Here is a 60,948-nt window from a genome sequence, read left to right as displayed (position 1 = left end):
CAACCGTGTTCTCAGTTCGTAGCTTATGTCTGCCCATACCATAACCCCACCGCCACCATGGAGCACTCTATTCACAACGTTGACATGAGCAAACTGATCACACACACAACACCATACACGCTGTCTGCCCAGTACAGTTGAAACAGGGATTCGTCTGTGAAGAGCACACTTCTCCAGCGTGCCAGTGGCCATCGAAGATGGTCGGGTACGATGCCAAACTGCAGTCAGTTCAAGACCCTGGTGAGGACGACGAGCACGCAGATTCGTTTTCCTGAGATGGTTTCTGACAGTTTGTGCAGAAATTCTTCGGTTGCACTCAAACCTACTCCTCAGTTTCATCAGCTGTCTGGGTGGCTGGTCTCAGACGATCCCGCAAGTGAAGAAGCAGGAAGTGGAGGTCCTGGGCTGGCGTGGTTACATTGTGAGGCCAGTTGGACGTACTGCCAAATTCTCTAAAACGACGCTGGAGGCGGCTTAGGGAAGAAAAATGAACATTCAATTCTCTGGCAACAGCTCTGGTGGACATTCCTGCTGTCAGCATGCCAATTGCACGCTCTCTCAAAACTTGAGACGTCTGTACACATTTTAGAATGTCCTTTTACGCTGTTTAATCAGCTTCTTGATATGCCACACCTGTCAGGTGGATGGATTATCTTGGCAAAGGAGAAATGCTCACTAAGAGGGACGTAAAACAAAGTTCTGCACCCAATTTGAGCTTTTTGTGCGTACGGAACATTTCTGGAATCTTTTATTTCAGTTCATGAAACATGGGACCAACACTTTATATGCAGCAGTGGTGTAAAATCACTGAGTAAGCCAAGCCAAGCCAGTAAAAAAATCCATAACACAACCTAGGTTGTGATAATTACGCTGTTTGCTCTATAACCCATTAAATGCCACAGTGATATACAATAAGGCCTTGACAACATAAAGACAACAGTCACACAGCGGCGGGATAAGTTCAACTCCGCATACACATTTCATCACAAAACCAGAGTGCAACGTCTCACCGTCAACAGTGAAGAGGCGACTCCGGGATGCTGGCCTTCTAGGCACAGTTCCTCTGTCCAGTGTCTGTGTTCTTTTTCCCATCTAAATATTTTATTTTTATTGGCCAGTCTGAGATATGGCTTTTTCTTCACAACTCTGCCTAGAAGGCCAGCGTCCTGGAGTTGCCTCTTTGCTGTTGACGTTGAGACGGGTGTTTTGTGGGTACTATTTAATGAAGCTGCCAGTTGAGGACTTGTGAGGCGTCTGTTTCTCAATCTAGACACTCTAATGTACTTGTCATCTTGCTCAGTTGTGCACCGGGGCCTCCCACTCTTTCTATTCTGGTTAGAGCCAGTTTGCGCTGTTCTGTGAAGGGAGTAGTACACAGTGTTGTACAAGATCTTCAGTTTCTTGGAAATTTCTCGCATGGAATAGCCTTCATTTCTGAGAACAGGAATAGACTGACGAGTTTCAGATTTAAGTTATTAGTTTCTGGCCTGTAATCAAACCAACAAATGCTGATGCTCCGGATACTCAACTAGTCTAAAGAAGGACAGTTTTATTGCTTTTTTAAATCAGAACAACAGTTTTCAGCTGTGCTATCATAATTGCAAAAGGGTTTTCTAATGATCGATTTGCCTTTTTAAAATAACAAACTTGGATTAGCCAACACAACGTGCCATTGGAACACAGGAGTGATGGTTGCTGATAATGGGCCGAATCAGGCGTTTCCAGCTACAATAGTCATTTACAACTGTATTTCTGATTAATTTGATGTTATTTTAAATGGACAAAAAAAAAAGCGCTTTTCTTTCAATAACAAGGAATTTCTAAGTGACCCTAAACTGTTGAATGGTATGGAGACACCAGTTAGTCGAGGTAATTTAGGTAATATGTACACACATATTACCTAAATTACTTCGCCTAACCAGTGTCCCCACACATTGACTAGGTACCGGTACCTGTATATAGTCTCATAACTAACCACGCATTGACTCGGTACCCCCTGTATATCGTGTCGCTATTGTTATTTTACTGCAGCTCTTTAAAATTAACTACTTGTTACTTTTATTTATTTTTTTGTTTTTATTTTACTAGGCAAGTCAGTTAAGAACAAATTCTTATTTTCAATGACGGCCTAGGAACAGTGGGTTAACTGCCTTGTTCAGGGGCAGAACGACAGATTTGTACCTTGAACTTGCAACCTTCCGGTTACTAGTCCAACGCTCTAACCACTAGGCTACGCTGCCGCCCATATATGTTTTGTTACGACACTGTTGGTTAGGGACTTCAAGCATTTCACTCTGAGGTCTACACCTGTTGTATTCGGCGCATGTGACTAAAACAATACCATTTGATTTGATTTGACACTCTGTTCAGAGGCGCTAAGTGTTGTCTGTCGGCAGGCAGATAATCCCACCTGAGCTTTCCAGTTTTTCCATGTGGTTTCTTCCTTCACAGTTTCCTAGAACAAGGGTGGCTCAACTCTCCCCAGCATTAACATTAATTTCAGTGTTTTCAATTGTTTGTGCTACTGATGTTTGTTCACAATAAAAGGGAATTGTCCTGATCAATTATGCATGGCCATAATATTATATTCAAATTAAATACTTTATAGTTCATATTTTTTTAATTAAGAAAAATCAGAAATCAGAAATCAATTTGAACAGTGATTTTAATTGCACTAATGTTCACAGTCCACACCAATAAATCCCTCATGGTTTTATAAGGTCCTTCACAGCAGTAGAGAATGCTAAAGCAGTGGTTTACAGTAGTTCCTATGAGCTTCAGGCACTGTTCTCACATCAAATACACTACTGTGCTGCCCTCAGTAACACAATAAAGTAACACATACTTTAAATACAAGTAAGAAAATAATAAACATGACTATTATAAAACAAACAGTAAACAAAAGCTCTAATATAAAATCATATTTAATATAAACTGAGAAAATAAGAAACCTCTAACAGAAAGTACTGTACATATCAACATATCAAATAAAGCACTATTGTCAACCAGCAACAGAAGTAATTAATGGTGAATTGTGCCACAGAACAGGAAGTGGCTATAAAAAGTGTATCCTGCCGCCTACTGCTGCCGCTGCCTACTGCCGCTGCCTACTCCTGCCGCCGCCTACTGCCTCTACCTACTGCCGCCGCCGCCTACTGCCTCTACCTACTGCCGCTGCCGCCTACTGCCTCTACCTACTGCCGCCGCCGCCTACTGCTGCCGCCTACTGCCGCCGCCTACTGCCTCTACCTACTGCCGCTGCCACCTACTGCCTCTACCTACTGCCGCCGCCGCCTACTGCTGCCGCCTACTGCCGCCGCCTACTGCCTCTACCTACTGCCGCCGCCGCCTACTGCTGCCGCCTACTGCCGCCGCCACCTACTGCCTCTACCTACTGCCGCCGCCGCCTACTGCCTCTACCTACTGCCGCCGCCACCTACTGCCGCCGCCTACTGCCTCTACCTACTGCCGCTGCCGCCTACTGCCGCCGCCTACTGCCGCCGCCTACTGCCGCCGCCACCTACTGCCGCCGCTGTCTACCACCATCAATATAGTAATGCAATACCACCTGGTTAACACTGTCTCGGTCTCAAAGCCATATATTTAGACTGTTGGGCCAACTTTTAGAATGTAGAATATTGTTCGAATTCTAGACAGTCAGTTACACAGCATTATTTAGAGCCCTCAAACGCAACTCTGGACCCCGAAGCCCGTTCCATTGCGTTTTTTAATCAGGGACTGATTTAGACCTGGGACACCAGGTGGGCGCAATTAATTATCAGGAAGAACAGAAAACCAGCAGGCGCCAGACTTCGTATGGTAAGATTTGAATACCCCTGGTTTAGAGCATTGTCGAGAGAGAGTCGACTCCAACGACTCTGATACCAGGAGTCGACTCGAAAAATCATGGACTCGGTCACCACTAGCGCTATAGAGAAGGCGAGGAGGAGCTCTGTTAATCCTTCGTGCCTGAAAGTCATTTAACCATTCATTGTAGCCATTGGCACTCTGTACAGTTGCTTTATAATGATTATTTTTGTACGTAAATGAACTTGTTCATTCCTGGTATTAATCAATTCTGATTTAATCAACAAATAGTTGCTTTAAAAAAGGGTTAAGGGTACAGAAAATGAGGGTGCAGTATATATGATGTTTGGCAATGAGGACTAAAACTAGCCAAGTTCAGCTAGCCAGCTAGTCAGCTAAGTCCCTCCCCAGTAAGGAGAGGGACTTAGCTAGATAGTGTAGTCAATACCAGGCCAGTATGGAGTGGGAAGTAGATTAGTATATATACACATTATACATAGTTAACTAGTGCACTATTATTTTTTGTTACGTGCAGTTACACAAGGTATGCACTCTACAGTGTATTGAGTACTTAATGGTGATTAAATGCAGCACTCAAGCAGACAATAGCAGTAGCCTTGAAGAGCATGTGAGGTTATGTTAAATATAGCTAGAGTAGCGTGATCCTTGAGCCAAAGCTGACAACATGAGTGGTTTGTCTGTTCATGCAAATATAAGAAGAAGAACTTAAAAAGGTGCTACATTCTGAATGTCTCCCCCGTGTGGAAGGTGGGGGAACTGCAACAGCTTTATGTTGCATTCAAAACAAATCTCCCCCTTCTCTGCATTCTACTTCCCTGTAACATGATGGAGACTGACGCCTGAGCCTTTAACTTTCGGTTTTGATCCACCAGCTTCCAAAAAAAAATGTTTTTTGTTATTGTAAAGATAGTTCACAGTGATTTAGATGGTACAATGATTCCCTACACTATTCAGTACTTATTTTCTCACATAAATTGAAATTGAGCCAACAGTGTTGAATATTTGCAACCAGGAAATTCCTACTTGTGTGGAATGTTACTAGATAACACAGCCACAAAGTCAAAACAACTTTCCCATTTTTTTTTTTTACAACAGATTCCCTCTCTGGTGGTAGAAAAACAAAAAAAATGTATATCACAGCCAATCACAACACTATCGGTTAAGTAATCCTGTTAAACACTATCATTCCACTATTGGTGCAGATATATTATGGACATTTTGTGAAATTACAATTCGAAAATAAAACACACACATGCGTAGTACCTTTAATTCTAAATCCACGTGGTTTCAAGCCTACCTTAGTAGCCTGCACTGACCTTCTATTTAGATGGCCATCTTTATATTCATGATTCAGTGGTCCTTAGTTTTAAGTCATATTCATGCAGACGTGTGTGTGATTTGTGTGATAATATAAACATGTAAATGTCTACAAAACATAATTTAAACCCTGTGCGACTTCATGTTGAAATAAAAAGGCAACATCTAACGTGATATTTGCACCTACCAAAGCATTGCCTGAACAATAAAAACATTCCAATAATACATTCAGTAAACAATTCAGTAAATCGAGCGTATAAAAAACCCAAAACATCTATATGGCTGTCAGCTTGCATTATTAGCACACAGAAGATACGTAAAGTCAGGAAATCATGATGGATACTGCAGAATTGTTTTCAATAGTCACTAACACACTGACCGGTGTCCTGACACGCCTTACATCACTAACACACTGACCGGTGTCCTGACACGCCTTACATCACTAACAAACTGACCGGTGTCCTGACACGCCTTACATCACTAACACACTGATCTGTGTCCTGACACGCCCTACATCACTAACACACTGATCTGTGTCCTGACACGCCTTACATCACTAACACACTGATCTGTGTCCTGACACGCCTTACATCACTAACACACTGATCTGTGTCCTGACACGCCCTACATCACTAACACACTGATCTGTGTCCTGACACGCCTTACATCACTAACACACTGATCTGTGTCCTGACACGCCTTACATCACTAACACACTGATCTGTGTCCTGACACGCCCTACATCACTAACACACTGATCTGTGTCCTGACACACCCTACATCACTAACTCATTGATCTGTGTCCTGACACACCCTACATCACTAACACTAGTTAGGCACACCTAGTGTTCATAGTGAATGGGGGTTGGGGGTTGGTCAGTGTTCATAGTGAATGGGGATTGGTCAGTGTTCATAGTGAATGGGGGTTGGTCAGTGTTCATAGTGAATGGGGGTTGGTCAGTGTTCATAGTGAATGGGTGTTGGTCAGTGTTCATAGTGAATGGTGGTTGGTCAGTGTTCATAGTGAATGGGTGTTGGTCAGTGTTCATAGTGAATGGGTATTGGTCAGTATTCATAATGAATGGGGGTTGGTCAGTGTTCATAATGAATGGGGGTTGGTCAGTGTTCATAGTGAATGGGGGTTGGTCAGTGTTCATAGTGAATGGGTGTTGGTCAGTGTTCATAGTGAATGGGGGTTGGGGGTTGGTCAGTGTTCATAGTGAATGGGGATTGGTCAGTGTTCATAGTGAATGGGGATTGGTCAGTGTTCATAGTGAATGGGTGTTGGTCAGTGTTCATAGTGAATGGGGGTTGGTCAGTGTTCATAGTGAATGGGGATTGGTCAGTGTTCATAGTGAATGGGGATTGGTCAGTGTTCATAGTGAATGGGGGTTGGTCAGTGTTCATAGTGAATGGGGATTGGTCAGTGTTCATAGTGAATGGGGGTTGGTCAGTGTTCATAGTGAATGGGTGTTGGTCAGTGTTCATAGTGAATGGGTGTTGGTCAGTGTTCATAGTGAATGGGTGTTGGTCAGTGTTCATAGTGAATGGGGATTGGTCAGTGTTCATAGTGAATGGGGATTGGTCAGTGTTCATAGTGAATGGGGATTGGTCAGTGTTCATAGTGAATGGGGATTGGTCAGTGTTCATAGTGAATGGGGGTTGGTCAGTGTTAAGTATTGATGGGGGTCGGTCAGTGTTAAGTGTTGATGAGGGTTGGTCAGACTATGTGGATGGTGATTGGTCAGACTATGTGGATGGTGATTGGTCAGACTATGTGGATGGTGTTAATGGGGATTGGTCAGACTATGTGGATGGGGATTGGTCAGTGTTCATAGTCGATGGTGATTGGTCAGACTATGTGGATGGGGATTGGTCAGTGTTTATAGTGGATGGTGATTGGTCAGACTATGTGGATGGGGATTGGTCAGTGTTCATAGTGAATGGGGGTTGGTCAGTGTTAAGTGTTGATGGGGGTTGGTCAGTGTTCATAGTGGATGGTGATTGGTCAGACTATGTGGATGTGGATGGGGATTGGTCAGTGTTCGTAGTGGATGGTGATTGGTCAGACAATGTGGATGGGGATTGGTCAGTGTTCATAGAGGATGGTGATTGGTCAGACTTTGTGAAGGGGATTGGTCAGTGTTTATAGTGGATGGTGATTGGTCAGACTATGTGAAGGGGAAGGTTTATCTGGAAGAAGTGTAGTCGTAGAACTGCTCGTCTGGTCTGAAGCCGAAGCCGGTGGCCGGTCGGCTCGATGTCCCCGTGGTCAGGTCAAACCCATCAGCTCCTCCACTGGAGAGAGACAAACATATAGAAATTTTACAAAGTTATCAAACGCAAGGAGTTTCAATGTGTGTTAGGACGGAAGGAAAAAACAAGATGGCTCTCCTTCACCTGAATCCTGTGTGTGTGTGTGTGTGTGTGTGTGTGTGTGTGTGTGTGTGTGTAAACCAAGAGGATAACAGAAGAAAGAAGATGTGACACAGTGATGTTATGGTCAATCTAGACGTGTTCCCACGGCTTAAAAACACACCACCGCTACGGCAACCAAGCCTCCCAGCCTCATTCAACACACCACCGTTATGGCAACCAAGCCTCCCAGCCTCATTCAACACACCACCGTTATGGCAACCAAGCCTCCCAGTCTCATTCAACACACCACCGCTACGGCAACCAAGCCTCCCAGCCTCATTCAACACACCACCGCTACGGCAACCAAGCCTCCCAGTCTCATTCAACACACCATCGTTACAGCAACCAAGCCTCCCAGCCTCATTCAACACACCACCGCTACGGCAACCAAGCCTCCCAGTCTCATTCAACACACCACCGCTACGGCAACCAAGCCTCCCAGCCTCATTCAACACACCACCGCTACGGCAACCAAGCCTCCCAGCCTCATTCAACACACCATCGTTATGGCAACCAAGCCTCCCAGCCTCATTCAACACACCACCGTTACGGCAACCAAGCCTCCCAGCCTCATTCAACACACCACCGCTACGGCAACCAAGCCCCCAGTCTCATTCAACACACCACCGCTACGGCAACCAAGCCTCCCAGCCTCATTCAACACACCACCGCTACGGCAACCAAGCCTCCCAGCCTCATTCAACACACCACCGCTACGGCAACCAAGCCTCCCAGTCTCATTCAACACACCACCGCTACGGCAACCAAGCCTCCCAGCCTCATTCAACACACCACCGCTACGGCAACCAAGCCTCCCAGTCTCATTCAACACACCACCGCTACGGCAACCAAGCCTCCCAGCCTCATTCAACACACCACCGCTACGGCAACCAAGCCTCCCAGCCTCATTCAACACACCATCGTTATGGCAACCAAGCCTTCCAGCCTCATTCAACACACCACCGCTACGGCAACCAAGCCTCCCAGACTCATTCAACACACCACCGCTACGGCAACCAAGCCTCCCAGCCTCATTCAACACACCACCGCTACGGCAACCAAGCCTCCCAGCCTCATTCAACACACCACCGTTACGGCAACCAAGCCTCCCAGTCTCATTCAACACACCACCGCTACGGCAACCAAGCCTCCCAGCCTCATTCAACACACCACCGCTACGGCAACCAAGCCCCCAGTCTCATTCAACACACCACCGCTACGGCAACCAAGCCTCCCAGCCTCATTCAACACACCACCGCTACGGCAACCAAGCCTCCCAGCCTCATTCAACACACCACCGCTACGGCAACCAAGCCTCCCAGTCTCATTCAACACACCACCGCTACGGCAACCAAGCCTCCCAGCCTCATTCAACACACCACCGCTACGGCAACCAAGCCTCCCAGACTCATTCAACACACCACCGCTACGACAACCAAGCCTCCCAGCCTCATTCAACACACCACCGCTACGGCAACCAAGCCTCCCAGCCTCATTCAACACACCATCGTTATGGCAACCAAGCCTCCCAGCCTCATTCAACACACCACCGCTACGGCAACCAAGCCTCCCAGTCTCATTCAACACACCACCGCTACGGCAACCAAGCCTCCCAGCCTCATTCAACACACCACCGCTACGGCAACCAAGCCTCCCAGACTCATTCAACACACCACCGCTACGGCAACCAAGCCTCCCAGCCTCATTCAACACACCACCGCTACGGCAACCAAGCCTCCCAGCCTCATTCAACACACCATCGTTACAGCAACCAAGCCTCCCAGTCTCATTCAACACACCACTGCTACGGCAACCCAGCCTCCCAGCCTCATTCAACACACCACCGTTATGGCAACCAAGCCTCCCAGCCTCATTCAACACACCACCGCTACGGCAACCAAGCCTCCCAGCCTCATTCAACACACCACCGCTACGGCAACCAAGCCTCCCAGCCTCATTCAACACACCACCGGTATGGCAACCAAGCCTCCCAGCCTCATTCAACACATTTCACCTCACAGCTCCACTCTGCCTCCACTACCACCATTACCAGCACTACCACCACGACAGACCGACAGGCACTCTGACCACAACTCCACTCTGCTTCAATTACCACCACGACAGACCGACAGGCCACGTTACCACACCAACAGCTAGATAATAAACAAGAGGGATTACCTATGTTAGACCCTACCCTCCACGGTGTTAGACCCTAACCTCCAAGGTGTTAGACCCTATGTTAGAACCTGCCCTCCAAGGTGTTAGACCCTATGTTAGACCCTACCCTCCAAGGTGTTAGACCCTATGTTAGACCCTACCCTCCACGGTGTTAGACCCTAACCTCCAAGGTGTTAGACCCTATGTTAGAACCTACCCTCCGAGGTGTTAGACCCTATGTTAGACCCTACCCTCCAAGGTGTTAGACCCTACCCTCCAAGGTGTTAGACCCTACCCTCCAAGGTGTTAGACCCTATGTTAGACCCTACCCTCCAAGGTGTTAGACCCTACCCTCCAAGGTGTTAGACCCTACCCTCCAAGGTGTTAGACCCTATGTTAGACCCTACCCTCCAAGGTGTTAGACCCTACCCTCCAAGGCGTTAGACCCTACCCTTCAAGGTGTTAGACCCTACCCTCCAAGGTGTTAGACCCTATGTTAGACCCTATGTTAGAACCTACCCTCCAAGGTGTTAGACCCTATGTTAGACCCTACCCTCCAAGGTGTTAGACCCTACCCTCCAAGGTGTTAGACCCTACCCTCCAAGGTGTTAGACCCTATGTTAGACCCTACCCTCCAAGGTGTTAGACCCTACCCTCCAAGGTGTTAGACCCTACCCTCCAAGGTGTTAGACCCTATGTTAGACCCTACCCTCCAAGGTGTTAGACCCTATGTTAGACCCTACCCTCCAAGGCGTTAGACCCTACCCTCCAAGGTGTTAGACCCTATGTTAGACCCTACCCTCCAAGGTGTTAGACCCTATGTTAGACCCTACCCTCCAAGGTGTTAGACCCTACCCTCCAAGGTGTTAGACCCTACCCTCCAAGGTGTTAGACCCTATGTTAGACCCTACCCTCCAAGGCGTTAGACCCTATGTTAGACCCTACCCTCCAAGGCGTTAGACCCTACCCTCCAAGGTGTTAGACCCTATGTTAGACCCTACCCTCCAAGGCGTTAGACCCTATGTTAGACCCTACCCTCCAAGGCGTTAGACCCTACCCTCCAAGGTGTTAGACCCTATGTTAGACCCTACCCTCCAAGGTGTTAGATACTAACAGAGTATAAGGTATACTGGAAGAGTGTACTAGATGGATGACATGTAAAAGGTGAGTGTGTATGTGTGAGAAGAATCTATAGTGTTTGGGAATGTTAAAGTTTGTCTCACGATCGTACCCGTGTTGTCCGTCTCCATTCTGTGCGTAGGGATCACTGAAGAAGTCTGGACTGACCGCTCCTGACGCAGGGGTGATCCCGTCTAGACACAGAGAGAAAGAGAGAAAACAAACACAGGGATTGTGAGGTTTTTCTCTAAAGGTCTTCCTGACAGCTGCTGGTGGAGACAGAGACAAACAAACAGCACAAACTGGATCTGAAAATGCACTTTACTGACCCGTGCTGTAGAAGAGGTCAGGTCTGTCCATCTCTCCATCCTCTCCGTACATGAAGGGCTCTCCCTCCTCCATCTGCCTACTCTCCACCATCTCCAACCATTGAGAGTTATGCCATCGGAACTTCTCTCTCTGAGTCTTCCTCCCCCACTCCTCATCATACTCCTAGAGGGATGGAGTGGGGAGGGGGAGAGGGAGGGAGGAGAGGGGGGATGGAGGGAGGGAGAGGGGAGGGGGATAGAGCAGGAGGAGAGGGGGGGAGGGAGGGAGAGGGGAGGGGGATAGAGCAGGAGGAGAGGGGGGGTGGAGGGAGGGGGATAGAGCAGGAGGAGAGGGGGGGTGGAGGGAGGGGGATAGAGCAGGAGGAGAGGGGGGGTAGAGGGAGGGGGAGAGGGAGGGAGAGGGGTGTTGGAGGGGGATAGAGCAGGAGGAGAGGGGGGATGGAGGGAGGGGGGGAGGGAGGGAGAGGGGGATAGAGCAGGAGGAGAGGGGGGGTGGAGGGAGGGGGATAGAGCAGGAGGAGAGGGGGGTGGAGGGAGGGGGATAGAGCAGGAGGAGAGGGGGGGTGGAGGGAGGGGGAGAGGGAGGGAGAGGGGTGTTGGAGGGGGATAGAGCAGGAGGAGAGGGGGGGTGGAGGGAGGGGGAGAGGGAGGGAGAGGGGTGTTGGAGGGGGAGGGAGGGAGGAGAGGGGGGATGGAGGGAGGGGGATAGAGCAGGAGGAGAGGGGGGGTGGAGGGAGGGGGGGAGGGAGGGAGAGGGGTGTTGGAGGGGGAGGGAGAGGGGTGTTGGAGGGGGATGGAGCAGGAGGAGAGGGGGGGTGGAGGGAGGGGGATAGAGCAGGAGGAGGGGGGGATGGAGGGAGGGGGAGAGGGAGGGAGGAGAGGGGGGATGGAGGGAGGGGGAGAGGGAGGGAGAGGGGTGTTGGAGGGGGAGGGAGAGGGAGGAAAGGGGAGAGAGAGAGAGAGAGAGAGGGAGGGAGGGAAAATAGAGAGAGGGGGAAAGGGAGAAATGTGTGTGTGGTGAGTTATGGAGTTCACTAAATTATTATGTAACTGTTGTGTTGTGGTCAACTGACTCTCACACAACTCCCTTCAAATCTACTTTCATTTTAATTGTCACATGCGCTGAATACAACGGGTGTAGACGTCACTGTGAAATGCTTACTTACAAGCCCTTCCCAATGATGCAGAGTTAAAAAGTAATTATACAGTTGAAGTTGGATGTTTACATACACTTAGGTTGGAGTCATTAAAACTCGATTTTCAACCACTCCACACATCTACTTTGTGCATGACACAAGTCATTTTTCCAACAATTGTTTACAGACAGATTATTTCACTTTTAATTCACTGTATCACAATCCCAGTGGGTCAGAAGTTTACATACACTAAGTTGACTGTGCCTTTAAACAGCTTAGAAAATGATGTCATGGCTTTAGAAGCTTCTGATCAGCTAATTGACATCATTTGAGTCAATTGGAGGTGTACCTGTGGGTTTATTTCAAGGCCTACCTTCAAACTCAGTGCCTCTTTGCTTGACGTCATGGGAAAATCAAAAGAAATCAGTCAAGACCTCAGAAAAAGAATTGTAGACCTCCACAGTTCTGGTTCATCCTTGGGAGCACTTTCCAAATGCCTGAAGGTACCATGTTCATCTGTACAAACAATAGTACGCAAGTATAAACACCATGGGACCACGCAGCGGTCATACCACTCAGGTAAGGAGACTCGTTCGGTCTACTAGAGATGAACGTACTTTGGTGCGAAAAGTGCCAATCAATCCCAGAACAACAGCAAAAGACCTTGTGAAGATGCTGGAGGAAACATGTACAAAATTATCTATATCCACAGTAAAACGAGTCCTACATCAACATAACCTGAAAGGCCGCTCAGCAAGGAAGAAGCCACTGCTCAAAAACCGCCATAAAAAAGCCAGACTACAGTTTGCAACTGCACATGGGGACAAAATCGTACTTTTTGGAGAAATGTCCTCTGGTCTGATGAAACAAAAATAGAACTGTTTGGCCATAATGACCTTCGTTATGTTTGGAGGAAAAAGGGGGAGGCTTGCAAGCCGAAGAACACCATCCTAACCGTGAAGCAGGGGGGTGGCAGCATCATGTTGTGGGGGTGCTTTGCTGCAGGAGGGACTGGTGCACTTCACAAAATAGATGGCGTCATGAGAAGGGAAATTATGTGGATATATTGAAGCAACATCTCAAGACATCAGTCAGGAAGTTAAAGCTTGGTCACAAATGGGTCTTCCAAATGGTCAATGACCCCAAGCATACTTCCAAAGTTGTGGCAAAATGGCTTAAGGACAACAAAGTCAAGGTATTGGAGTGGCCATCACAAAGACCTGACCTTCAATCCTATATAATATTTGTGGGCAGAACTGAAAAAGCGTGTGCAAGCAAGGAGGCCTACAAACCTGACTCAGTTACACCAACTCTGTCAGGAGGAATGGGCCACAATTCACCCAACTTATTGTGGGAAGCTTGTGGAAGGCTACGCAAAACATTTGACCCAAGTTAAACCATTTAAAGCCAATGCTACCAAATACTATGTATTTATGTATGTATGTAAACTTCTGACCCACGGGGAATGTGATGAAAGAAATAAAAGCTCAAATAAATCCTTCTCTACTATTATTTTGACATTTCACATTCTTAAAATAAAGTGGTGATCCTAACTGACCTAAGACAGGGAATTTGTACTAGGATTAAATGTCAGGAATTGTGAAAAACTGAGTTTAAATGTATTTGGCTAAGGTGTATGTGAACTTCTGACTTCAACTGTACCGAAGAAACATTGTAACACAAGAGGAATCAAACACATGAAAGGAGATAAACAATATACAGGATATACACCTCTTCAAATTAGTGGATTCTGCTTTTTCAGCCACAGCTGTTGCTGACTGGTGTATAAAATCAAGCACACAGCCATGCAATCTCCGTAGACAAACATTGGCAGTAGAATGGCCTTACTGAAGAGCTCAGTGACTTTCAACGTGGCACCGTCATGGGATGCCACCTTTCCAACAAGTCAGTTGGTAAAACAAATTGCACAGCTAAATATCTGCCCTGCTGGAGCTGCCCCGGTTAACTGTAAGTGCTGCTATTGTGAAGTGGTCTAGGAGCAACAATGGCGCCGCAGTGAAGTGGTAGGCCACACAAGCTCACAGGACTGCCGAAGCGTGTTAAAATTGTCTGTCCTCGGCTCACTCACTCACTACCGAGTTACAAACTGCCTCTGGAAGCAACGTTAGCACAAGATCGGTTCGTAGGGAGTACCGGATCAATGTACCGGATCAATGTGGAGCTATATACAGGAAGTACCAGTACCAGATCAATGTGGAGCTATATACAGGAAGTACCAGATCAATGTGGAGCTATATACAGGGAGTACCAGATCAATGTGGAGCTATTTACAGGAAGTACCAAATCAATGTGGAGCTATATACAGGAAGTACCAGTACCAGATCAATGTAGAGCTATATACAGGAAGTACCAGTACCATATCAATGTGGAGTTATATACAGGGAGTACCAGTACCAGATCAAGGTGGAGCTATATACAGGAAGTACCAGTACCAGATCAATGTGGAGCTATATACAGGAAGTACCAGTTCCAGATCAATGTGGAGTTATATACAGGGAGTACCAGTGCCAGATCAATGTGGAGCTATATACAGGAAGTACCAGGACCAGATCAATGTGGAGCTATATACAGGGAGTACCAGATCAATGTGGAGCTATATACAGGAAGTACCAGTATCAGATCAATATGGAGCTATATACAGGGAGTACCAGATCAGTGTGGAGATATGGACAGGGGGTACCAGATCAGTGTGGAGATATGTACAGGGGGTACCAGATCAATGTAGAGCTATATACAGGGAGTACCAGTACCAGATCAACGTGGAGCTATATACAGAGAGTACCAGATCAATGTGGAGCTATATACAGGAAGTACCAGTACCAGATAAATGTGGAGCTATATACAGGAGGTACCAGTACCAGATCAACATGGAGCTATATACAGGGAGTACCAGATCAATGTGGCGCTATATACAGGAAGTACCAGGACCAGATAAATGTGGAGCTATATACAGGAAGTACCAGGACCAGATCAATGTGGAGCTATATACAAGGAGTACCAGATCAATGTGGAGCTATATACAGAGAGTACCAGATCAATGTGGAGCTATATACAGGGAGTACCAGTACCAGATCAATGTGGAGCTATATACAGGGAGTACCAGATCAATGTGGAGCTATGTACAGGGGGTACCAGATCAATGTGGAGCTATATACAGAGAGTACCAGATCAATGTGGAGCTATATACAGGGAGTACCAGATCAGTGTGGAGATATGGACAGGGGGTACCAGATCAATGTGGAGCTATATACAGGGAGTACCAGTACCAGATCAACGTGGAGCTATATACAGGGAGTACCAGATCAATGTGAAGCTATATACAGGAAGTACCAGTACCAGATAAATGTGGAGCTATATACAGGAGGTACCAGTACCAGATCAACATGGAGCTATATACAGGGAGTACCAGATCAATGTGGAGCTATATACAGAGAGTACCAGATCAATGTGGAGCTATATACAGGAAGTACCAGATCAATGTGGAGCTATATACAGGAAGTACCAGATCAACGTGGAGCTATATACAGGAAGTACCAGATCAATGTGGAGCTATATACAGAGAGTACCAGATCAATGTGGAGCTATATACAGGAAGTACCAGTACCAGATCAATGTGGAGCTATATACAGGAGGTACCAGGATTAGATCAATGTGGAGCTATGTACAGGGGGTACCAGATCAACGTGGAGCTATATACAGGAAGTACCAGATCAACGTGGAGCTATATACAGGAAGTACCAGATCAATGTGGAGCTATATACAGAGAGTACCAGATCAATGTGGAGCTATATACAGAGAGTACCAGATCAATGTGGAGCTATATACAGGAAGTACCAGTACCAGATCAATGTGGAGCTATATACAGGGAGTACCACTACTAGATCAATGTGGAGCTATATACAGGAAGTACCAGTACCAGATCAATGTGGAGCTATATACAGGAAGTACCAGATCAACGTGGAGCTATATACAGAGAGTACCAGATCAATGCGGAGCTGTATACAGAGAGAACCAGTACCAGAGCCTGTCAGTCTGGGAGGGGGGGGTCTGGGGGGGACATAACCTGGCGGGGGTCTGGGGGGAGGTCTGGGGAGGACATCATCTGGCGGGGGGTCTGGGGGGGAACATAATCTGTCGGGGGATCTGGGGGGGACATAACCTGGTGGGGATCTGGGGGGAGGTCTGGGGGGGGTCCTCCCTCATTTCTACATAATCCACTATGACCCTTCTGCAGTCCTGTTGGGGCTACTTGCATTGTAAATAAGAATATAATATGTTTCTAAACACTTCTATGTGAATGCTACCATGATTATGGATAATCCTTAATGAATCATGAATACTGCTCAGCATCTGTCCTCGTGCTCCAAGACCTTTGTGCTGCTTTTGATACCATCGATCACCACGTTCTTTAGAGATTGGAAACCCAAATTAGTCTACACGGACAAGTTCTGGCCTGGTTTAGATCTTATCTGTCGGAAAGATATTGGTTTGTCTCTGTGAATGGTTTGTCCTCTGACAAATCAACTGTAAGTTTCGGTGTTCCTCAAGGTTCCATTTTAGGACCACTATTGTTTTCACTATATATTATACCTCTTAGTGATGTCATTCGGAAACATAGTGTTAACTTTCACTGTTATGCGGATGACACACAGCTGTACATTTCGAGGTCCCAAGAATGTTCTAGGTCCCAAGAAACAAAGAGATCTTCTGTTGAATCTGACAATTAATCTTAATGGTTGTACAGTCGTCTCAAATAAAACTGAAGGACCTCGGCGTTACTCTGGACCCTGATCTCTCTTTTGACGAACATATCAAGACTATTTCAAGGACAGCTTTTTCCATCTACGTAACATTGCAAATATCTGAAACTTTTTGGGCTAAAACTGATGCATAATTGTTTTCCCATGCTTTTGTCACATCTAGATTAGACTGCAATGCTCTATCTTCCGGCTACCCAGATTACACGGCTGCTGAAATCTTGACTAGAACCTAAACATGTGATCATATTACTCCAGTGCTAGCCTCTCTACACTGGCTTCCTGTTAAGGCTAGGGCTGATTTTAAGGTTTTACTGCTAACCTACAAAGCATTGCATGAACTTGCTCCTACCTATCTCTCCGATTTGATCCTGCCGTACATACCTACACGTACGCTATGGTCACAAGAAGCAGGCCTCCTTACTGTCCCTAGAATGTCTAAGCAAACAGCTGGAGGCAGGGCTTTCTCCTATAGAGCTCCATTTTTAATGGAATGGTCTACCTATCCATATGAGATACAGACTCGGTCTCAACCTTTAAGTCTTTATTGAAGACTCATCTCTTCAGTAGGTCCTATGATTAAGTGTACTCAGGAGTGTGAAGGTGAACAGAAAGGCTCTGGAGCAACAAACCGCCCTTGCTGTCTCTGCCTGGCCGGTTCCCCTCTCTCCACTGGGATTCTCTGCCTCTAACCCTATTACAGGGTCTGAGTCACCACTGGCTTACTGGGGCTCTTCCATGCTGTCCCTAGGAGGGGTGTGTCACTTGAGTAAGTTGAGTCACTGACGTGATCTTCCTGTCCAGGTTGGCTCTCCCCTCGGGTTCGTGCTGTGGGGGAGTTCTTTGTGGGCTATACTCAGCCTTGTCTCAGGGTAGTAAGTTGGTGGTTTGAAGATATCCCTCTAGTGGTGTGGGGTATTTCTCCTGTCTTATCCGGTGTCCTGTGTGAATTTAAGTATGCTCTCTCTAATTATTTTTCTCTGAGGACCTGAGCCCTAGGACCATGCCTAAGGACTACCTGGCCTGATGACTCCTTGCTGTCCCCAGTCCACCTGGCCATTCTGCTGCTCCAGTTTCAACTGTTCTGCCTGCGGCTATGGAACCCTGATCTGTTCACTGGATGTGTTACTTTGTCCCGGACCTGCTGTTTTCGACTCTCTCTCTCTCTCTCTCTACCGCACCTGCTGTCTCTAACTCTGAATGATCGGCTATGAAAAGCCAACTGACTTTTAATACCACTGTGATTATTATTATTTGACCCTGCTGGTCATCTGTGATCATTTGAACATCTTGGCCATGTTCTATTATAATCTCCACCCGTTACAGCCAGAAGAGGACTGGCCGCACCTCATAGCCTGGTTCCTCTCTAGGTTTCTTCCTAGGTTCTGGCCTTTCTAGTGAGTTTTTCCTAGCCACCGTTCTTCTACACCTGCATTGCTTGCTGTTTGGGGTTTTAGGCTGGGTTTCTGTACAGCACTTTGAGATATCAGCTGATGTAAGAAGGGCTTTATAAATACATTTGATAAATTAATTGATTCAGAGTTCCTCTGTCCAGTGTCTGTGTTCTTTTGCCCATCTTAATCTTTTATTTTTATTGGCCAGTCTGAGATATGGCTTTTTCTTTACAACTCTGCTTAGAAGGTCAGCATCCCGGAGTCACCTCTTCACTGTTGACGTTGAGACTGGTGTGTTACGGGTACTATTTAATGAAGCTGTCAGTTGAGGACTTGTGAGTCGTCTGTTTCTCAAACAAGACACTCTAATGTACTTGTCCTCTTGCTCAGTTGTGCACAGGGGCCTCCCACTCCTCTTTCTATTCTGGTTAGAGCCAGTTTGCGCTGTTCTGTGAAGGGAGTAGTACACAGCGTTGTACGAGATCTTCAGTTTCTTGGAAATTTCTCAGAACAAGAATAGACTGACGAGTTTCAGAAGAAACACACCTGTTACACAGGATGATACCCCTCAGAGAGACTGGGGTTACACACAGGAGGATACCCCTCAGAGAGACTGGGGTTACACAGGAGGATACCCCTCAGAGAGACTGGGGTTACACAGGATGATACCCCTCAGAGAGACTGGGGTTACACACAGGAGGATACCCCTCAGAGAGACTGGGGTTACACAGGAGGATACCCCTCAGAGAGACTGGGGTTACACAGGAGGATACCCCTCAGAGAGACTGGGGTTACACAGGAGGATACCCCTCAGAGAGACTGGGGTTACACAGGAGGATACCCCTCAGAGAGACTGGGGTTACACAGGAGGATACCCCTCAGAGAGACTGGGGTTACACAGGAGGATACCACTCAGAGAGACTGGGGTTACAGGAGGATACCCCTCAGAGAGACTGGGGTTACAGGAGGATACCCCTCAGAGAGACTGGGGTTACAGGAGGATACCCCTCAGAGAGACTGGGGTTACAGGAGGATACCCCTCAGAGAGACTGGGGTTACACAGGAGGATACCCCTCAGAGAGACTGGGGTTACACAGGAGGATACAACTCAGAGACTGGGGTTACATGAGGATACCCCTCAGAGAGACTGGGGTTACAGGAGGATACCCCTCAGAGAGACTGGGGTTACACACAGGAGGATACCCCTCAGAGAGACTGGGGTTACACAGGAGGATACCACTCAGAGAGACTGGGGTTACAGGAGGATACCCCTCAGAGAGACTGGGGTTACATGAGGATACCCCTCAGAGAGACTGGGGTTACAGGAGGATACCCCTCAGAGAGACTGGGGTTACAGGAGGATACCCCTCAGAGAGACTGGGGTTACACAGGAGGATACCCCTCAGAGAGACTGGGGTTACAGGAGGATACCCCTCAGAGAGACTGGGGTTACAGGAGGATACCCCTCAGAGAGACTGGGGTTACATGAGGATACCCCTCAGAGAGACTGGGGTTACATGAGGATACCCCTCAGAGAGACTGGGGTTACAGGAGGATACCCCTCAGAGAGACTGGGGTTACAGGAGGATACCCTCAGTACCAGTAGTGGCGTGTGTTTCTACCTCTGTTATAGGGTTTAATTCAGTAATAGTATGTTACTTACAGCGATTATGTCCAGAGTGTTGTCACAGACCTTGCGTATCTCAGCATTCTTGTCGTGCATCAGGTCGATAAGGTACGCCGGAGCCTCTGAGTTGAGGGTTAAGGGTTACAGCTCTGGGAAGTCTGAGGTCGCTGATTCAAGGCCCAAACAGCCAACGTACAGTAATGATGTGGTTTTTCATAGGAGGAGGAGGAGGATGATGATGAGGAAGAACATTCAGAGAATAATGGACTTTAATAGTTAAAAATGAAACATTTTATTTCACGCTTTCACACAAAATTAACATGTTTTAAACGTAAGAAGCAGTGCATTGTGGGTAGGAAGGATACGTGTCTCTTTAATGATGACCTCCCTGGTAGCCTGGTGAAACACCATCTGGTAAAACACATAGACGATCTGACACACAAACTCATCGTCCTCCTGTTGGGCTGCAGGGAGAAAACAGCCATCTTAGACATACAGAGTGGCTTCGTCAAGAAGGGAAACCAAACCTGATATCTAAAACTCCACCACAGATCAACTTTTAACATCGTTCAGATCATTTATTTTTACAGCCACATGCACAGTATGAAGTGTCTCTTATGTATGAGGATGAGCAATGTTGTGAGAGGTCTGTATTTCGCCCGCAAAGGGTATCGTTTCCGAATCGTCTGAAAAGATACGGATAGCCGCTCCACTACTTCATCAGTTCAATAAGAAGCCCTGTCATAGTGGTTCTGATCCGGGTCTCATCAGTTCAATAAGAAGCCCTGTCATATTGGTTCTGATCCGGGTCTCATCAGTTCAATAAGAAGCCCTGTCATATTGGTTCTGATCCGGGTTTCATCAGTTCAATAAGAAGCCCTGTCATAGTGGTTCTGATCCGGGTCTCATCAGTTCAATAAGAAGCCCTGTCATAGTGGTTCTGATCCGGGTCTCATCAGTTCAATTAGAAGCCCTGTCATAGTGGTTCTGATCCGGGTCTCATCAGTTCAATAAGAAGCCCTGTCATATTGGTTCTGATCCGGGTCTCATCAGTTCAATAAGAAGCCCTGTCATATTGGTTCTGATCCGGGTCTCATCAGTTCAATAAGAAGCCCTGTCATAGTGGTTCTGATCCGGGTCTCATCAGTTCAATAAGAAGCCCTGTCATATTGGTTCTGATCCGGGTCTCATCAGTTCAATAAGAAGCCCTGTCATATTGGTTCTGATCCGGGTCTCATCAGTTCAATTAGAAGCCCTGTCATATTGGTTCTGATCCGGGTCTCATCAGTTCAATAAGAAGCCCTGTCATATTGGTTCTGATCCGGGTCTCATCAGTTCAATAAGAAGCCCTGTCATATTGGTTCTGATCCAGGTCTCATCAGTTCAATTAGAAGCCCTGTCATATTGGTTCTGATCCAGGTCTCATCAGTTCAATAAGAAGCCCTGTCATATTGGTTCTGATCCGGGTCTCATCAGTTCAATTAGAAGCCCTGTCATATTGGTTCTGATCCGGGTCTCATCAGTTCAATAAGAAGCCCTGTCATATTGGTTCTGATCCGGGTCTCATCAAGTCAAAGCCCATATCAACTCCTCGACACACTGCACCCTCTTCAATTCTCCTACCGCCCTGACAGATCCACAACAACTCAATCGCCACGGCACTGCACACTGCCCTCACACACCTGGACAAAAGGAAAGCATATGTGAGGATGCTGTTCATTGACTACAGCTGGGCCTTAAATACCAGTGTCCTATCAGCTCATTACAAATCTCACGGCCCTGGGTCTGAACTCCTCCCTCTGCAACTGGGTCCTGGACTTCCTGATGGGCCGACCTCAGGTGAAGGTAGACAACATTACATCCTCGACACTGATTCTCAACACGGGGACCCCACAAGGGTGCGTCCTCAGTCCCCTCCTGTACTCCCTGTATACCCATGACTGACTGGCCTCACACAGTTCCAACTCCATCGTCAAGTTCACTGATGACACGACAGACCTGGATACCAACAATGAAGAAACAGCCTACAGGCACTCTGATGGCATTGTGCCAGGTAAACAACCTCTCTCTCGTTAGCAAAACAAAGGAGCCAATTGTGGACTTCATGAGGAACCAGGCTGGACACGTCCCCATTCTTATCAACGGGCCGCCGTGAAGACGGTCAATAACTTAAATTCCTTGGCAGACACATCCCAGAGAAGTTGAAATGGTCTAACCACATGAACACTGTGGTGAAGAAGGCACAACTTCAACTTCAGGATGCTGAAGAAATCTGTCCCGTCCCCGAGGGCCCTCACAGTGTTCTACAGGAGCACCGTCGAGAGCATTCTGTCAGGCTGCATCACAGTGTTCTACAGGAGCACCATCGAGAGCATTCTATCAGGCTGCATCACAGTGTTCTACAGGAGCACCATCGAGAGCATTCTGTCAGGCTGCATCACAGTGTTCTACAGGAGCACCATTGAGAGCATTCTGTCAGGCTGCATCACAGTGTTCTACAGGAGCACCATCGAGAGCATTCTGTCAGGCTGCATCACAGTGTTCTACAGGAGCACCATCGAGAGCATTCTGTCAGGCTGCATCAAAGCCTGGTACGGCAAGTCCACCGCCACTGACTGCAAGGCACTACAGAGTGTGATACGTGCAGCTGAACGCACCGTTTGGTGCTCACTGCCTGCCCTACAGGACACCTACAACACCAGGTGTCTCAGGAAGGCCAAGAACATCATCATAGACCCCAGCCACCCGAACCACGCCCTGTTCTCCCCGGCTTCAATCACCCAGACGGGGGCAGTATGGGAGCATCATGGACCCCAGCCACGCCCTGTTCTCCCCGGCTTCAATCACCCAGACGGGGACAGTATGGGAGCATCATGGACCCCAGCCACGCCCTGTTCTCCCTGCTTCAATCACCCAGACGGGGACAGTATGGGAGCATCATGGACCCCAGCCACGCCCTGTTCTCCCTGCTTCAATCACCCAGACGGGGGCAGTATGGGAGCATCATGGACCCCAGCCACGCCCTGTTGTCCCTGCTTCAATCACCCAGACGGGGGCAGTATGGGAGCATCATGGACCCCAGCCACGCCCTGTTCTCCCTGCTTCAATCACCCAGACGGGGGCAGTAAGGGAGCATCATGGACCCCAGCCATGCCCTGTTCTCCCTGCTTCAATCACCCAGACGGGGACAGTAAGGGAGCATCATGGACCCCAGCCACGCCCTGTTGTCCCTGCTTCAATCACCCAGACGGGGACAGTATGGGAGCATCATGGACCCCAGCCACGCCCTGTTCTCCCTGCTTCAATCACCCAGACGGGGGCAGTATGGGAGCATCATGGACCCCAGCCACGCCCTGTTCTCCCTGCTTTAATCACCCAGACGGGGGCAGTAAGGGAGCATCATGGACCCCAGCCACGCCCTGTTCTCCCTGCTTCAATCACCCAGACGGGGACAGTAAGGGAGCATCATGGACCCCAGCCACGCCCTGTTCTCCCTGCTTCAATCACCCAGAAGGGGGCAGTAAGGGAGCATCATGGACCCCAGCCACGCCCTGTTCTCCCTGCTTCAATCACCCAGACGGGGGCAGTAAGGGAGCATCATGGACCCCAGCCACGCCCTGTTCTCCCTACTTCAATCACCCAGGTGGGGACAGTAAGGGAGCATCATGGACCCCAGGCACGCCCTGTTCTCCTTGCTTCAATCACCCAGACGGGGACAGTAAGGGAGCATCATGGACCCCAGCCACGCCCTGTTCTCCCTGCTTCAATCACCCAGACGGGGGCAGTATGGGAGCATCATGGACCCCAGCCACGCCCTGTTCTCCCTGCTTCAATCACCCAGACGGGGACAGTATGGGAGCATCATGGACCCCAGCCACGCCCTGTTCTCCCTGCTTCAATCACCCAGACGGGGACAGTATGGGAGCATCATGGACCCCAGCCACGCCCTGTTCTCCCTGCTTCAATCACCCAGACGGGGGCAGTAAGGGAGCATCATGGACCCCAGCCACGCCCTGTTCTCCCTGCTTCAATCACCCAGACGGGGACAGTAAGGGAGCATCATGGACCCCAGCCACGCCCTGTTCTCCCTGCTTCAATCACCCAGACGGGGGCAGTAAGGGAGCATCATGGAACCCAGCCACGCCCTGTTCTCCCTGCTTCAATCACCCAGACGGAGACAGTAAGGGAGCATCATGGACCCCAGCCACGCCCTGTTCTCCCTGCTTCAATCACCCAGACGGGGACAGTATGGGAGCATCATGGACCCCAGCCACGCCCTGTTCTCCCTGCTTCAATCACCCAGACGGGGGCAGTATGGGAGCATCATGGACCCCAGCCACGCCCTGTTCTCCCTGCTTTAATCACCCAGACGGGGGCAGTAAGGGAGCATCATGGACCCCAGCCACGCCCTGTTCTCCCTGCTTCAATCACCCAGGCGGGGACAGTATGGGAGCATCATGGACCCCAGCCACGCCCTGTTCTCCCTGCTTCAATCACCCAGAAGTGGACAGTATGGGAGCATCATGGACCCCAGCCACGCCCTGTTCTCCCTGCTTCAATCACCCAGACGGGGACAGTATGGGAGCATCATGGACCCCAGCCATGCCCTGTTCTCCCTGCTTCAATCACCCAGACGGGGACAGTATGGGAGCATCATGGACCCCAGCCACGCCCTGTTCTCCCTGCTTCAATCACCCAGACGGGGGCAGTAAGGGAGCATCATGGACCCCAGCCACGCCCTGTTCTCCCTGCTTCAATCACCCTGACGGGGACAGTAAGGGAGCATCATGGACCCCAGCCACGCCCTGTTCTCCCTGCTTCAATCACCCAGACGGGGACAGTAAGGGAGCATCATGGACCCCAGCCACGCCCTGTTCTCCCTGTTTCATTCACCCAGACGGGGGCAGTATGGGAGCATCATGGACCCCAGCCACGCCCTGTTCTCCCTGCTTCAATCACCCAGACGGGGACAGTAAGGGAGCATCATGGACCCCAGCCACGCCCTGTTCTCCCTGCTTCAATCACCCAGACGGGGGCAGTATGGGAGCATCATGGCAAAAACTGTAAGACTGGCCAATAGTTTCTACCCTCAGACCATCAGGCTGCTGAACAGCCACCACTAGACAGCTACCTGCTCCCCCTATGACCTGTACCCATGTGACTATTAAACACAGTACCCTGTAACCCTGTTCATGTGACTATTAAACACAGTACATGTGACTATTAAACACAGTACCCTGTAACCCTGTTCATGTGACTATTAAACACAGTACCCTGTACCCTGTACATGTGACTATTAAACGCAGTACCCTGTACCCTGTACATGTGACTATTAAACGCAGTACCCTGTATTAAACACTGAGGGGAGCATGCTTAGTCCCTTCCTGTACTTCCTGTTCACCCATGCAGCACGACTTCAACGCCATCATTAATCCTGACCCCTGACGATGAAGAGACGGCCTACAGGGAGGAGGTCAGAGACCTGGTGGTAGGCCTGACCCCTGACGATGATGAGACGGCCTATAGAGAGGAGGTCAGAGACCTGGTGGTGGGCCTGACCCCTGACGATGATGAGAATGCCTACAGAGAGGAGGTCAGAGACCTGGTGGTGGTGGGCCTGACCCCTGACGATGATGAGACTGTCTATAGAGAGGAGGTCAGAGACCTGGTGGTAGGCCTGACCCTGACGATGATGAGACGGCCTATAGGGAGGAGGTCAGAGACCTGGTGGTAGGCCTGACCCCTGACAATGATGAGACAGCCTATAGGGAGGAGGTCAGAGACCTGGTGGTAGGCCTGACCCCTGACGATGATGAGACGGCCTATAGGGAGGAGGTCAGAGCCCTGGTGGTGGGCCTGACCCCTGACGATGATGAGACGGCCTACAGGGAGGAGGTCAGAGACCTGGTGGTAGGCCTGACCCCTGACGATGATGAGACAGCCTACAGGGAGGAGGTCAGAGACCTGGTGGTAGGCCTGACCCCTGACGATGATGAGACTGTCTATAGAGAGGAGGTCAGAGACCTGGTGGTAGGCCTGACCATGACGATGATGAGACGGCCTATAGAGAGGAGGTCAGAGACCTGGTGGTGGTGGGCCTGACCCCTGACGAGGATGAGACGTTCTATAGGGAGGAGGTCAGAGACCTGGTGGTGGTGAGCCTGACCCCTGACGATGATGAGATGGCCTATAGAGAGGAGGTCAGAGACCTGGTGGTAGGCCTGACCCCTGACGATGATGAGACAGCCTATAGAGAGGAGGTCAGAGACCTGGTGGTGGTGGGCCTGACCCCTGACGATGATGAGACGGCCTATAGGGAGGAGGTCAGAGACCTGGTGGTGAGCCTGACCCCTGACGATGATGAGACGGCCTATAGGGAGGAGGTCAGAGACCTGGTGGTGGGCCTGACCCCTGACGATGATGAGACAGCCTATAGGGAGGAGGTCAGAGACCTGGTGGTGGTGGGCCTGACCCCTGACGATGATGAGACGGCCTATAGAGAGGAGGTCAGAGACCTGGTGGTGGGCCTGACCCCTGACGATGATGAGACGGCCTATAGAGAGGAGGTCAGAGACCTGGTGGTAGGCCTGACCCCTGACGATGATGAGACGGCCTATAGGGAGGAGGTCAGAGACCTGGTGGTGGGCCTGACCCCTGACGATGATGAGACGGCCTATAGAGAGGAGGTCAGAGACCTGGTGGTAGGCCTGACCCCTGACGATGATGAGACGGCCTATAGGGAGGAGGTCAGAGACCTGGTGGTAGGCCTGACCCCTGACGATAATGAGACGGCCTATAGAGAGGAGGTCAGAGACCTGGTGGTGGGCCTGACCCCTGACGATGATGAGACTGCCTATAGGGAGGAGGTCAGAGACCTGGTGGTGGTGGGCCTGACCCCTGACGATGATGAGACTGCCTATAGAGAGGAGGTCAGAGACCTGGCAGCGTGGTGCCAGGAGAACATCTCTTAACGTGAGCAAGACAAAAGGAGCTGATCGTGGACTACAGGAAACAGAGGGCCGAGCATGCCACCCGTTCACATCGACGGGGCTGTAGTGGAGCAGATCGAGAGCTTCAAATTCCTCGGTGTTCACGGTGCATTCAGAAAGTATTCAGACCCCTTGACTTTTTGACAGCCATGTTCTAAAATGCATTAAATAGTCCCCGCCCCCCGCCCATCTACACACAATACCCCATAGTGACAAATCAAAAACAGGTTTTTAGACATTTTGAAAATGTATTAAAAATACAAAATTGAAATACTACATTCCCATAAGTATTCAGACCCTTTACTCAGCACTTTCTTGAAGCACCTTTGGCAGCGATAACAGTCTTGATAAGAGAGTCTGCTAAATGACTCACATTTAATGTGATGCATAGACTTCCATACAACAAGACATAAAGTGCAATAAGAAAGTATTCAGACCCCATGACTTTTTCCCAAAAATGTTACGTTACCTTATACTAAAATGGATTTAATTGTGTCCCCTCCTCATCAATCTACACACAATACCCCATAATGACATCACAATACCCCATAATGACATCACAATACCCCGTAAGGACATCACAATACCCCTTAAGGACATCACAATACCCCATAATGACAACACAATAGCCCATAATGACATTACAATACCCCATAAGGACAAAGCAAAAACAGGTTTTTAGAAATGTTTGCACATTTATTAAAAATATAAAACTGAAATATCACAAATATGACATAATTCAGACCCTTTACTCTGTACTTTGTTGAAGCATCTTTGGCTGCGATTACAGCCTCAAGTCTTCTTGGGTATGACGCTACAAGCTTGGCACACCAGTTTTTGGGGTGTTTCTCCCATTCTTCTCTGCAGATCCTTTCAAGCTCTGTCAGGTTTGATGGGGAGCGTCGGTGCACAGCTATTTTCTGGTCTCTCCAGAGATGTTCGATAGGGTTCAAGTCCGGGCTCTGGCTGGGCAACTCAAGGACATTCAGAGACTTGTCCCGAAGCCACTCCTCCATTGTCTTGGCTGTATGCTTAGGGTTGTTGTCCTGTTAGAAGGTGAACCTTCACCCAAGTCTAAGGTCCTGAGTGCTCTGGAGCAAGTTTTCATCAAAGGATCTCTGTATTTTGCTCCATTCATCTTTCCTTCGATCCAGACTAGTCTCCCAGTCCCTGGCGCTGAAAAACATCCTCACAGCATGATGATGCCGCCACCATGCTTCACCGTAAGGACCATGCCAGGATTCTTTGGCTGGGCGGTCAGCTCTGGTTCCAAATTTCTTCCATTTAAGAATGATTGAGGCCACTGTGTTCTTGGGAATTTTTCTTATTTAAATCAATTTTAGCTGTAAAGTAACAAAATGTGGAAAAAGTAATGGGGTCTGAATACTTTCAGAATGCACCGTAACTAAGGAATTATACCAGGCGGTATCAGAGGAAGGCCTTAAAAATAGTCAAAAACACCAGCCACCCAAGTCATAGACTGTTCTCTCTGCTACCGCACAGCAAGTGGCACCGATGCACCAAGTCTGGAACCAACGGGACCCTGAACAGCTTCGACCCCCGTCAGACTGATAAACAGTTAGGTAATCCTTAGCTACCCGGACTATCTGCAATGACCCTTTGCACCAACTCTTTTGACTCATCACATACACAGCTGTTACTGTCTATCATATATCCTTTACCCCTACCTACAGTATACTGCTGTTACTGTCTATTATCTATCCTTTACCCCTACCTACAGTATACTGCTGTTACTGTCTATTATCTATCCTTTACCCCTACCTACAGTATACTGCTGTTACTGTCTATTATCTATCCTGTTGTCTAGTCACTTTACCCCTACCTACAGTATACTGCTGTTACTGTCTATTATCTATCCTTTACCCCTACCTACAGTATACTGCTGCTACTGTCTATTATCTATCCTTTACCCCTACCTACAGTATACTGCTGTTACTGTCTATTATCTATCCTGTTGTCTAGTCACTTTACCCCTACCTACAGTATACTGCTGTTACTGTCTATTATCTATCCTTTACCCCTACCTACAGTATACTGCTGTTACTGTCTATTATCTATCCTTTACCCCTACCTACAGTATACTGCTGTTACTGTCTATCATATATCCTTTACCCCTACCTACAGTATACTGCTGTTACTGTCTATTATCTATCCTTTACCCCTACCTACAGTATACTGCTGTTACTGTCTATTATCTATCCTTTACCCCTACCTACAGTATACTGTTGTTACTGTCTATTATCTATCCTTTACCCCTACCTACAGTATACTGCTGTTACTGTCTATTATCTATCCTTTACCCTTACCTACAGTACACTGCTGTTACTGTCTATTATCTATCCTTTACCCCTACCTACAGTATACTGCTGTTACTGTCTATTATCTATCCTTTACCCCTACCTACAGTATACTGCTGCTATGGTTTATTATCTATCCTGTTGCCTAGTCACTTTATCCCTACCTATATGTACATACACTACATGACCAAAAGTATGTGGACACCTGCTTGTCAAACATCATGAGCATCAATATGGAGTTGGTGCCTCACCATTCAGTAGTTCTATAATAGCAGGTATGATGTCTTACCATTCAGTAGTTCTATAATAGCAAAGATGATGTCTTACCATTCAGTAGTTCTATAATAGCAGGGATGATGTCTGTCTTACAATTCAGTAGTTCTACAATAGCAGGGATGATGTCTGACGATTCAGTAGTTCTACAATAGCAGGGATGATGTCTGATGATTCAGTAGTTCTAGAATAGCAGGGATGATGTCGGTCTTACAATTCAGTAGTTCTATAATAGCAGGGATGATGTCGTCTTACCATTCAGTAGTTATATAATAGCAGGGATGATGTCGTCTTACCATTCAGTAGTTATATAATAGTAGGGATGATGTCGTCTTACCATTCAGTAGTTATATAATAGTAGGGATGATGTCGTCTTACCATTCAGTAGTTATATAATAGCAGGGATGATGTCGTCTTACCATTCAGTAGTTATATAATAGTAGGGATGATGTCGTCTTACCATTCAGTAGTTATATAATAGTAGGGATGATGTCGTCCTACCATTCAGTAGTTCTATAATAGTAGGGATGATGTCGTCTTACCATTCAGTAGTTATATAATAGTAGGGATGATGTCGTCTTACCATTCAGTAGTTATATAATAGTAGGGATGATGTCGTCTTACCATTCAGTAGTTCTATAATAGTAGGGATGATGTCGTCTTACCATTCAGTAGTTATATAATAGTAGGGATGATGTCGTCTTACCATTCAGTAGTTATATAATAGTAGGGATGATGTCGTCCTACCATTCAGTAGTTCTATAATAGTAGGGATGATGTCGTCTTACCATTCAGTAGTTATATAATAGTAGGGATGATGTCGTCTTACCATTCAGTAGTTATATAATAGCAGGGATGATGTCTTACCATTCAGTAGTTCTATAATAGTAGGGATGATGTCGTCCTACCATTCAGTAGTTCTATAATAGTAGGGATGATGTCGTCTTACCATTCAGTAGTTATATAATAGCAGGGATGATGTCTTACCATTCAGTAGTTCTATAATAGTAGGGATGATGTCGTCCTACCATTCAGTAGTTCTATAATAGTAGGGATGATGTCGTCTTACCATTCAGTAGTTATATAATAGTAGGGATGATGTCGTCTTACCATTCAGTAGTTATATAATAGTAGGGATGATGTCGTCTTACCATTCAGTAGTTATATAATAGCAGGGATGATGTCTTACCATTCAGTAGTACTATAATAGCAGGGATGATGTCTTACCATTCAGTAGTTCTATAATAGCAGGGATGATGTCTTACCATTCAGTAGTTCTATAATAGCAGGGATGATGTCTTACCATTCAGTAGTTCTATAATAGCAGGGATGATGCCTTACTATTCAGTAGTTCTATAATAGTAGGGATGATGTCGTCTTACCATTCAGTAGTTATATAATAGTAGGGATGATGTCGTCTTACCATTCAGTAGTTATATAATAGTAGGGATGATGTCGTCTTACCATTCAGTAGTTATATAATAGTAGGGATGATGTCGTCTTACCATTCAGTAGTTATATAATAGTAGGGATGATGTCGTCTTACCATTCAGTAGTACTATAATAGTAGGGATGATGTCGTCTTACCATTCAGTAGTTATATAATAGTAGGGATGATGTCGTCTTACCATTCAGTAGTTATATAATAGTAGGGATGATGTCGTCTTACCATTCAGCAGTACTATAATAGCAGGGATGATGTCGTCTTACCATTCAGTAGTTATATAATAGCAGGGATGATGTCGTCTTACCATTCAGCAGTACTATAATAGCAGGGATGATGTCGTCTTACCATTCAGTAGTTCTATAATAGTAGGGATGATGTCGTCTTACCATTCAGTAGTTCTATAATAGTAGGGATGATGTCGTCTTACCATTCAGTAGTTCTATAATAGTAGGGATGATGTCGTCTTACCATTCAGTAGTTATATAATAGTAGGGATGATGTCGTCTTACCATTCAGTAGTTCTATAATAGTAGGGATGATGTCGTCTTACCATTCAGCAGTACTATAATAGTAGGGATGATGTCGTCTTACCATTCAGCAGTACTATAATAGCAGGGATGATGTCGTCTTACCATTCAGCAGTACTATAATAGCAGGGATGATGTCGTCTTACCATTCAGTAGTTATATAATAGCAGGGATGATGTCGTCTTACCATTCAGTAGTTCTATAATAGTAGGGATGATGTCGTCCTACCATTCAGTAGTTCTATAATAGTAGGGATGATGTCGTCTTACCATTCAGCAGTTCTATAATAGTAGGGATGATGTCGTCTTACCATTCAGCAGTTCTATAATAGCAGGGATGATGTCGTCTTACCATTCAGTAGTTCTATAATAGTAGGGATGATGTCGTCTTACCATTCAGTAGTTCTATAATAGTAGGGATGATGTCGTCTTACCATTCAGTAGTTCTATAATAGTAGGGATGATGTCGTCTTACCATTCAGTAGTACTATAATAGCAGGTATGATGCCTTACCATTCAGTAGTTCTAGAATAGCAGGTATAATGTCTTACCATTCAGTAGTTCTATAATAGCAGGTATAATGTCTTACCATTCAGTAGTTCTATAATAGCAGGTATAATGTCTTACCATTCAGCAGTACTATAATAGCAGGGATGATGTCGTCTTACCATTCAGCAGTACTATAATAGCAGGGATGATGCCTTACCATTCAGTAGTTCTAGAATAGCAGGTATAATGTCTTACCATTCAGTAGTTCTATAATAGCAGGGATGATGCCTTACCATTCAGTAGTTCTAGAATAGCAGGTATAATGTCTTACCATTCAGTAGTTCTATAACAGCAGGTATAATGTCTTACCATTCAGTAGTTCTATGATAGCAGGGATGATGTCTGTCTTACCATTCAATAGTTCTATAATAGCAGGGATGATGTCTGTCTTACCATTCAATAGTTCTATAATAGCAGGGATGTCTGTCTTACCGTTGAGTAGTTCTATGATAGCAGGGATGATGCCAGACTTGGCCAACATGGCGGCACAGCTGTCGTCCATGGACACCGTCCCAATCATGATCACCACCTCTAGTATCAGGTCATCCTCTGCAGAGCCTGATGACAACACACAGAGGGCAGGTGTCAGGGGTTAGAGAGCCTAATGACAACACACAGAGGTCAGGGGTTAGAGAGCCTGATGACAACACACAGAGGTCAGGTGTCAGGGGTTAGAGAGCCTGATGACAACACACAGAGGTCAGGGGTTAGAGAGCCTGATGACAACACACAGAGGTCAGGGGTTAGAGAGCCTGATGACAACACACAGAGGTCAGGTGTCAGGGGTTAGTGAGCCTGATGACAACACACAGAGGGCAGGTGTCAGGGGTTAGAGAGCCTAACGACAACACACAGAGGTCAGGGGTCAGAGAACCTGATGATAACACACAGAGGTCAGGTGTCAGGGGTTAGAGAGCCTGATGACAACACACAGAGGTCAGGGGTTAGAGAGCCTGATGACAACACACAGAGGTCAGGGGTTAGAGAGCCTGATGACAACACACAGAGGTCAGGTGTCAGGGGTTAGTGAGCCTGATGACAACACACAGAGGGCAGGTGTCAGGGGTTAGAGAGCCTAACGACAACACACAGAGGTCAGGGGTCAGAGAACCTGATGATAACACACAGAGGTCAGGGGTCAGAGAGCCTGATGACAACACACAGAGTACAGGGGTCAGAGGGTACAAAAGGTGAACTCCTGTTCTTCTTGTTTTCATAACTACAGTTTCTTTAGAACACCTTTAGAACACATTTAGAACACCTTTAGAACACCTTTAGAACACCTTTAGAACACCTTTAGAACACCTTTAGAACACCTTTAGAACACCTTTAGAACACATTTAGAACACATTTAGAACACCTTTAGAACACCTCCGTATTCTCTCAGAAACTAAATCCACTCTTCTTCAGTGATGTAGTTACCTAGTTTGAGTCTCTTTCTATCAATTCAAATCAAATGAAAAGGGCTTTATTGGCACGATAAACGTGTTTACATGGCCAAAGCAAGTGGGAAAAAAACAATAAACCCGAAGTGAGAAGATACAAAGCAACATCAACAAAAACAATGTAGAATCTAACGGTAAATATTGCACTGAAAAATATCTCAAAAAGATAGACATTTCCAGAGTGATATAATCAGCTATGGACAGTGTTTTAGCAATGTAGTGGGGGAAGATGAATAAACAGGCAAATATAGCTGGTATTTATGTTGTTTGGTTAACAGATATGGGAGTTTATAAATGTTTGATTTGTTTTCAAATTCTTTGTGGTTCTGTGTGATCTGTGGCTATGAAAAGCCAACTGACATTTACTCCTGAGGTGCTGACCTGTTGCATCCTCTACAACTACTGTGATTATTATTATTTGACCCTGCTGGTCATCTATGAACGTTTGGACATCTTGAAGAACGATCTGGCCTTAATGGCCATGTACTCTGTTATAATCTCCACCCGGCACAGTCAGAAGAGGACTGGCCACCCCTCATAGCCTGGTTCCTCTCTAGGTTTCTTCCTAGATTCTGGCCTTTCTAGGGGGTTTTTCCTAGCCACCGTGCTTCTACACCTGCATTGCTTGCTGTTTTAGGCTGGGTTTCTGTACAGCACGTTGTGACATCAGCTGATGTAAGAAGGGCTTTGTAAATACATTTGATTTGAGGGAAGTATGTATTTCTATTGTGGTCATACATTTGGCAGAAGGTTAGGAAGTGCAGCTCAGTGTCCACCTCTTTTTGTGGGCAGTGAGCACATATCCTGTCTGCCTCTCTCAATAGCAAGGCTATGCTCACTGAGTCTGTACATAGTTAAGGATGTTCTTACTTTTAGGTCAGTCACAGTGGTCAGGTATTCTGCCACTGTGTATTCTTTGTTTAGGGCCAAATAACATTCTAGTTTTTTTGTTGATTCTTTCCAGTGTGTTAAATAGTTATCTATTTGGTTTCTCATAATTTGGTTGGGTCTAATTATGTTGCTGTCCTGAGGCTCTGTGGGGTCTGATGGTGTTTGTGAACAGAGCCCCAGAACCAGCTGGCTAAGGGTACTCTTCTCTAAGTTCATCTCTCTGTAGGTGAGGGCTTTGTGGTGGAATGAGTGTGCATCGCTTCCTCAGGGTGGTTATAGAATTCACTCACCTGGTTTGAGCCTATCTTTAAAGTAAGGTACCAGGTTGTACTCCTTCAGCACCAGTTCCCAGTCCAGATCAGCGATAGTGAGGTTAGCCAGGGTCCCCAGACACTCGATCACATACTCTTCGTTTTCATCAGGAGTGATCTGGGCTGCCAGGTCTCCTACATAGTCCTGGAGGAGACCATTCGGTTAGTAAGTCACTTAGCAACACCTCATTCATACAGTCTCTAAATATCTCTGCTGCCTCATGGGAACTGGATGCTTTTATATGGCTTCATTGCTGGGAGCTTCACAATGTGTTCTTCATTAGTCTGTTCAACCAATCCAGTCACAACATCTGCTTGATCAAGTCATTCAAATCCAACATGAATTTAGTACTAACGATGAAGAGGTGTTTGGGTGGTCCGTCGTGTTGAGAGATGTTTCGTATCATCTTCATAAGTAAAGGATCCTTCAGCTTCAGAGCTCTCTTCATCAACATCTTCAGACCATTACCTGAGGGAAGGGAATCAAGCATTCATTATTTATTCAACAGCATGTGAAATATTTATACAAATGAATTCATTTATGACACATGGAAGGTGACAATGAAGAGTCTTGGACATATTTCTATTGTTCTTAGATCACCAGACCATCTCTGATACATATGTGGTCTGTACCTTCACAGATGAGCTGTATAACTCACAGTGGTCCTCCCTACCTTCACAGATGAGCTGTATAACTCACAGTGGTCCTCCCTACCTTCACATGTGAGCTGTATAACTCACAGTGGTCCTCCCTACCTTCACAGATGAGCTGTATAACTCACAGTGGTCCTCCCTACCTTCACAGATGAGCTGTATAACTCATAGTGGTCATCCATATCTTCACAGATGAGCTGAATAACTGATAGTGGACCTCCCTAACTTCACATATGAGCTGTATAACTGATATTGGTCCTCCCTACCTTCACAGATGAGCTGTATAACTCATAGTGGTCCTCCCTATCTTTACAGATGAGCTGTATAACAGATAGTGGTCCTCCCTAGCTTCACAGATGAGCTGTATAACTGATATTGGTCCTCCCTACCTTCACAGATGAGCTGTATAATTCACAGTGGTCCTCCCTACCTTCACAGCTGAGCTGTATAACTCATAGTGGACCTCCCTACCTTCACAGATGAGCTGTATAACTCACAGTGGTCCTCCCTACCTTCACAGCTGAGCTGTATAACTCATAGTGGACCTCCCTACATTCACAGATGAGCTGTATAACTCACAGTGGTCTTCCCTACCTTCACAGATGAGCTGAGCGTTCTTCTTGTTAGCTGCCAGGTTAATACAGAAGGAGATGAGCTCAGCATCGATCCTCTCCTCACCGTGCTCAAACAACATCTTCATCAACTGGTGAGTCAACACAGAGCACTAAGTTAGCATGTTAGCAATAGATACACTGAACAAAAAATATAAACACAACATGTAAAGTGTTGGTCCCATGTTTCATGAGTTGAAATAAAAGACACCAGACATTTTCTTGACGCACAAAAAAAGCTTATTTTTATCTAATTTGGTGCACAAATGTGTTTACATCCCTGTCAGTGAGCATTTCTCCTTTGCCAAGATAATCCATCCACCTGACAGCTGATTAAACAGCATGATCATTACACATGTACACCTTGTGCTGGGGACAATAAAAGGCCACTTAAAAATAATAATAAATAAAAATCAACACCAGAAACCCTAGACCCACTCCAATTTGTATACCGCCCCAAAAGATTCACAGATGATCTCTATTGTACTCCACATTGCCCTTTCCCATCTGGACGAAAGGAACACCTATGTGAGAATGCTGTTCATTGACTACAGCTCAGCGTTCAACACCATAGTGCCCTCAAAGCTCATCAATAAGCTAAAGATCCTGGGACTAAACACTTCCCTCTGCAACTGGATCCTTGACTTCCTGACGGGCCGCCCCCAGGTGGTAAGGGTAGGCAACAACACATCCGCCACGCTGATCCTCAACACGGGGACCCCTCAGGGTTGTGTACTTAGTCCCCTCCTGTACTCCCTGTTCACTCATGACTGCGTGGCCAAGCACGACTCCAACGCCATCATTAAGTTTGCCGATGACACAACGGTGGTAGGCCTGATCACCGACAACGATGATACAGCCTATAAGGAGGAGATCAGAGAACTGGCAGTGTGGTGCCATGACAACAACCTCTCCCTTCATGTGAGTAAGACTAAGGAGCTGATTGTGGACTACAGGAAAAGGAGGGCCAAGCACGCCCCCATTCTCATCAACGGAGCTGCAGTGGAGCAGGTTGAGAGCTTCAAGTTCCTTGGCGTCCACATCACCAACAAACTAACATTATACCTTCATTTCAACAAGGAACACAGACTGAGACCAAGGTCTCTTTTACAGCTGGGCCCTGCGTATACATGTTTACACATACTGTTCTCTCTGCTAACGCACGGCAAGCGGTACCGGAGCGTCAAGTCTATGTCCAAGAGGCTTCTAAACAGCTTCTACCCCCAAGCCATAAGACTCCTGAACATCTCATCAAACGGCTACCAGACTATTTGCCTTGACCCCCCCTCCCCTTTACGCTGCTGCTACTCTCTGTTATTATCTAGTCACTTTAATAACTCTACCTACGTGCATATTGTCCATATTACCTCAATTACCTCGACCTACCAGTACCTCCTGTATATAGCCTCGCTATTGTTATTTCTCTTTAATTATTTGTTACTTATTTTTGGGGGGTATTTTTCTTAAAACTGCATTGTTGGTTAAGGGCTTGCAAGTAAGCATTTCACTGTAAGGTTGTTGTATTCGGCATATGTGACAAATAACACTGTTGTAGGTGCTGATCTAGGATCCGGTTGTTGTACTGTTACCTGTGGGATGCAGTCGGTGTAGGCGAACATGGACTTGAACCTGTCATCAACACTGATGTGGTACAGGATACACATGGCCATCTGCTTGTGGTTCTCGTCACCTGACAGAAGGAACACATTACTACACATTAAACCAGCTCAAATCTGATACATTACAGCCAGATAGATTGATATGGTAGGTACGTCAGTAGAATGAGAGAGAGGAAGAGAGAACAGAGACAGAGAGAGGAAGAGAGAACAGAGAGAGAGAGGAAGAGAGAACAGAAACAGAGAGAGGAAGAGAGAGAAATTGAGAAACCTTTCCAACCTAAAAACATAGAGACCCAGAAAACCTGAGTCTACGCCTTCACTATGGTGAATCTCTAAAACAATTCAGAAATACACTACGGAAAAAGAAGGACCAGCACGTCAGAAATCAGCTCAATGTAATTGAAGAATCCATAGACTCTAACCACTTCTGGGAGAATTGGAACACACTAAAACAAACAACGAAACAAAGAGTTGTCTATCCAAAACGGAGATGTACCACTTCTCCAATCTTTTCGGACATCTTTACTTTTTTGTCATTTAACAGACGCTCTTATCCAGAGCAATTAGGGTTAAGTGCCTTGTTCAAGGGCACATCGGCAGACTTTTCATCTAGTTGGCTCGGAGATTTGAACCAACAATCTTTTGGTTACTGGCCCAATGCTTTTAACTGCTAGGCTACCTGCCGTCCTAACAACCAAGAACCAAGAGCAAAAACAGACTGTATACATGATCACTTACAAAACTTAGAATCAGCTATTAACTTCGAGGGTAGGGGGCAGCATTCGGAATTTTGGATGAAAAGCATGCCCAAATTCAACTGCCTGCTACTCAGCCATAAAAGCTAGAATATGCATATGCAATAGTACATTTGGATAGAAAACACTCTGAAGTTTCTAAAACTGTTTGAATGATGTCTGTGAGTATAACAGAACTCATATGGCAGGCGAAAACCTGAGAAAAAAATCCAACCAGGTAGTGGGAAATCTGAGGTTTGTAGTTTTTCAAGTCATCGAATATACAGTGTCTATGGGGTCATATTGCACTTCCTAAGGCTTCTACTAGATGTCAACAGTCTTTAGAACCTTGTTTGATGCTTCTACTGTGAAGGAGGGGGGAATGGGAGCTGAATGAGTCAGAGGTCTGCCAGAGTGGCATGAGCTGATCAGGTGAGAGTTAGCTTGCGTTCCATTGCATTTCTAAAGACAAAGGAATTCTCCGGTTGGAACATTATTGAAGATTTATGATAAAAACATCCTAAAGATTGATTCTATACTTAGTTTGACATGTTTCTACGAACTGTAATATAACTTTTCGTCTGAACTTTCGCCTGGACTTGCCCGCGCCTCGTGAGTTTGGATTGTGTACTAAATGCGCAAACAAAAAGGAGTTATTTGGACATAAATGATGGACTTTATTGAACAAATCAAACATTTCTTGTGGAACTGGGATTCCTGGGGGTGCATTCTGATGAAGATCATCAAAGGTAAGTGAATATTTATAATGCTATTTCTGACTTCTTGACTCCACAACATGGCGGATATCTGTATGGCTTGTTTTGGTCTCAGAGCTGTACTCAGATTATTGCATGGTGTGCTTTTTCCGTGAAGTTTTTTTGAAATCTGACACAGCGGTTGCATTAAGGAGAAGTGGATCTAAAATTCCATGCATAACACTTGAATCTTTTAGCAATGTTTATTATGAGTATTTCTGTAAATTGATGTGGCTCTCTGCAAAATCACTGAATGTTTGGAACTACTGAACATAACACGCCAATGTAAACTGCAATTTTTGGATATAAATACTAACTTTACCGAACAAAACATACATGTATTGTGTAACATGAAGTCCTATGAGTGTCATCTGATGAAGATCATCAAAGGTTAGTGATTAATTCTATCTATGTCTGATTTTTGTGACTCCTCTCTTTGGCTGGAAAAATGGCTGTGTTTTTCTGAGACTTGGCTCTGACCGAACATAATCGTTTGGTTTGCTTTCGTCGTAAAGCCTTTTTGATATCGGACACTGTGGCTGGATTTACAACAAGTGTATCTTTAAAATGGTGTAAAATACTTTCATGTTTGAGGAATTTTAAGTATGGGATTTCTGTTGTTTTGAATTTGAGAGCGTCCCACATACCCTAGTGAGGTTTTAAAGACTAGCAAAACCCACTGGATTCTCCAATTACATTGGATGAACTACAGGACAAAATGCAAATCCTTCAACCTAAAAAAGCCTGTGGTGTTGATAGTATACTAAACCACAAATTCAAATGGGCTAATTCTTAAACTTTTCAACATTACCCTCAGCCCACCCTCTTCAACATTTATATCAATGAATTGGCACTAGAACGGTCGAGTCAAAGGGTCTACAGCAGCATCTAGCTCTTCTGCACAGATTCTGTCAGACCTGGGCCCTGACAGACCTGGGCCCTGACAGACCTGGGCCCTGACAGACCTGGGGCCTGACAGACCTGGGGCCTGACAGACCTGGGGCCTGACAGACCTGGGCCCTGACAGACCTGGGCCCTGACAGACCTGGGCCCTGACAGTAAATCTCAGTAAGAGATCCAGATCCAAAAAAGGTCCGCTCACCAACCAAGAATTCACAAAACGGAACAAACACCAAATTCAATCAATCAAATGTATTTATAAACCCCTTTTTACATCAGCTGTACAGAAACCCAGTCTAAAACCTCAAACAGCAAGCAATGCAGATGTAGAAGCACGGTGGCTAGGAAAAACTCCCTAGAAAGGCAGGAACCTAGGAAGAAACCTAGAGAGGAACCAGGATGAGCAGTGGCCAGTCCTCTTCTGGCTGTAACGGGTGGAGATTATAACAGAACATGACCAAGATGTTGAAACGTTCATAGATGACCAGCAGGGTCAAATAATAATAATCACAGTGGTTGTCGAGGGTGCAACAGGTATCCAGTATCTTAGGAGTACATTTCAGGTGGCTTTTCATAGCCGATCATTTGGAGGTCAAGATAGCAGGTGCGGTAGAGAGAGAGAGAGATGAAAATAGCAGGCCCGGGACAAGGTAGCACTCTGCATGCAGAATTCTGCAAAAATAAGCCCTCAACTACAGAGAGATGAGCCTTGAGAAAAGTCCCCGCAGCCAACTGGTTCTGAGGCTCTGTTCACAAACAGACGCCACAGAGCCCCAAAACAGAAACACAATTAGACCCAACCAAACTATGAGGAAGCAAAAGGATAACTATTTGACACACAGGAAAGAATCAACCAAAAAACAGAGCAAACTAGAATGCTATTTGGCCCTAAACAGAAAGTACACAGTGGCAGAATACCTGACCACTGTGACTGACCTAAATTAAGGAAAGCTTTGACTATGTACAGACTCAGTGAGCATAGCCTTGCTATTGAGAAAGGCCGCCGTAGGCAGACATGGCTCTCAAGAGAAGACAGGCTATGTGCACACTGCCCACAAAATGAGGTGGGAACTGAGCTGCACTTCCTAACCTCTTGCCAAATGTATGACCACATTAGAGACACATATTTCCCTCAGATTACACAGACCCACAAAGAATTCAAAAACAAACCCAATTTGATAAACTCCCATATTTATTGGGTGAAATACCACAGTGTGCATCAATCACAGCAGCAAGATGTGTGACCTGTTGCCTCAAGAAAAGGGCAACCAGTGAAGAACAAACACCATTGTAAATACAACCCATATTTATGGTTATTTATTTTCCCTTTTGTACTTGAACTATTTGCACATCATATGACAATTGAAATGTCTTTATTATTTTGGAACTTTTGTGAGTTTAATGTTTATTCATGTTTCCACTGATTATTTCCCTTTCGTTTATTGTCTATTCCATTCGCTTTAGCAATGTAAACATATATTTTCCATGCCAATAAAGCTCTTTGAAATGTATTGAACTGAAATTGAATTTTGAGAGAGAGTGGAGAGAGGGAGAGGAGAGAGAGAGGAGAGAGAGAGGAGAGAGAGGAGAGAGAGAGGAGAGAGGGAGAGGAGCGAGAGAGGAGAGAGAGAGGAGAGAGAGGAGAGAAGAGAGAAGAGAGGAGAGAGAGAGGAGAGAGGGAGAGGAGAGAGAGAGGAGAGAGAGGAGAGAGAGAGAGGAGAGAGAAGAGAGAAGAGAGGAGAGAGAGAGGAGAGAGACAAAGAGAGACAGAAAGGGAGAGGGAGACAGAAAGAGAGAGCGAGAGAGAGGAGAGAAAGAGAGAGGACATACGTACCCAGCAGGGAGGTGAGTTTGGGCAGCAAGCCGACCTGCACCATCTTGATGCGTAGCCCGGTGTCAAAGGAGAGGTTGAGGAGGAGACGCAGCGTGATGTTCAGCAGGTCTTCATGTTCACACGGGACTAAACGAGACAAACGCTCTACGGTGTCCACCTCCGCCTAGCAACACAACCAACCAATCACAAAACAGGGTTAGGGTTAACAACCAATCACAAAACAGGGAAATGGTTAGGACTCGTGATGACTTTCATTGTAGCGTCCAGCAAACAAGCAAACAAGCAGGTTACAGCCGGTATAGTTTAACGTGTACACCCCTGACTCTATAGTACGGTATAGTTTAACGTGTACACCCCTGACTCTATAGTACGGTATAGTTTAACGTGTACACCCCTGACTCTATAGTACGGTATAGTTTAACGTGTACACCCCTGACTCTATAGTACGGTATAGTTTAACGTGTACACCCCTGACTCTATAGTACGGTATAGTTTAACATGTACACCCCTGACTCTATAGTACGGTATAGTTTAACATGTACACCCCTGACTCTATAGTACGGTATAGTTTAACGTGTACACCCCTGACTCTATAGTACGGTATAGTTTAACATGTACACCCCTGACTCTATAGTACGGTATAGTTTAACATGTACACCCCTGACTCTATAGTACGGTATAGTTTAACATGTACACCCCTGACTCTATAGTACGGTATAGTTTAACATGTACACCCCTGACTCTATAGTACGGTATAGTTTAACGTGTACACCCCTGACTCTATAGTACGGTATAGTTTAACATGTACACCCCTGACTCTATAGTAAGGTATAGTTTAACGTGTACACCCCTGACTCTATAGTACGGTATAGTTTAACGTGTACACCCCTGACTCTATAGTACGGTATAGTTTAACGTGTACACCCCTGACTCTATAGTACGGTATAGTTTAACATGTACACCCCTGACTCTATAGTAAGGTATAGTTTAACGTGTACACCCCTGACTCTATAGTACGGTATAGTTTAACATGTACACCCCTGACTCTATAGTACGGTATAGTTTAACGTGTACACCCCTGACTCTATAGTACGGTATAGTTTAACATGTACACCCCTGACTCTATAGTAAGGTATAGTTTAACGTGTACACCCCTGACTCTATAGTACGGTATAGTTTAACATGTACACCCCTGACTCTATAGTACGGTATAGTTTAACATGTACACCCCTGACTCTATAGTACGGTATAGTTTAACGTGTACACCCCTGACTCTATAGTACGGTATAGTTTAACATGTACACCCCTGACTCTATAGTTTAACGTGTACACCCCTGACTCTATAGTACGGTATAGTTTAACGTGTACACCCCTGACTCTATAGTACGGTATAGTTTAACATGTACACCCCTGACTCTATAGTACGGTATAGTTTAACATGTACACCCCTGACTCTATAGTACGGTATAGTTTAACGTGTACACCGCAGACTCTACTCCTGACCCACCACCATATAAACTAGACACCTGACTCTACTCCTGACCCACCACCATATAAACTAGACCCCTGACTCAGCACCATATAAACTAGACCCCTGACTCTACTCCTGACTCAGCACCATATAAACTAGACCCCTGACTCTACTCCTGACCCAGCACCATATAAACTAGACCTCTGACTCTACTCCTGACTCACCACCATATAAACTAGACCCCTGACTCTACTCCTGACTCACCACCATATAAACTAGACCCCTGACTCTACTCCTGACTCAGCACCATATAAACTAGACCCCTGACTCTACTCCTGACCCACCACCATATAAACTAGACCCCTGACCCACCACCATATAAACTAGACCCCTGACTCAGCACCATATAAACTAGACCCCTGACTCACCACCATATAAACTAGACCCCTGACTCTACTCCTGACCCACCACCATATAAACTAGACCCCTGACTCAGCACCATATAAACTAGACCCCTGACTCTACTCCTGACCCACCACCATATAAACTAGACCCCTGACTCAGCACCATATAAACTAGACCCCTGACTCAGCACCATATAAACTAGACCCCTGACTCAGCACCATATAAACTAGACCCCTGACTCTACTCCTGACTCAGCACCATATAAACTAGACCCCTGACTCAGCACCATATAAACTAGACCCCTGACTCTACCCCTGACTCAGCACCATATAAACTAGACCCCTGACTCAGCACCATATAAACTAGACCCCTGACTCTACTCCTGACCCACCACCATATAAACTAGACCCCTGACTCTACTCCTGACCCACCACCATATAAACTAGACCCCTGACTCAGCACCATATAAACTAGACCCCTGACCTACCACCATATAAACTAGACCCCTGACTCTACTCCTGACTCAGCACCATATAAACTAGACCTCTGACTCTACTCCTGACTCAGCACCATATAAACTAGACCCCTGACTCTACTCCTGACCCACCACCATATAAACTAGATCCCTGACTCTACTCCTGACCTACCACCATATAAACTAGACCCCTGACTCTACTCCTGACTCAGCACCATATAAACTAGACCTCTGACTCAGCACCATATAAACTAGACCCCTGACTCTACCCCTGACTCAGCACCATATAAACTAGACCCCTGACTCTACTCCTGACTCACCACCATATAAACTAGACCCCTGACTCTACTCCTGACTCACCACCATATAAACTAGACCCCTGACTCTACTCCTGACCCACCACCATATAAACTAGACCTCTGACTCTACTCCTGACCCAGCACCATATAAACTAGACCCCTGACTCTACTCCTGACCCACCACCATATAAACTAGACCCCTGACTCAGCACCATATAAACTAGACCCCTGACTCTACTCCTGACTCAGCACCATATAAACTAGACCCCTGACTCTACTCCTGACCCACCACCATATAAACTAGACCCCTGACTCAGCACCATATAAACTAGACCCCTGACTCTACTCCTGACCCACCACCATATAAACTAGACCCCTGACTCTACTCCTGACTCAGCACCATATAAACTAGACCCCTGACTCTACTCCTGACTCAGCACCATATAAACTAGACCCCTGACTCTACCCCTGACTCAGCACCATATAAACTAGACCCCTGACTCTACTCCTGACCCACCACCATATAAACTAGACACCTGACTCTATTCCTGACCTACCACCATATAAACTAGACCCCTGACTCTACTCCTGACTCAGCACCATATAAACTAGACCCCTGACTCTACTCCTGACTCAGCACCATATAAACTAGACCCCTGACTCTACTCCTGACTCAGCACCATATAAACTAGACCCCTGACTCTACTCCTGACTCAGCACCATATAAACTAGACCGCTGACTCTACTCCTGACCCAGCACCATATAAACTAGACCCCTGACTCTACTCCTGACCCACCACCATATAAACTAGACCCCTGACTCTACTCCTGACCCACCACCATATAAACTAGACCCCTGACTCTACTCCTGACTCACCACCATATAAACTAGACCCCTGACTCACCACCATATAAACTAGACCCCTGACTCTACTCCTGACCCACCACCATATAAACTAGACCCCTGACTCTACTCCTGACTCACCACCATATAAACTAGACCCCTGACTCTACTCCTGACCCACCACCATATAAACTAGACCCCTGACTCAGCACCATATAAACTAGACCCCTGACTCTACTCCTGACTCAGCACCATATAAACTAGACCCCTGACTCAGCACCATATAAACTAGACTCCTGACCCACCACCATATAAACTAGACCCCTGACTCTACTCCTGACTCACCACCATATAAACTAGACCCCTGACTCTACTCCTGACCCACCACCATATAAACTAGACCCCTGACTCAGCACCATATAAACTAGACCCCTGACTCTACTCCTGACTCAGCACCATATAAACTAGACCCCTGACTCAGCACCATATAAACTAGACTCCTGACCCACCACCATATAAACTAGACCCCTGACTCTACTCCTGACCCACCACCATATAAACTAGACCCCTGACTCAGCACCATATAAACTAGACCCCTGACTCTACTCCTGACCCACCACCATATAAACTATCTCCCCTCCTCTCCTTTCCCTTGCTCTTACCTTCTTCCTCACTTATTCCTCTCTCTCTCTCACTCCCTCTCTTACCATATCGTTCTTGTTCTCCAGGAAGATGCTGAGTTTCTTGAGGAAGGACACCACCAGCACCAGTAGTTCCTCGTTCTCCCGGTCCAGGGTCTTCACCAGCATGTGGACAATGTTCTTGTTTCTCATCTTCAGCTCTGTCCTGGTGTCCTCAGCCAGGTTCAACAACAGGTATAGAGCAACTAGAGGAGAGGAGGACAGAGATGCTAAATGCCCACTCAGCTACACAGGGGAGGAGGACTGAGGTGCTAAATGCCCACTCAGCTACACAGGGGAGGAGGACTGAGATGCTAAATGCCCACTCAGCTACACAGGGGAGGACGACAGAGATGATAAATGCCCATTCAGCTACTCAGGGAAGGAGGACAGAGTTGCTAAATGCCCACTCAGCTACACAGTGGAGGACAGAGATGCTAAATGCCCACTCAGCTACACAGGGGAGGAGGACAGAGTTGCTAAATGCCCACTCAGCTACACAGGGGAGGAGGACTGAGATGCTAAATGCCCACTCAGCCACACAGGGGAGAACGACAGAGATGATAAATGCCCATTCAGCTACACAGGGAAGGAGGACAGAGATGCTAAATGCCCACTCAGCTACACAGGGGAGGACGACAGAGATGCTAAATTCCCACTCAGGGAAGGAGGACAGAGATGCTAAATGCCCACTCAGCTACACAGGGAAGGAGGACAGAGATGCTAAATGCCCACTCAGGGAAGGAGGACAGAGATGCTAAATGCCCACTCAGCTACACAGGGAAGGAGGACAGACATGCTAAATGCCCATTCAGCTACACAGGGGAGGAGGACTGAGATGCTAAATGCCCACTCAGGGAAGGAGGACAGAGATGCTAAATGCCCACTCAGCAACACAGGGAAGGAGGACAGAGATGCATTCCATTTCAAATCCATTACATTTTACAGAGCTATCCCGAGCTCTGTTCATTGGGAGTTAGGGGTTATACTGTGGGATTAGGGGTTATACTGTGGGGTTAGGGGTTATACTGTGGGGTTAGGGGTTATACTGTGGGATTAGGGGTTAGACTGTGGGATTAGGGGTTAGACTGTGGGGTTAGGGGTTATACTGTGGGGTTAGGGATTAGACTGTGGGGTTAGGGGTTAGACTGTGGGGTTAGGGGTTAGGGGTTAGACTGTGGGGTTAGGGGTTAGACTGTGGGGTTAGGGGTTAGACTGTGGGGTTAGGGGTTAGACTGTGGGGTTAGGGGTTATACTGTGGGGTTAAGGGTTAGACTGTGGGGTTAGGGGTTAGACTGTGGGGTTAGGGGTTAGACTGTGGGGTTAGGGGTTAGGGGTTAGACTGTGGGGTTAGGGGTTAGACTGTGGGGTTAGGGGTTAGACTGTGGGGTTAGGGGTTAGGGGTTAGACTGTGGGGTTAAGGGTTAGACTGTGGGGTTAAGGGGTATACTGTGGGGTTAGGGGTTAGACTGTGGGGTTAGGGGTTAGACTGTGGGGTTAAGGGTTAGACTGTGGGGTTAGGGGTTAGACTGTGGGGTTAGGGGTTAGACTGTGGGGTTAAGGGTTATACTGGTACCTCTCAGCAGCTGCTCCTGTTTCACCAGTAGTCCCTGGTACTTCTTAAAGGCCTTCTCATGTTCCTTCCTCAAGGCCTGGTTGTCAGGGTCGTCTTCACGTAGTTACAGTCAAGGAAGGGTTCTGATTGACAGACTGACTGACCGCAACAGAAAAGGGGGTACATGGGGAACTGACACACCATGGGCTCAGCATCCATTCATTTCCCACAGCAAACATTCTCATCACATAGAAAACATTTGTTGTAGGAAATGAATGGGTTCATCGCTTAGAAAACCCGTGCAGGGGTGTTCAATGTCAGTCCTAAACACTTCTGGTTCTCATCCTCTCCGAATCAGGGACAGATTCAGACCTGGGACACCAGGTGAGTGGAATTAACTACCAGGTAGAAACAAAAATCAGAGAACTGACAGTGAACAGCCCTGCAGAGGATATAAATCTTATAACCCAGACACTAACCCAGACCCTAACCCAGACCATAAACCCTAACCCAGACCATTAACCCTAACCCAGACCATTAACCCTAACCCAGACCCTAACCCAGACACTAACCCAGACCCTAACCCAGACCATAAACCCTAACCCAGACCATTAACCCTAACCCAGACCATTAACCCTAACCCAGACCATTAACCCTAACCCAGACCCTAACCCAGACACTATCCCAGACCCTAACCCAGACCATAAACCCTAACCCAGACCATAAACCCTAACCCAGACCCTAACCCAGACCATAAACCCTAACCCAGACCATAAACCCTAACCTAGACCATAAACTCTAACCTAGACCATAAACTCTAACCCAGACCATAAACCCTAACCCAGACCCTAACCCAGACCATAAACCCTAACCCAGACCGTAAACCCTAACGCAGAACATAATCCCTAACCCAGACCATAAACCCTAACCCAGACCATAAACCCTAACCAAGACCATAAACACTAACCCAGACCATAAATCCTAATCCAGACCCAGACCCTAACTCAGACCGAGACCATAAACCCTAACTCAGACCGAGACCATAAACCCTAACTCAGACCACAAACCCTAACCCAGACAATAATTCCTAATCCAGACCCTAACGCAGACCAAGACCATAAACCCTAACTCAGACTGAGACCATAAACCCTAACTCAGACTGAGACCATAAACCCTAATTCAGACCCAGGCCATAGACCCAGACCATAAACCCTAACTCAGACCGAGACCATAAACCCTAACTCAGACCACAAACCCTAACCCAGACAATAATTCCTAATCCAGACCCTAACTCAGACCAAGACCATAAACCCTAACTCAGACTGAGACCATAAACCCTAACTCAGACCGAGACCATAAACCCTAACCCAGACCATAAACCCTAATTCAGACCCAGGCCATAGACCCAGACCATAAACCCTAACCTGGAAAATAAACCGTAACCCAGACCCTAACCCAGAACCAGACACTAACCCTAACCCAGAACCTAACCAGACCCTAATCCTAACCCAGACACCAACCCAGACACTAACCCAGAACCTAACCCAGACCCTAATCCTAACCCTAACCCAGACCATAAACCCTAACCCAGAACATTAACCCTAACCCAGACCATAAACCCTAACCTTAAACCAGAACCTAACCCAGACACTAACCCTAACCCAGACCCAGACCAGTAACCCTAACCCAGACCATAAACCCAGACCCAGACCATAAACCCTAACCCAGACCCAAACCCAGACACTAACCCTAACCCAGAACCTAACCCAGACCCAGACACTAACCCAGACCCTGATCCTAACCCAGACCCTAACCCAGAACCTAACCCAGACTCTAATCCTAACCCAGAACCTAACCCTAACCCAACCCAGAACCAGAACCAGACCCTAACCCAGAACCTAACCCAGACCCAAACCGTTAACCCTAACCCAGACACTAACCCTAACCCAGAACCTAACCCAGACCCTAATCCTAACCCAGAACCTAACCCTAACCCAGACCATAAACCCTAACCCAGACCATAAACCCTAACCCAGACACTAACCCTAACCCAGAACCTAACCCAGACCCTAATCCTAACCCAGAACCTAACCCTAACCCAGACCATAAACCCTAACCCAGACCCTAACCCAGACACTAACCCAGACCATAAACCCTAACCCAGACACTAACCCAGACACCAACCCAGACACTAACCCAGACCCAGAGCCTGAAGTGAAGGATATATGTCCTGGTCTTCTTCTGCAGTTCATCCTGCCAGAGGTCGTATCTCTTCAGTTCGTGTTCCATGACATTCATACACAGAGCTCCGATTTTATAGTGGGTCACCAGCCCATGGAACTGGGAGAAACTACATGGAGATAGAAGGTTTAGGGTTAGAGGATTAATACTGATATACTATAGAGTTAGGATTAATACTGATATACTACAGAGTTAGAGGATTAATACTGATATACTATAGAGTTAGGATTAATACTGATATACTATAGAGTTAGGATTAATACTGATATACTATAGAGTTAGGATTAATACTGATATACTATAGGGTTAGGATTAATACTGATATACTATAGAGTTAGGATTAATACTGATATACTATAGAGTTAGGATTAATACTGATATACTATAGAGTTAGGATTAATACTGATATACTACAAGGTTAGAGGATTAATACTGATATACTATAGAGTTAGGATTAATACTGATATACTATAGAGTTAGGATTAATACTGATATACTAGACTAAATATACTATAGGGTTAGATTTAGTACTGATATACTAGACTAAATATACTATAGTATATGTCAACTGTAGGCCACGGAACTGGGAGAAAGTAGGAACAACACAGGGGACAAGCAATTCATATACTGGAGGAACACTACTACCCAAATGGTACTCTTTTTCCTGTATGATCAGTGGTGACATTTCCTGTATGATCAGTGGTGACATTTCCTGTATGATCAGTGGTGACATTTCCTGTATGATCAGTGGTGACATTTCCTGTATGATCAGTGGTGACATTTCCTGTATGATCAGTGGTGACATTTCCTGTATGATCAGTGGTGACATTTCCTGTATGATCAGTGGTGACATTTCCTGTATGATCAGTGGTGACATTTCCTGTATGATCAGTGGTGACATTTCCTGTATGATCAGTGGTGACATTTCCTGTATGATCAGTGGTGACATTTCCTGTATGATCAGTGGTGACATTTCCTGTATGATCAGTGGTGACATTTCCTGTATAATCAGTGGTGACCTGTCATTCAAGGCAGGTGGGGCATGTTATTTTAGCATTAATACGTGTCACAGATCAATTTGCAAACCATGTTTAAACAAATCTATATATCATCAAGTTAATAAAGTCGCATACAAACATGGTCTCTTTTTTGCGTTCTTGAATAAGGCATTTCCAAAACACAGGTGTTTCAGCTCAACTCAATGCATTCTGTGGTGGTGGGCCAGCCAGCGGAAAATACGGAGCGCAGGGGTTGGTAATGTTCTCTAGTTGCGCCGTGATTGGCTCAGCGTTCTGTCACTCATGTCAACCGCAACATCTACAGGGAGAGCTCGAAAATTCAAGCCCCTTGGATGCTGCCATAGAGTTATATTAGAAGTGCCCATCCAAGAAGGCTCTAGGTCACTGGCCACAGACAAACGACGTCAAATCTTTGATTGGACTGTCAACATCAAGCTAGACAAGCAGTCATCATGAATCAAGTCGACAATCAACTTGCAAATCCTTTTCAATCCTTGTCATATGAAGAGAAATCATGAAGAAAAAGTATAGTATCGCGGTGCTCATCGGCCATAAACATTACACAACAAGTTGGAAATCGCAAATTCAACAATGAGTGGCTTGGAAGGAATCCGTGGCTAACTGCAAGCATTGTAAAGCAAACATTAGCCTGCTATTCAGTGGAGTGGGTGTGTGGTCCAAGTCTGGGTTTAAGGGTCTCTATTCCAAGCATAAAAGGATAAACATTCAACATTGGCCGTGCTGTCCGTCCAGCATGACTTCTGCCACTTTCAAAACAACTGGAAATTCGGAACTGGGAACTGTCAGACTTCAGTGAGTTCAAGACAACTGGGAACTCTGGGGGGGCGGGGGGGGGGGGGGGGGCCGAGCTCCGACTGGGAAATTCGGGATTCCAAGTCGGGAACTCTGACATCTTTCTAGAGCTCTGACCTGAAGATCACTGACATCATGTTTCAACCTTGTTTTCCAGTTGTCTTGGAAGCACCATTGTGTGCCGCCCTATGGGACTCCCAGCCGAACCAGGGACTGCAGGGCTGGGCGTCTCAGGCTCTATCAGATCCTCCTCTCTACCCTCTCAGGGATGGGCGTCTCAGGCTCTATCAGATCCTCCTCTCTACCCTCTCAGAGATGGGCGTCTCAGGCTCTATCAGATCCTCCTCTCCACCCTCTCAGGGCTGGGCATCTCAGGCTCTATCAGATCCTCCTCTCTACCCTCTCAGGGATGGGCGTCTCAGGCTCTATCAGATCATCCTCTCCACCCTCTCAGGGCTGGGCATCTCAATCTCACACTCTTGGATTTCAGCCTACCCGTGGAGAAAATCTGTGTCTGCACCATGTACTCTCACTACTGGTGTCCCCCAGGGCTCGCTTCTAGGCCCTCTCCTCTTCTCTCTATAGACCAAGTAACTCAGCTCTGTCATATCCTCATATGGTCTCTCCTATCACTGCTATGCAGATGTCACTCAAGGTGGCATACCCCAGCTTGGATGTTGGCCCACCGCCTCAAGCTCAACCTCAACAAGACAGAGCTGCTCTTCCTCCTGGGGAAAGCCTTCCTGCTTCAAGACCTCTCCATCACGGTTGACTCCAAGGTGTCCCCCTCCCAGAGTGTAAAGAACCTTGGCATGACCCTGGACAACACCCTGTCGTTCTCTGCAAACATCTAAACAGTGACTCGCTGCTGCAGGTTTATGCTCAACAACCGGGTTCCCCAACTGGCAGAGACGCATCAGGTCCCATGTTACAGTCTTTGGGGAGTCTCAGCAAGGGATTGAACTCACAACCTTCCAATCTCCACAAGGCCACTGAGTTCGTCTGGATCAGTGCGTCTGCTAAAGGAATAAAATGTCTATGTAACATGTGAGCTAAAAACCCACCTTTAGCTATCAAAGCTAAAAACCCACCTTTAGCTATCAAAGCTAAAAACCCACCTTTAGCTATCAAAGCTAAAAACCCACCTTTAGCTATCAAAGCTAAAAACCCACCTTTAGCTATCAAAGCTAAAAACCCACCTTTAGCTATCAAAGCTAAAAACCCACCTTTAGCTATCAAAGCTAAAAACCCACCTTTAGCTATCAAAGCCAAAAACCCACCTTTAGCTATCAAAGCTAAAAACCCACCTTTAGCTATCAAAGCTAAAAACCCACCTTTAGCTATCAAAGCTAAAAACCCACCTTTAGCTATCAAAGCTAAAAACCCACCTTTAGCTATCAAAGCTAAAAACCCACCTTTAGCTATCAAAGCTAAACCCCACTTCTGCTGTCAAAGATAAATCTCACCCACGTTCCAGTTGGAAACAGAATAATTCATGACTAAGAGAAAACAACTCTCGGTTTTCATATCAGTCTCCGGTTATTTTCATCCTTTAATGGTCCTGTGACAGCGGCCCGATGTAGCTGGTAATCACTGCTTTCTGAGAAAATGTTTGGAGCGTTTTGGTGGTTTATTTTAGACAATCACCCCTTTTCTGTTCTGAACCAGATGAAGCAATTCGACAACAGGATAATGACAGCGCAAAAAGTTCATTTTATTTTTCTCCTCTGAATAAAATAATAGACTTGTATTCATTAGAGGTTCTGTGTTTCTCAAGTAGAGAAGTGGACTGTATTGGATATATAATAAAGTTGAATCAGATTAACAGCAGGTGGCTGCCTTCAATAAGCCTGAATAGAGTTGTAGCATTTACACTCCACTAACACAGAATGGAACAACAGAAACGCGAAAGGCCTTCTGAGTAAAGCCGTCTTATAAAGTATCAGATGGGGCGGCAGGTAGACTAGCAGTTAGAAAGGCCAGCTAGCAACCGATGGGTTACGAGTCAACAGGACAAAGTGGTCTGTCCCAAATCTGTCTCTCCCCTCTCCTACCTCTTCTCCCCTCTAGTATTTACCTGGAGAAGCAGAAGAAAACATAGATGATGGTGGTGGCAAGCTCAACACTCTGCTTCCAGTCCTCCCGCAGCACTCTGGCCAGGGCTCCTAGAGCCGTTTCTACAGGACAGAGAGACAGACACACAAACAGAACCTTAGACATACGTACCAGAGCAGGGCCACTGTCCAGATGGTTTACACTTTAATGCAATGTTATGCATATAGTGCAAGCCTTCTCCGTCTCTCCCCCTCTCCTTACCATTCTCTAGTAGTTCCTCCAGGTTGACAGGGTTCCTGGCCAGGTGTAGGATGAGTGTAGCCCCTTTCACCTTCTCCTCCATACCTTCATACAGCAGCTCTACATACTCTTCCACCTTGTTGATGTTAGCCTCCTCATCTATCTAGAACAGAGACACCATGTTGACGTTAGCCTCCTCATCTATCTAGAACAGAGACACCATGTTGACATTAGCCTCCTCATCTATCTAGAACAGAGACACCATGTTGACATTAGCCTCCTCATCTATCTAGAACAGAGACACCATGTTGACATTAGCCTCCTCATCTATCTAGAACAGAGACACCATGTTGACATTAGCCTCCTCATCTATCTAGAACAGAGACACCATGTAGACGTTAGCCTCCTCATCTATCTAGAACAGAGACACCATGTTGACATTAGCCTCCTCATCTATCTAGAACAGAGACACCATGTTGACATTAGCCTCCTCATCTATCTAGAACAGAGACACCATGTAGACGTTAGCCTCCTCATCTATCTAGAACAGAGACACCATGTTGACATTAGACTCCTCATCTATCTAGAACAGAGACACCATGTTGACGTTAGCCTCCTCATCTATCTAGAACAGAGACACCATGTTGACATTAGCCTCCTCATCTATCTAGAGACACCATGTTGACATTAGCCTCCTCATCTATCTAGAACAGAGACACCATGTTGACTTTAGCCTCCTCATCTATCTAGAACAGAGACACCATGTTGACATTAGCCTCCTCATCTATCTAGAACAGAGACACCATGTTGACATTAGCCTCCTCATCTATCTAGAACAGAGACACCATGTTGACATTAGCCTCCTCATCTATCTAGAACAGAGACACCATGTTGACGTTAGCCTCCTCATCTTTTTTATTTATTTTACCTTTATTTAACTAGGCAAGTTAAGTCAGTTAAGAACAAATTCTTATTTTCAATGACGGCCTAGGAACAGTGGGTTAACTGCCTTGTTCAGGGGCAGAACGACAGATTTGTACCTTGTCAGCTCGGGGGTTTGAACTTGCAACCTTCCAGTTACTAGTCCAACGCTCTAACCACTAGGCTACCCTCCTCATCTATCTAGAACAGAGACACCATGTTGACGTTAGCCTCCTCATCAATCTAGTCAAATGTATTGTTATGATTATTAGCATTGTTGATGCTAATTACTCACCTCCATTCCTTCAAATGGAGTTAGGTCTCTAGGTTTCACCACTCTCTTCTCTGCTGCAGAAAAATGGAATGATTCACTGGTTAACATAGAACTACACTGTTATAGCATAGACCTTACAGAGGAATGATTCACTGGTTAACATAGACCTTACAGTGGAATGCATCACTCGTTAACATAGAACTAAACTGTTATTGAATAGACCTTACAGTGGAATGACACAATAACTGTTTCATAAACTATGGAGTTGACCTATAGTTAGTTATCTGTGGTATGTGTTTCAGAGGGGACAGTCGATGCTCACCTTTCCCGCTGGCCTTCTTGCGGTTCTGTAGATAGAAGAGCAGCTGCTCCACCTCTGACAGCTTGGAGGGATGGATGAGTTTACACTCCTCAACCACCTTACGGGCCAGGGCTGCAACGTCTGTGTTCGTATTCAGGCTCTTCAGACGAATACTGACAGGGACGGAGTGAGACAGTACAGTAGAATGTAATCGAGGGGAATAGAATAGAGGGGAATAGAATAGAGGGGAATAGAATAGAGGGGAATATAATAAAATAGAGGGTAATAGAATAGAGAGGAATAGAAGAGGGTAATGGAATATAATAGAGAGGAATATAATAGAGAGGAATAGAATAGAGAGGAATAGAATAGAGGGTAATGGAATATAATAGAGAGGAATAGAATATAATAGAGAGGAATAGAATAGAGAGGAATAGAGGGGAATAGATTAGAATTAGCCTAGCTACATTTCCCCAGCCACATCTCTCAGTTTACCAAAGAAAGTGTCAGAGCCAGACTATTTAAATCACAGACTGTGATTTTAGACCAAAACACCACATATCATTTACACCGTTTGTTGACTGTGCTGAAACCAGGCTTACATCTTCTGACACTTCTTGCGGTCTCCCAGCATCTCGTCTCCGGTCTCTCCAAGGATGGTCGCCTCCACCTCATACTGAACAACCAGGGCTTTCTCTGTAGGGTGCACGTCCAGGCTACCACCCTTCACTTTCCTGCGGTCATCATAAGGAAGAATAATATATTTTAGTTAACTTTTCATTTTAAAATGTACCTTAAAATCAACTAACTTGGCCGCATTTGACTGCAATGCATAAATATGACAGCTAGCTAGCGAGGCTAATATTGTCCACACCCATTGATGGGATGGACTGAGATTTGTTCTCTATCACAGCTGTTGTTGACGTTACCGCATCCGGGCAGATACAAAACAGCATTATTAACAACAACACAATGTCTACATCTAACATTTTATCTTTAAGTAACAAAATAAGTAGGCTACTGTAGGCTAGCTACGATTACGATACGATTAGCATGCAAATGAACTAGCTAGGTGGTATGCTGCTATAGCATGATAAGGCTTTACATTATTAACATTCCCAGCGAGATACAGAACAGATTGACGAAATGACAACTTCATCTTTACCGTTTCAGATAGCGTGCATCCTCCGACTGCATCTTATGCTCTTTATATGAAACCAAAAGATGCCTTTTTTTAAATAGAATCACAGCGAAAATCACTGACCAGGAAACTGTTGACCTCAAGTGGCAGTGATATTAGAACGAACTATCTTTCCCAGAATGCCTTGTGTTGGAAAGAGGAAAAAGGCTGGTTTGACACCTTGCTGTTCTTGTGCGCGCTCTACAGGCAAGACACAGTGGCGCAGCAAAAATTAAGAATGAACAGTTCATTCCCATTACTGGTTTGAGAGTGACGGGTGGTAATAATGACCAGTTTTATGGTCTCACATTGTAGCTAATCAAGAATGTCTTATATCGCTCATATTGCTGTTCTCAGATTCAATCAGGACCTCACTACTGGAAGTCTCCCCACACATCCACAATCATTTAAAGTTTAAACAAACAGATATGCATAGTGTTACCACGGGGTCCAGTAGGGTGTCAGTCTCTCCCTGTCTAGAGGTCGAACCCTAACCCTCTCCCAAAGAAGTGGAATCAGCATTAATGTGTTGAGGAGCTCCACAGGGTGACGAAGACATGGATGGGCCGGCAGGTAGCCTAGTGGTTAAGAGCATTGGGCCAGTAACCGAAAGCCGACTTGGTGAAAAATCTGTCGACGTGCCCTTGAGCAAGGCACTTAACTCTAATCGCTCCTGTAAGTCGCTCTGATCCAGAGCGTCTGTTAAATGACTAAAACGTTAGTTGGGGTCAACAGAATACCGCTAAACCACTTCCTGTTTTCAATGATGGATTGGGTGATGACATCATCATGTCAGTGCACCAATTGTAACATCAGGTCTTTTACCTCTTATTAAACACAGATGGTGACATCAGGTCTTTTACCACTTATTAAACACAGATGGTGACATCAGGTCTTTTACCACTTATTAAACACAGATGGTGACATCAGGTCTTTTACCACTTATTAAACACAGATGGTGACATCAGGTCTTTTACCTCTTATTAAACACAGATGGTGACAGCAGGTCTTTTACCACTTATTAAACACAGATGGTGACATCAGGTCTTTAACCACTTATTAAACACAGATGGTGACATCAGGTCTTTTACCTCTTATTAAACACAGATGGTGACATCAGGTCTTTAACCTCTTATTAAACAGAGATAGTAACATCAGATCTTTTACCTCTTATTAAACACAGATGGTGACATCAGGTCTTTAACCTCTTATTAAAGCCGTTGAGATGGTGACATCAGGTATTTTACCTCTTATTAAACACAGATGGTGACATCAGGTCTTTAACCTCTTATTAAACACAGATGGTAACATCAGGTCTTTAACCTCTTATTAAACACAGATGGTGACATCAGGTCTTTAACCTCTAATTAAACAGAGATGGTGACATCAGGTCTTTTACCTCTTATTAAAGCCGTTGAGATGGTAACATCAGGTATTTTACCTCTTATTAAAGCCGTTGAGATGGTGACATCAGGCATTTTACCTCTTATTAAACAGAGATGGTGACATCAGGTCATTTACCTCTTATTAAACAGAGATGGTGACATCAGGTCGTTTACCTCTTATTAAAGCTGTTGAGATGGTGACATCAGGTATTTTACCTCGTATTAAACAGAGATGGTGACATCAGGTCGTTTACCTCTTATTAAACAGAGATGGTGACATCAGGTATTTAACCTCTCGTTAAAGCCGTTGAGATGGTGACATCAGGTCGTTTACCTCTTATTAAACAGAGATGGTGACATCAGGTAGTTTACCTCTTATTAAAGCTGTTGAGATGGTGCATGGCACCACTCCACTCAGACCCTTACCTTCTGGTCTCCCCTTGGTGTGAAGGTGGACTTCTCAACGGTGAAGTGATTGAACATGCTGGAGAAATCCCTTCAATAGTGGTAAAACTGTCTCGAAAGAAATGAAAGTTCCTGATTGAATATTCAGCTCTGTAAGTCAAAATAAATATCTCTGCTCTGTATGAACACTTTATAATCACATACGATGCCTCTAAAATCCTGCTGTGGAAAGTACGTGTACACTGAAATATAATTTATAGAATCAGACAGCATATGAGAGCAGAGTAAAATAAGGACAGACCACACAAGGTTGAGAAATGTTTAAAAATTAGCTACATTCCTGCAGAAGAGTCTGACTCATCTTTGTTGTTCACCCTTACCCTCACCTGTACCATATAACTCTAACCCTCTCACCTGTACCATATAATACTAACTCTCTCACCTGTACCATATAATACTAACCCTCTCACCTGTACCATATAATACTAACCCTCTCACCTGTACCTTATAACGCTAACCCTCTCACCTGTACCTTATAACACTAACCCTCTCACCTGTACCTTATAACACTAACCCTCTCACCTGTACCTTATAATACTAACCCTCTCACCTGTACCTTATAACACTAACCCTCTCACCTGTACCTTATAACCATAACCCTCTCACCTGTACCATATAATACTAACCCTCTCACCTGTACCTTATAATACTAACCCTCTCACCTGTACCTTATAATACTAACCCTCTCACCTGTACCTTATAACACTAACCCTCTCACCTGTACCTTATAATACTAACCCTCTCACCTGTACCTTATAACACTAACCCTCTTACCTGTACCTTATAATACTAACCCTCTCACCTGTATCTTATAACCATAACCCTCTCACCAGTACCTTATAATACTAACCCTCTCACCTGTACCTTATAATACTAACCCTCTCACCTGTACCTTATAACACTAACCCTCTCACCTGTACCTTATAACCATAACCCTCTCACCTGTACCATATAATACTAACCCTCTCACCTGTACCTTATAATACTAACCCTCTCACCTGTACCTTATAATACTAACCCTCTCACCTGTACCTTATAATACTAACCCTCTCACCTGTACCTTATAACACTAACCCTCTCACCTGTACCTTATAACACTAACCCTCTCACCTGTACCTTATAATACTAACCCTCTCACCTGTATCTTATAACCATAACCCTCTCACCAGTACCTTATACTACTAACCCTCTCACCTGTACCTTATAACCCTAACCCTTTCACCTGTACCTTATAACACTAACCCTCTCACCTGTACCATATAACACTAACCCTCTCACCTGTACCTTATAATACTAACCCTCTCACCTGTACCTTATAATACTAACCCTCTCACCTGTACCTTATAATACTAACCCTCTCACCTGTACCTTATAATACTAACCCTCTCACCTGTATCTTATAACACTAACCCTCTCACCTGTACCTTATAATACTAACCCTCTCACCTGTACCTTATAACACTAACCCTCTCACCTGTACCTTATAATACTAACCCTCTCACCTGTATCTTATAATACTTACCATTTTAGAAGCTGGACTTTCAACGATAGAACCAGATTTGGCAAGTCGGTTAGGACATCTACTTTGTGCATGACAAAAGTCATTTTTCCAACAATTGTTTACAGACAGATTATTTCACTATAATTTACTGTATCACAATTCCAGTGGGTCAGAAGTTTACATACACTAAGTTGACTGTGCCTTTAAACAGCTTGGAAAATTCCAGAAATTGATGAGGCTTTTGAAGCTTCTGATCGGCTAATTGACATCATTTGAGTCAATTGGAGGTGTACCTGTGGATTCATTTCAAGGCCTACTTTCAAACTCAGTGCCTCTTTGCTTGACAGCATGGGAAAATCAAAAGAAATCAGCCAAGACCTCAGAAAAAGAATTGTAGATCTCCACAAGTCTGGTTCATCCTTGGGAGCAATTTCCAAACGCTTAAAGGTACCATGTTCATCTGTACAAACAATAGTACGCAAGTATAAACACCATGGGACCACACATCCGTCATACCGGCAGGGTAGCCTAGTGGTTAGAGCGTTGGACTAGTAACCGGAAGGTTGCGAGTTCAAACCCCCGAGCTGACAAGGTACAAATCTGTCGTTCTGCCCCTGAACAGGCAGTTAACCCACTGTTCCTAGGCCGTCATTGAAAATATGAATTTGTTCTTAACTGACTTGCCTGGTTAAATAAAGGTTAAATAAAGGTAAAATAAAAAATACCGCTCAGGAAGGAGACTCGTTCTGTCTCCTAGAGATGAACGTACTTTGGTGCGAAAAGTGCAAATCAATCCCAGAACAACAGCAAAGGGCCTTGTGAAGATGCTGGAGGAAACAGGTACAAAAGTATCTATATCCACAGT

General features: G+C 45.9%; 1 protein-coding gene across 2 annotated transcripts; it reads right to left on the bottom strand.

The window, feature by feature from the left end:
• Positions 1-2,647: 2,647 nt before the first annotated feature.
• On the bottom strand, positions 2,648-56,884 carry LOC110515626 (kinesin-associated protein 3). Of its 2 annotated transcripts, none has more exons than XM_090183170.1 (20): positions 56,718-56,884; positions 56,155-56,286; positions 55,574-55,725; positions 55,273-55,325; positions 54,078-54,219; positions 53,839-53,938; positions 49,914-50,038; positions 47,710-47,808; positions 46,161-46,339; positions 41,960-42,122; positions 37,707-37,807; positions 36,101-36,209; positions 35,209-35,321; positions 34,832-34,997; positions 32,638-32,763; positions 20,469-20,567; positions 20,140-20,225; positions 11,169-11,331; positions 10,952-11,033; positions 2,648-7,443 (listed from the first exon to the last, which is right to left on the bottom strand). In XM_090183170.1, exons 1-20 carry the CDS (start codon positions 56,747-56,749, stop codon positions 7,335-7,337), a joined length of 2,331 nt encoding a protein of 776 aa, XP_090039296.1. In that variant the 5' UTR covers positions 56,750-56,884; the 3' UTR covers positions 2,648-7,334. The 2 variants fall into 2 exon arrangements, with proteins under 2 accessions (XP_090039296.1, XP_090039297.1); XM_090183171.1 differs by having other exon boundaries at positions 5,079-7,443; positions 55,273-55,322; positions 56,718-56,874.
• Between the last annotated feature and the right edge of the window lie 4,064 nt (positions 56,885-60,948).

This window comes from Oncorhynchus mykiss, chromosome 8 (genome assembly GCF_057628025.1).
Source record: "Oncorhynchus mykiss isolate SJ-2025 chromosome 8, ASM5762802v1, whole genome shotgun sequence".
Lineage (NCBI taxonomy): Eukaryota > Metazoa > Chordata > Actinopteri > Salmoniformes > Salmonidae > Oncorhynchus > Oncorhynchus mykiss.
This window is presented reverse-complemented; position numbering and strand designations above follow the sequence as displayed.

Coding starts and splice junctions, on each gene's coding strand:
- LOC110515626 (XM_090183170.1), bottom strand. CDS start 56,749: ATGCAGTCGGAGGATGCACGCTATCTGAAACG. Junction 55,326..55,573: donor CAAGAAGGCCAGCGGGAAAG/GTGAGCATCGAC, acceptor ATTTTTCTGCAG/CAGAGAAGAGAGTGGTGAAA. Junction 50,039..53,838: donor GTTTTCTTCTGCTTCTCCAG/GTAAATACTAGA, acceptor ATCTCCATGTAG/TTTCTCCCAGTTCCATGGGC.